The 72,089-nt window shown below is 42.4% G+C and overlaps 1 long non-coding RNA gene across 2 annotated transcripts; it reads left to right on the top strand.

Annotated features, from left to right (window-relative positions):
- The first annotated feature begins 23,605 nt into the window (after positions 1-23,605).
- LOC113406071 lies at positions 23,606-45,652 on the top strand. Of its 2 annotated transcripts, none has more exons than XR_003369647.1 (3): positions 23,606-23,728; positions 41,014-41,087; positions 45,180-45,652. It is a non-coding gene; the product is annotated as an uncharacterized LOC113406071 (long non-coding RNA). The 2 variants fall into 2 exon arrangements; XR_003369648.1 differs by lacking the exon at positions 45,180-45,652 and adding an exon at positions 43,933-44,625.
- The last annotated feature ends 26,437 nt before the right edge of the window (positions 45,653-72,089 follow it).

The raw sequence follows: 72,089 nt of genomic DNA, 5'->3' as shown, positions 1-72,089 counted from the left end.
TAACATTATTTTTGCCCCAATGCCTAGATTGCATTAAAAGAGTAGTCAGTCATATCTACATGGATCCTAAAAACTCCACCATATAAAACAACAAGAAAACTTCTAATAGCTTTAAGGCAAATTATTAAGAAACAACTTGACTGCATCTAATGAGAGTACAGTTGAATTTAATAGACCTTACTGATTAGGTTGTTAGTATGGTGACAGTGAAGAATCCTAATAAAATATCACTCTATGCGAATCTGAAGGGCCAAATTCTACAGTCAGTTATGCTAGTGCATAATCATTGAATTCAATGGGTTTGCATCGATGTAACAGAGAGGAGAATTTGGCTTTAAGGATTTAAACAGTAATTTGAAGCAAAGAGTATCCCATGAGCACTACTGAGATGTTGCTTCCATATTTCCCAAATCAATACAGTTCTTGGGTATAGATTCCAGTCATGGTTCTTAGCAAGTGCCACTGAACTGTGAAAGTGCTGTTTTGTATACGTTTACCACCTTATATGGAAGTTATATGCTTAAAAACTGGCATTTGGCATTGCACCATCACCAGAAATAGATCAGATTATGTCAGAATTGCTGGGTGTCTGGATGAGGCAGGAGCAGATGCAGGCTGGAGCAGGGGCTGGCTAGCATGGAAGGGAGCATAAGCAATCTGTCAGAACTACTAGGTAACAGACGTGTTCCCAGCCACATAGTGACATTGAGCAGACTGGAGAGACTGTTTCCCTTAGGTGCTTATATATCTGCTTTGGGATCACCTGTGGATTGGCTGAACCCTGGTTGCATGGTGTGGGACCTATCACAAGTCCTGCAGGTAATTGCCTCTGATGATGCATCACACTCTTTGGCTCATGGATGACTCTTCAGGCTTAAGTAGGCTCAGGTTCAGAGATAACTCAGGAATGACTCATTACAGATTATGACTCAGATTACTTCTGATGATTTAGAGGGAGTAGAAATCATTATGGAATACCTGCAAATATGGATAGCAAGTGACGACGCACAGAATGAAGGGCTATGCAAAAATTTACAGGGAACACAAGAAATAAAATGGAATAAATCATAGCGAAAAGCTGACCTAAAGGAAGACTCCTTTGTCAGCTATAAGGAAGGGGTGAGATTCTGTGCTCTGCCTCTAAGATGTGCAGCACAGAATTCACAGCCCAGATAGGAGAAGGGCTATGTTAGTTTTAAGGCACAGTTATGCCCTCCCAATCCGGCGCTGCTCTTGGGTCTGGAGAGACCCTGGCATAATTTAGACAGTCCTGGGAACTGCCTAAGTTACAGCAGCCACCCTGGGCTGCCTTATAGGCCACAGAACTGCCCTGAATCTGCACATTGCTGTATACTATGGCTCCACCCAATATGGCTCCCTTGCCCATTCCAGGGCTTGTGAAGGGGAGTCAGACTTGAATGTTTCTTCTTTTTTCTCTGCATTCCGTCAACATACTCAGCTGCCTCTTTTTTCTGCTTTTTGTGTTTTTTCTTATATCGTTTCTTTTGCTTTGCCTCGGAGTCTTCTTCACCAAGCCCGATAATAAATCCAGAGTGGTGTAAAGAAGCCATAAAGGCCCCAGTTCCCACTAGGGGAGGATTTTCTTGGCACAGACTCTGTGGAGACCGCCATAAAGCTACCCGCCAAAGGCCCTTCCCATGTGAATTTTTGAGTTGGGAACGTTACAAGAGAATAGAGAACTTCAAATTTTCACGATCACATATCTTCATACGTTTATTCTAACTCTGTCACGGACAAGAATACTATTAAAAATGCGTCTTGATATTGGGGTAAACTGGAAAAACAAGTTTCCAGGAATTTGTAAACAGCCGTGAGTATAAGTACAAATGGTCTAGAAGCAGGCTGAAAGTCACTGATTTCTGCGCTAACAAGTTCTGTTCTACGCTGTGTTCCTGTCGACTAATAAACCTGTTTTACCAGCAAAAAAAAAAAAAAAAAAAAGTTACAGTAGCACACCAACCCACTAGCATATGCTTCAAAAAGTATTAACAAGGTCATGATGGAAACACGGCAAGAGTGAAAAAGAATTATTTGTGATTGTCTGGTTGATAGATTCTGCTAATATATTTATGGCCAAGAAAGAACTGAAATAGAAACAGATCATAGGCTACCATAGAGGGTTTCACTAGGGTCACAGAGGTTATAAAGAATGCTTCAGAGACTGCAGTAATAAGCCCTGAATTGTTGGCTTGGAGAGGAACTAATGTTTATAGCAATTATATTATCAAGACCTGTTTTGCCTAACACCACTTCTGTACAGGATGACACTGATACAGACTGTGAGGTTAATGTGACGAAGATTCTATCCCTGCCTATCAAAACACATAACAAACTTAAGCATGAAACTCTTTCCCACATGGTCTTGCAATAGCTGAAAGAAACTGTTGTACATGTTTGGTTGAAATCAGATTTTCTGACTAGTGCAACTTCCTTTTGGATTTGCCATGATGAAATAATTATGTACATCAGTGCAGTCATGAAACTAGAAATGAAGACTTCCAGTTGTATAGATATTCCTGGGGAAAAATTAATAGGGAGTTATGTGAAGATGGAACAAAATGAGGGGTCCAATTCACCTGAAATGCTTTTGGTTAATGTTGGCTGGAAAATAGAAATCCCTCCCTGATTTTTTTTTTGGTGTGTGCATTTTTCACTGGAAGGATTTCCAGAAAAATTCCATATGGGGAAAACCAAAATGGAATTTTGCAGCTTTCTGGTTGCCTACCCGGGCGACTTGTCAGTTTTGCTTTCTCAGCCTCCCTGCCTTGCCTTGGGCCCCTGCATCTCTGGCAGCCAGGCTGTGGAGGGAGGTGGGGAGGCTGAACACCCTAGCTCTCTTCCTCTCCAGCAGCCAGAACTGGTAAGAAGACAGAGCTGGAGAGGCAAAGATCTGGAGTAATCAGCTGTGGCCTGTGGGGGTGGCAGGGAGGCTGAGCTGGGAGAAAGTGAAATTGACAAGAGTCTTCCAGGTGGGCAGCCATCATTTTGATTCCCCCAATGGAAAATATACATTTTTCTTTTTTTGGCAAAAGAGCAATTTTTCTGTGGAAAATTTCATTTTTGCCAAAAGGGCATTTTCTAGTGAAAATCGTTTGAGTTCCTCACCAGCTCTACATTTGGTATCCTTTTCCCTTGACGGTGCACCTGACAGCTGTGCCACTTGGACACACACTCGGTTTGTTTTCATAATCTGAAATAAAGTTTTGCTGGCATTATGGGGAGGGAGAAGCACTGGCAAAAGCTTGGAAAACCAAACAGGTGAATAGTGTTCTTTTAAAAAAAATGAAATAAATTAAGTGGAAATATTAGTCTGCGTTACATCTTTTTGAACAGCCCAACTGGGCACAGGTTGGTGGCAGAAGTGAATACCTGGAATGTGAGCCTGAATATTCTTAGACCATTCTGGAATTGGATATAATGCCATTGTAAATGAATAGGGGAGTTGGAAAGGAAACTCTCCAGGGAATAATACAAGTTATATTACGACTTTGGCATTGTAGAGTAGCCTTTTACATAAAGCGCTCAAAACACTTTGAGAACACAAATTAATTCTCAACAAACCACTATAAGTTGTATTAACTCTATTTTACAGATGTGGAAACAGTTAAAGAGGGCTAAGGGCTCAGTTTTTCCTGTCTGTCTCCATAAATATGCTAGCCTGAGGAGAAGGGAAAGGAAGTCCTTTACCTCTAGCACACCTATGCAGGACTGCAGGCATAATCCTCGCCTTAGCCCAGGGAGTGTAAGAGAGCTGGACCAGCTAGCACAGCCTGCATCACTGACCAGCTCCAGGGCTGAGAGTGGCATGGGAAGTTATATCAGGATCGGCTGTGCCCTGTGTTGCCTTGCTCTGTGTTCAGGAGACGTTATACTGCTGACATTGCTTCTCAAATTGTGCAGCTCTTCCTCCCCACAACTCTCTAACATGGCTCAGACTCACAGGAACCCTAATTGAGCTGCCCAAGGTCCCTCAGTGGGTCAGTGGCAAAGCTGGAAAAAGAACAATGCATTTTGACTCCCAAATCCTCCATGCTAACCACTAAACCAACATCAAAATAGAGTACATTTTACTTCATTTGCAGTGGAAAGGGAGCATGACAGGTTCCTTTGCAGATTATAGAAACACTTTTAAAGACTGGTTTCTCTAGCAACAAGAATGAAGAGAAGGCTCATGAGTTTCTTCCACCTACTCATTTTTTATGCAGTGAAGCAGATGGTTTGGATAATGCAGGTATTACAGATCCTAATTTACTCAGTGTGGAAAGAAATATAAATACTGGAGTGTATGTGCTTTGCAGCATTCAATATCACAGTATAACAATAACTTTAGCATTCATGCTTCTCCAAAATTCTGGAAGTCTGTATTGATACTCATAATATTTATACATTGGCGAAAAACCCCCCTATGTTAATGCAGAGTTAAGATTGCTTGGCAGTATGTCATCCCCTTACAGAACAGTGAATTGAGAAAAAATCCCAAACTTCTGAAAACCAAGAAATGCACTGATAAGGATGCCCATGCAACCTTCAAATTTACCTTCTTTCAGCAACACCCCAATAACTCTCTCTCTCTCTCTCTGTCTCTCTGTCTCTCTCTCTCTCTCTCACACACACACATTCTGAGATCCAGCAGGAAGTGAGGGGCAGACCAATTGAAAGTATCTGGGTAAAGCTAAGAGGGCTAAAAAATAGGGGTGACATCACAGTGGGAGTCTACTATAGGCCACCACATCAGTAAGAGGAGGTGGATAAGGCATTTCTAGAACAGGCAACAGAAATATCCAAACCACAAGACCTAGTAGTAATCAGTAGACATCTGTTGGAAAAGTAATATTGGACATTTTGTGTTTTGCCTTAAGTTCTTGGAATGTATTGGGAACAACTTTTTATTTCAGAAAGTGGAGGAAGTAACCAGGGAGACAGCCATTTAAACTTGATTCTCACCAACAGAGAGGAACTGGTGAGTGAATCTGAAGGTGGAAGGCAATTTGGGTGAAAATGATCATGAAATAATAGATTTCATGATTCTACAGAAAGGAATCTATAGAGAAGCAGAATAAGGACAGTAGACTTCAAAAAGCAGACTTTAACAAATTTACAGAACTACATAAGAACATAAGAATGGCCGTACTGGGTCAGACCAAAGGTCCATCTAGCCCAGTATCCTGTCTACCAACAGTGGCCAATGCCAGGTGCCCCAGAGAGAGTGAACCTAACAGGTAATGATCAAGTGATCTCTCTCCTGCCATCCATCTCCACCCTCTGACAAACAGAGGCTAGGGACACCATTCGTTACCCATCCTGGCTAATAGCCATTAATGGACTTAACCTCCATGAATTTATCCAGTTCTCTTTTAAACGCTGTTATAGTCCTAGCCTTCACAACCACCTCAGGCAAGGAGTTCCACAAGCTGACTGTGCACTGTGTGAAGAAGAACTTCCTTTTATTTGTTTTAAACCTGCTGCCCAATAATTTCATTTGGTGGCCCCTAGTTCTTGTACTATGGGAACAAGTAAATAACTTTTCCTTATTCACTTTCTCCACATCACTCATGATTTTATATACCTCTATCATATTCCCCCTTAGTCTCCTCTTTTCCAAGCTGAAAAGTCCTAGCCTCTTTAATCTCTCCTCATATGGGACCCGTTCCAAACCCCTAATCATTTTAGTTGCCCTTCTCTGAACTTTTTCTAATGCCAGTATATCTTTTTTGAGATGAGGAGACCACATCTGTACGCAGTATTCAAGATGTGAGCGTACCATCGATTTATATAAGGGCAATAAGATACTCTCCGGGTTCTTCTCTATCCCCTTTTGAATGATTTCTAACATCCTGTTTGCTTTTTTGACCGCCGCTGCACACTGCGTGGACGTCTTTAGAGAACTATCCACGATGACTCCAAGATCTTTTTCCTGATTCGTTGTAGCTAAAGTAGCTCCCATCATATTGTATGTATAGTTGGGGGGTTATTTTTTCCAATGTGCATTACTTTATATTTATCCACATTAAATTTCATTTGCCATTTTGTTGCCCAATCACTTAGTTTTGTGAGATCTTTCTGAAGTTCTTCACAGTCTGCTTTGGTCTTAACTATCTTGAGCAGTTTAGTATCATCTGCAAACTTTGCCACCTCACTTTTTACCCCTTTCTCCAGATCATTTATGAATAAGTTGAATAGGATTGGTCCTAGGACTGACCCTTGGAGAACACCACTAGTTACCCCTCTCCATTCTGATAATTTACCATTTATTCCTACCCTTTGTTCCCTGTCTTTTAACCAGTTTTCAATCCATGAAAGGACCTTCCCTTTTATCCCTTGACAACTTAATTTATGTAAGAGCCTTTGGTGAGGGACCTTGTCAAAGGCTTTCTGGAAATCTAAGTACACTATGTCCACTGGATCCCCCTTGTCCACATGTTTGTTGACCCCTTCAATGAACTCTAATAGATTAGTAAGACACGATTTCCCTTTACAGAAACCATGTTGACTTTTGCCCAACAATTTATGTTCTTCTATGTGTCTGACAATTTTATTCTTTACTATTGTTTCAGCTAATTTGCCCAGTACTGACGTTAGACTTACTGGTCTGTAATTGCCGGGATCACCTCTAGAGCCTTTTTTAAATATTGGCGTTACATTAGCTATCTTCCAGTCCTTAGGTACAGAAGCCGATTTAAAGGACAGGTTACAAACCATAGTTAATAGTTCCGCAACTTCACATTTGAGTTCTTTCAGAACTCTTGGGTGAATGCCATCTGGTGCCGGTGACTTGTTACTGTTAAGTTTATCAATTAATTCCAAAATCTCCTCTAGTGACACTTCAATCTGTGACAGTTCCTCAGATTTGTCACCTACAAAAGCCGGCTCAGGTTTGGGAATCTCCCTAACATCCTCAGCCGTGAAGACTGAAGCAAAGAATCCTTTTAGTTTCTCCACAATGACTTTATCGTCTTTAAGCGCTCCTTTTGTATCTCGATCATCCAGGGGGCCCACTGGTTGTTTAGCAGGCTTCCTGCTTCTGATGTACTTAAAAAACATTTTGTTATTACCTTTTGAGTTTTTGGCTAGCCGTTCTTCAAACTCCTCTTTGGCTTTTCTTATTACATTTTTACACTTAATTTGGCAGTGTTTATGCTCCTTTCTATTTACCTCACTAGGATTTGACTTCCACTTTTTAAAAGATGCCTTTTTATCTCTCACTGCTTCTTTTACATGGTTGTTAAGCCACAGTGGCTCTTTTTTAGTTCTTTTACTGTGTTTTTTCATTTGGGGTATACATTTAAGTTGGGCCTCTATTACGGTGTCTTTGAAAAGCGTCCATGTCCAGGAGTTCAGGACAGATGGCAGTTTCTTTAATATTGTCTCAAGGAGACATATTAAAGGCACAACTACAAACTATTCTGATGCAAAGGAAAGATAGTGTTATGGAAGATTTTAAGACAACTCCACTCTATCCTTTCAGCACAGCATTAAAAGCATCATTTTACCACCATTAGCTGAAAATAGGGGAAAAAGTAAATTAAACTGGCAGGAAAAAGGGTGGCAACAGCAGACCATAACATTAAGATAAAAGAACTAACAATTGAAATGTAGATAAGTGCACAGAAGGGATGAGGTAATTGTTTACCGTTTGGTATATGTGGAACGTTGGTATGCATCCAAGTAAAAGTGGAGCATGCTCAGTACCGAAATAGGCTAAAGGTCACTCAGATAAGTGGTCAGTCAAGCATGCTCAGTGTAAATATAGGATAAAGGTCACAGACTATAATGCTAAACAGACCATAATATTCAAAAATGGTAAACAGTGACTCAGCAGTTATGTTCCAACAGTTGTGATTGGAGAATAAGAGAAGGATTAAGAAGTAGCCAATAGAATAATTAGAATGATCAGAATGCGAGCATGCTCAGAATGGGTGTGAGGGCTGGCAAAACTGTATAAAAGGGAGTGCACCAGAAGGGATTTTTAGATCTTTAGAGAAAGAGAAGTCAAGGGCAGGAGGAGGAGAAGGAGGCGGATTTAGAAGAAGGAGAAATCAGAAGCAACAGCAGAAGAAGAAGCCTCAGGGTATGAGCAGCAGGAGTGCGAGCTGCTGGGACAGAGCAGAAAGGACCCTGACAGAGCAGAGGGAAAGAAGCCACCAGACAGAGTAAGCTTGTGATAGATTGTTATAGGTTGGTGTGTACACATGTGTATGTCTGAGTTAATAAAGGTGTCTGTGTATGTATGTGTTATATTAATTGACATGTAGAGTTTAAATTATTATAAACTCTTATAATATATATAATCTTATTTATGATAATATATATATAATATATATAAAATATATAATCTTATAAACATGGATTGCTTTCAGTGAACTGCAAGTGACTGATCAACGCATGCAGAACACAGCCATTTAGTATTGCTTTAACTGTATGTCATTGTGGTTTGGGTGCTTTTAGCTTGTACCCAAGGATTGTGTTAATAAAAGGGATTTATGTTTAGATTATTACATCAGAAATTACTATTTACACCAAAATAAAGAGGTGCCTTGTTTTGGAAAAATATTGGCTGGGTGTCAATCATTTCTATTGGAGGGCTGTATCCATGACCTCTCAGATTCTGTTTAACCCAAGATTCCTTACCAACCCTGGGAACCCATACCTGACAGAAACAGATTAGCAGACAGGTGGGCTGTCTTAGAAAAGACCCTGAGCAAACCTGGGAGGGGGGCAATAGGTGAGCTATTCTGGGGGTACCGTAAATCTGTTTTTGGGGTAACAATAGGAAGATTAGTAAGAGGTCAATATGGCTGCAATGACCTGAAAAAAATCAAAAAGAAATCCTACACAAAGTGGAAAAATGGACGAATTGCTAAGATGGAGTACAAAAGAATAGCACAAGCATGGAGGGACAAAATCAGAAAGGCTAAGGCACAAAACGTAAAGCAAGGAACATAAAAGGCAATAAGAAGAGAGTCTATAAATACATTAGGAGTAAGAGAAAGAGGAAGGAAAGTGTAGGTCCTCTACTTAGTGGGGAAGGAGAGCTAATAACTGACTACATCAAGAAGGCTGAGGTTTTTAATGCCTATTTTACTTCAGTTTTCACTAAAAAGGTTAATAGTGACCAGATACTCAACACAGTTAATATTAACAAGAGGAAAGAAATGCAAGCCAAAATAGGGAAATAACACGTTAAGGAATATTTAGATAAATTAGATTCATTCAAGTCAGCAGGATTTGATTAAATTCATCCAAGAGTACTTAAGGAATTAGCTAAACCAATCTTGGAACTGTTAGCAGTTATCTTTGAGAACACATGGAGGATGGGTGATGTCCCAAAGGACTGGAGAAAGGCAAACATAGTACCTATCTTTAAAAAGGGGAACAAAGAGGATCCAGAGAATTATAGACCAATCACCTTAGCTTTGATACCTGGAAAGATACTGCAACAAATTATGAAACAATCAATTGTAAGCACCTAGAGGATAATAGGGTTATAAGGAATAGCCAATGTGGATTTGTCAAGATCAAATTATGTCAAACCAATCTAATTTCCTTCTTTGACAGGGTTACTGGTGAGGTGGATCGGGGTGGGGAAAGGAGTAGACCTGATCTATCTTGATTTTCATAAGGTTTTTGACATAGTCTCACACCACATTCTCATAAGCAAACTATGGAAATGTGGTCCAGATTAAATTACTATAGGGTGGGTGAACAACTGGTTGAAAGACCATACTCAAGAAATAGTTATCAATGGCTTACTGTACAACTGGGAGGGTGTATCTAGTGGGGTCTTGCAGGGGTCAGTCCTGGGTCTGGTACTATTCAATATTTTAATTAATGACTTGGATAATGGAATGGACAGTATGCTTATAATTTGTGGATGACACCAAGCTAGGAGAGGGGTTGTAAGCACTTTGGAGGACAGGATTAGAATTCAAAATGACCTAGACAAATTGGAGAATGGGTCTGAAATCAACAAGATGAAATTCAATGGAGACAAGTGCAAAGTACTTCACTTAGGAAAGAAAAATCAAATTCAGAACTACAAAATGGGGAATAGGTGGCAAGGTGGTAGTACTGCTGAAAAGAATCTGAGAGTTATAGTAGATTACAAATTGAATATGTGTCAACAATGTGATGCAGTTGTGAGAAAAGCTAGCATCATTCTGGGTTGTATTAAGAGAAGTGTTGTATATAAGACAGGAAGTAATTTTCCTGCTCTGCTCAGCACTTGTGAGACCTCCGCTGGAGTGCTGTGTCCAATTTTGGGTGCCACACTTTATGAAGATGTGGACAAATTAAAGGCTGCTATAAGAAGGATGGTGATCAATTGTTCTCCTTGCCCACTGAAGGTATGACAAAAGTAATAGGCTTAATCTACCGAAAGGGAGATTTAGGTTAAGTATTAGGAAAAGATACCTAACAATAAGGCTAGTTAAGCTCTGGAGTAGGCTTCCAAAGGAGGTTGTGAAAATCCCCATCATTAGAGGTTTTTAAGAACAGGTTGGACAAACACCTGTAAGGGATGCTCTAGGTTTACCTAATCCTGGCTCAGTGCAGGGGTCTGGACTCAATGACCTCTTTAGGTCCCTTCCAGCAATACATTTCTATGATTCTATACGTTTACTTTGTCAATCCCATAGTTACTGAAATGTAAAGCTCTTCACCTCCTTTTACAACCCATTCACTTCATGTCACCCTCCCTCTACCCTCTTCAAGCAATGCACCCACTCACACTGGCTCTTGGCACTGTAAAATTCAAGCGGTTCCAGATCCTGGCGTACACTAATACAAACACAACTAATTAACTATACAGGGGAAGCAGCAAAACTCACTATGCACACAGTATTGTAAAATGCACAAGGTAACCAGATTAGGAATAAATGGGAACATTTTCATTTCAGTTACATTAATCTTAAGGTATATCTATACCTATGGCAGCATGTAGACTTACAGACACGGTATGCCCAGCTAGCATGGGTATAAATAGCAGTGTAGACAGTGAGGCACAGCTTAGGTGAATAGAGTTGAGTGTCCTACAGACCTGAATCCCAGTGTATATATACCTAAGCAGTGCCTCCCACATCTACACTGCTATTTTTTAGCAGTGTAGTGTCCCACTGTTTCCCTGCTGCCAGAGCCTTTCCCCACCTCATTGAAAGGCTCTGACAACAAGGAAAGGCTCTGGCAAGGTGGAGGAAGTGAAGAAAGGCTCCAGCAGCAGGGAAAGGCTCTATCATGTCCCTGCTGCTGGACCCTTTGACCACTGCTGATATCTTTTGCTGACCTGTGTAGCTACATAGCACAGTGACAATTGTGGACCCAGACTGCTTTCACTGCTGTAGGTAGCTACACTTGTAGTGCCTGTACTATACTCTGGTGTAGACAAGTCATTAGGTATTAAAATTTGCTGTACTAAGTACAACATGTTCAGACAGAATGTGATTTTTAAATGGACAATAGTCCTTTAATCACTGCCTTCATCAGTAGAAATTAAGATCAGACCTGACCCTGTTCTTTAGATCAGTGGTTTATTACATGTAGTGTCTACATTCCTGAAAAGCTATCCCCCAAAGAAGGACAGATAGGAAAAGGATGGGAAGAGAGAACTCAACAGGAAAAGTCAGTGATTTGGTTTGTTGTTTGGCACACATTCTGTTAAACTGAGTTATGTTAGACGGTCATGAGGCTACTTCTCAGACAGTGCCTCTTTCGCCACAGCACTTACGTGTCTGATTCTGCACATTGCTGAGCATGCTCAACTCCCATCAACTGAAATGGGAGACAGAGGTGCTCACATTTGGCAGGAGGTAATCAGAATCTCACAGGATCCTGACCTTATGCGATCTTCCCTTGGAGAAGCAAAAAGACTCGCATTGCTCCAATAGGAAGTGGTCATAAAAAAACATCTGATAGCATAAATATGGAAAATGCCCAGTTCAGAGACATCACATTGCCTCGTGTAATTGATGCCTTCACATTCTAAGCTGTCCCTATGCATCTAACCAGAAACGTGTTATTACACCTCACCAGTTATATTTATAACCTGAGCCACATTTTCAAATGCGAACACACAAGTTATTGAAGGTGCTCGCATCCTTCATGAAAAAAAAGAACCAACAGATCATTTGAAAATCAGCAAAATAAATAGATTCAGGGATATTTCAGCTTTTACCTCTGCCAGCCAGGAAAATAATTTTTGTAATTTATAACAAACTGCAAAACAGGGTGAGGGTACACTTACACCGATGTTGCAGGAATCTCTGCAAATAGGAATGTTTTCATGCAAATGCTAAGTGACAAATAATATAAACATCTACTGCCTTTAAAATTTCCAACAACTTTATAAATAGTTATTTTCATCTCTTTGTGTTAGGAACTGAATTGTTCAATTCACTTTCCAGTACCAAAGAAAAATAACAAAAAACCTTAGGATCAATAAAATATTGCCTAATTTGTGGAAATATTCTGATGCAGTTAGGTGTCACAGCATGTTCCCATTAATCATAGTTGTCTCTCAAGGTTTCTAAGCAAGGCACAGTCTGTAATTTCCTTCTGATTTTACATATTATTTATTACAGGTAGGATGTTGAAACTGTATGAAGGAGATGGGAGGATCAAGCCCATAAATTAGGTTAGATTGCACACTGTACAGATTATACCTGTGTGAGCTTTTCTGAAGTCGAGTTCCTTCTAAGTGATCAATTCATTTTCTTCTAGTTACAGTAGTGAGACCCAAGATTGAAGACAAACTAATTTTAAGCTGCTCTTAACAGCAACTTCTGTAGAAAAAATGTTGCTGGAATAATATGGATGAGGATTCTTGGATTGCTTTCTGGAGACTCTTAACAAGCGATGGATGGCTATTTTTTTCCCCATTAATAAAAAATAATGCATAAGAGAATGTGATTTCTTTGCTTAGTAGGTGTTCTCTAGATTCCTGTACAACTTGCCTAAAGGGTCTTTCTACAAATGGGAATCACATCAGCCTGATTCATATACTTCTACAAGTTCTTTACATCCTCCTAATAGAGTATTTTTTAGATATATTAAACTGCAAGAGGGAGGATATAAATACAACTCTATTCATGTTATATATGTCTAAAATGGAAAGAAGATGATGTACACATATAGAATGACTGCAAAAAACCCAATATCAGTTCTAATAATATTTCTGCACATAGTAATGAGAAGATCTAATAATAGGATACAGTTTCCCACCTTATTTTCAGCAGAATGATATACAGCTAGTAAAGTCTTGGAAAGATATTTGTGGTCGATTGTCCAAGTGGCAGTGTATCTGCTCTGTATAGCCACTATGTAAAATATTTATTCAGAGAACTGATTATTAATTTTGTGTCTAAGATTACTATGGAAACATTCACAAATGTTAGATAAGGGATTGTTCAGCTTGATGTTTCTTAAATATACAAGTATCAGAGAGACTATAACCTCACCCAGACCTACAAATTGGTTTCCAAATTTAAAACAGTCTCCTTACACTATAACTCTCACTGTCGGGATACCATCCTGTTAAGTGAAGGTTGTGAATGCCTTAACAAAATGTGTATGCAGTGTAGTTGTAGCTGGGTCAGTCCTAGGACATTAGAGAGGCAAGGTGGGTGAGGTAATATCTTTTATTGGACCAACTTCTGTTCGTGAAAAGACGAGCTTTTGAGATCTGCAGAAGAGCTGTGTGTGGCTCAAAAGCTTGCCTCTCTCACCGACAGAAGGTGGTACAATAAAAGCTATTACTTCACCCACCTTGTTCCTCAACAAAAGTTGACAGTTTTAGTGCTTAAAGCAAAATGACTTTTGTTTATTGACATGTCAACATTTTCTAAGGTGGCCTCTGATTTTCAGTTCCTCTGGTTTTTATACCCAAATTGAGACATATTAGACTAGGTTTTCCAGATGTGCTGAGCAACCTCGGCTGTGATTATCTTTAAGTGGAATTATAAGCACAACACGTCCGAAAAACAACATTCTATTTGGACACTCAAAAATTGAGACACCCAAAATGTGATGTCACGCTGCAAAATTTTGACCTATGTGACCTTGTGGGAGTGGGAGTCTGGAGACCTCATTTCTATTTCTGGTTCTGCCTACTGTGTGACCTTGAAAAAGTCACTTTCTCCTCCCACCCATTGTCTGTTTTGTCTACTTACTTAGGCCTTGTCTTTTATTCTTAACTTGAGTTAACCAACTTGAGACAAAGTCCTAATGAAGACAAGGCAGTTTGTAGTTTTCATATGAATTAGTGGGTCAAGATAAGCCCCAGGCATGCCCATGGTTTTTAAAGTCGATTTACAAACTTGTGTGAAAATTGCAAATAGCCTTGTCTTCACTAGGGTTTTATCATGAGTTAGTTAACTTAAGTTATCAAACTCATGTTAAGAACACATGTTCTTTTCTCTAGAGAAGACACAGCCTTAAACTATCAGTTTTCCAGGACAGCAACTGTCTCCTATTATGTGTTCTATCGTCCCTAATACAAAGAGGGTTTATCTCTGCTGGGACCTCTTGGTGCTACTGCAATACAAGCAGTATGTCCAAAGTTACAGAGGACTTCTGAGGCAGAGCTGGAGTAAAACCCAAATCTCTTCACTCCAGTCCATTAACCACAAGACGATACTCTCACATGTAGTAATGAGATCAAAGGACAACATTTTCAAACCTGGTTGCCTAAAACTTTGCCTCCTTAATCCATTCTTAGATATTTAAGATGGAATTATGCACCTAAGTCACTTAGATCATTTTGAAAGTTCTACCGTGGATCCATGGATTTAGGAGGCTAATTTTTAGGCACCCACGTCTAAAGATTCTGGCCAAAAGATCCATGACAGTGTATTATGCAATGAGCTGTAACCTGAGAGGATATCTCATAAAAGATATTTAGTACCTATTCTTTTATACAAACAGGCTAATGATACAAACAAACTTCAATGCCTCCCTTCTTGATTTTAAATTCCTGTGATTTATTTTTAAATTTTAAAAATTTCTTATAAAAGCCATTAGTAAAAATGGTCCCTTGAAGCACAGAAAAGAATTGGAGCTTCAGAATTCAACCTGCTGCAATTTGTATAATTAGTCATTATGAAATGTATCTGAGTAACAGTGCAAAGTGCGTTTCTCAGCATCAGATATCTGAGTGTGTGATTGGATTCACAAAAGAGGGGATGGGAATGGAGAGATAGTACAACTGACATAATGAAATTACTGCTAAGAGCTACGCTGATACAAGTATCCTTTTTGCTCATCCAGTCCTGTGAAGGGAATGAATTTAGAATCTTGCATTGTTAGGTTGTGCAACTCTACAGCTAGAATGTGTCAGTTTTGACCTGGAAACATTAAACAATAAAATTATGCCGGTTGAACAAAATGTATGTTTCTGCAGACCAAAAATAGCACTCTGATTAGGCTGGTTTTAAAATGTTTCATTTAGCCTTGGGATGTGTTTTGCATTCTAATATAATACCATTAGGCCTTTTAAAATGCCTCAGCCTTGAAATTTGCTACAGATCAATAAACACAAAATTGGGGGAGAGGAGTGTCAGCCTTAACCTTTTTATCAAAGATAACATGGGTGAAATCCTGGCCTTATTGAAGTCAGTGGGAGTTTTGCCACTGACTTCTTTGGAGACAGGATTTCATCCCTAGTCTTTTCACTTATTTGTTAGTTGCAAAACAGGATACTTGTCAACTCTCCAGGGATTTTCTCAGAACCTCCCTTTCGGTATACTTCCACATGAATTCCAGGAACACTGGTCTCTGCACTAAAACCCCAAATAAAATCTCTTTAGATGCAGCAATTTAATTATATATATATTTATGTTTTTATAAAATGTTTAAACACTAATGTATCTTTATAGGGTGCAGGAGAAAATGCTCTCTTCAGAAAGTTTTTATGCAGATCCACAGCTTTTCAAACCAACTGACATCTATTGCTTTTATGTGTCATGTATTTTTGACAAAGTAATATCTACAGAACTGGATATTGGAATGATACACGATGGAACAATGTGTCAGCAGGGAACTATGAGGAAATGTCTGTAGAAACATAACATTGTTCCAAAACAAAACAAACAACAGCCTGTGTTTTGAATGTATGTTAAAATTTACTCAGAATAGTTTAGTCCCATGGCTTCTTCAGAATGTTACTATGTGAGTGAACTGAGTTTAGGTGCATGGTGTCTGTTACTCATGAGGTCAAAGAAGCTCACTAGGATGGATGCTTGAGCTTTAGGGTAGGACGGGTGTAGGCAAGAGGCTGACTCCTGTTGATCAGTAGAAGAGTCCTAATGGTTTGGGTGTAATGGGGAATGATACAGTCTTGCCCAGGGTAGCTATGTAACATTTTGTTCATGTTAAAAATCAATCATTTAAACTTGCTGCATATTTAGTTCTACTAAAAATAGATCAAGTTTGCATTTGAAATGTCATATCACCATAGTATCTGCTTTACACGTTTAAATATAGAATCATAGAATCAAAGAAGATTAGGGTTGGAAGAGACCTCAGGAGGTCATCTTGTCCAAGCCCCTGCTCAAAGCAGGACCAACCCCAACAAAATCATCCCAGCCAAGGCTTTGTCAAGCCGGGCCTTAAAAACCTCTAAGGATGGAGATTCCCCACCTCCCTAGGTAACCCATTCCAATGCTTTACCACCCTCCTAGTGAAATAGTTTTTCCTAATATCCAACCTAGACCTCCCCCACTGCAACTTGAGACCATTGCTCCTTGTTCTCTCATCTGCCACCACTGAGAACAGCCTAGTTCCATCCTCTTTGGAAACCCCCTACAGGTAGTTGAAGACTGCTATCAAATCCCCCCCCACTCTTCTCTTCTGCAGACTAAATAACCCCAGTTCCCTCAGCCTATCTCATAAGTCATGTGCTCCAGCCCCCTAATAATTTTCATAGCCCTCCGCTGGACTTTCTCCAATTTGTCCACATCCTTTCTGTAGCGGGGGGCCCAAAAGTGGTCGCAGTACTCCAGATGTGGCCTCAGCAGTGCTGAATAGAGGGGAAAATCACTTCCCTCAATCTGCTGGAAATGCTCCTACTAATGCAGCCCAATATGCCATTAGCCTTCTTGGCAACAGGGGCACACTGTTGACTCATATCCAGCTTCTCAACCACTGTAATCCCCAGGTCCTTTTCTGCAGAACTGCCACTTAGCCAGTCAGTCCCCAGCCTGTAGAAGTGCTTGGGATTTTTCCATCCTAAGTGCAGGACTCTGCACTTATCCTTGTTGAATCTCATCAGATTTCTTTTGGCCCAATCCTCCAATATGTCTAGGTCATTCTGGACTCTATCCCTACCCTCCAGCATATCTACCTCTCCCCCCAGCTTAGTGTCATCCGTGAACTTGGTGAGGGTGCAATCCATCCCATCATCCAGATCATTAATGAGGATGTTGAACAAAACTGGCCCCAGGACTGACCCCGGGGCACTCCGCTTGATACCAGCTGCCAACTAGACATCAAGCGTTGATCACTACTCATTGAGCCCAACGATCTAGCCAGCTTTCTATCCACCTTATAGTCCAGAATGGATACGTCCCATTTTTTACTGACAAACCAAAAGTTACCCCCTTTCAATCAGCTGCATGCTGTCATTTTTATAATGTAAATGTACGTGCTGTAGTGTCTTCTCTGACTTCAAATCTGTGACACATAGAAATTTAAATAACCCCAAGAAAATGCTGATTTAACCAGATCTTACAGTTTAAAGGTACTTTTCATGTTAGCACTATTTTTTTTGGCACTCCGCTCAGACTGTTTTTCATGTCTCAGGGTCACCCTCTACTAAATAACAACGTGCTGCATATTACTAATTATGGCATCTTTTGTGGGAGCAGCAAATCCTTGTGACCCCAGTGGTATCCCATTGGTGCTCTGATTTAGTCTGATTTTTCCTTAGGCTTTTTCCAGGAAAAAAAGTTAGGGTGGAGTAATTCCCTTAACTCTGCATTTCTCACATTTTTAGCTTTTAACCACAGCCCTGAATGTATTTTGAACTTAGCCCTGTTTGTTTAGATTTATAACTCTATGGCAATATGTAATTTTGAAATCATGCATATTATGGCATTTATCCCAGAACACGTATCCTCTGCCCACAAGAATCCATATACAGTAGTGGACTATCCTGCAGGGTCACTACTCCTCTTGAAGTTACAGGACAGGCCTAGATACTGAATATCAGTTCTCCCCCACATTCTATTTTTTTGCTGGGGAGAGAGAGTGTGTGTAAGAGGGTAGTTAAAGAGCCAAATCCCCAGCTGCTGTAAATCAGCATAGTTCCATTGATTTCAAAGGAGCTACACTGATTTACACAAGCTTAGAATCTGGCTCAAAGAACTTTGTTTGTAACTAATGCAACTGATATATGGACATATTTTTGGAGGATTACTGGTAGAGTTACTGTGTTCTATAATGAATTTCTCTTTTTTTGCTTGGGGAAGGGAAGGGATTTTCTAAAATTGCCTCTCTCAGTTACTAAATTACTAGAAAGTAAGAAGATTAAGTGAATTGTTCAGATTGCGCTTGATAGATGGTACAATTACAGTAACCCAAGAGCCATCTCTATACAAAATTGGCTATAAAACCAATATTTGATGAAATATTTTCAAGACTGCATTCACAAACTCCAGACTTCTTGCAGCCCTTGAAAAGTTTCTATCAGAAGTATTGGAATCTGGCTGAAAAAGATGGAAATAATAGAAAGCTCCCCCTCCCCCCAAAAGGCATAGCAGACTGGAACTACTAAAGGGGCAGAATTAAGATTTTTAGGGAGTTAATAATAAGAACTTGCATAAAATTCCAGCAGATATAAAGTCTTGGAATTTTATGCACTAAGGCATATTTTTAAGTTACATAAATTAATCATGATGAGTTATGCTGCGTGACATCAAGACAGCATAAAATCTAATTCAGCAGTATACATTATGGCTCAACATCACAACATAGCTAAACATAACAACTGTCTACAAGTATCAAGGCCAAGTCATGGGCAGCTTGCCTAGTGGCTACACCCAAGGCCAGATGTCAGGAATCTGAGTCATTTGTCAATACATGATCAGAAACCAGAAGTGGAAACAAGGCCAAGTCAGAAACCAAGTATCAAAGCCAGGAGACAAATGCAGGGCTCAGGAATCAGAAGCAAAGCAAGAAAATAGGGCCCATAGCAGCAACTAGCTGAGGTTCTGCCCTGTTGCACAGACAAACTTCCTGCAGCTTCCAAAGATTTAAATAGGATGTACGGACCAATCAGGAATCCAGAATGTCCTGTCAATCAGGGCCTCCTCTGAGTGGCACATCCTGTGCGGGGTGGTACCCTAGGGCTCATGACTCCCTGAATATAACTGCTACTAAAGCAGTTAAGTGTGGTGTCATGGATGTGATTGATGCCCAGGGACTCTGCAAGTCCAGGTTCTAGGACCCCCCCCCCACCTCTATGCCTTCTAACAAGTGTCTGATGGGTGTATTACTGAGAAAGGAAAATAGTTGTTTTAGGTGGTAAAAGAGAGCATGACTAGGACTAACAGGTCTACAGCAGGGACTTTGGTAGAGTTTGCAATGTTAAGGCATTTAGTTCCTGAGAGCAAACTACTGGGGAGAAGGGGCTTTTCTTACATGGGTCTCTGCACCAAGCTGTGTTTGGGGTGAGAGCTGACTGGCAGCCCCACGGCAGCTGTGAAGATAAAAAGGGCTGTAAGGTAGGCAGGCGGAGTGGCTACTAGAGAGGCAGTAGGCTTCTGGAAAGTAGCTTCTGCCAACAAACTGATGAGAAGAAAGAAAACAGAGAGAGAAAACAGAATAGGAGGCTAGAAAGTCCACAGAGGTAAGAAGCAACTCAGAGAACAGCAAGGAACTTGAGATGGGTTAACTCTGGCTGCTTTGAACCAGGGCCCTGAGCTGGAACCCAGTGGCATAGGCGGGACCTGGTTTTCCTTACCTCTTTCCCAGACTAAGAAGGGAAAGGGAAAATGGTCAAAGACTATAAGTATTATACAGAGGCCAGAGGAGAGATTCTGAGACGGTTGGACGTTGAGTTCCTTATTTTTAGACTCTTCTGTGCCTGTGAAATGGGATAGACTGAGCAGGGACTTAACCAATGACAGATTGTTTTGATGCCAGAAGGGCTGGAAAACGAGTTGGACTGAATGAACCACTATGGTACTATGCCCAGACACAGAAAGGTGCTTTAGAGGTGAGCGTATGTTCCTACACCATGTGAAAGTGACCTAAGCCCAGAGGTAAGTGGGGGAGTGGAATACTGGGAGGAAACACAAGGAGGAGGGTACAAGATGGGAAGCCTCCTGATTCATACTGAGAAAGTAGGGCAATCGGCTAGTTTTCTTAGGTTCATGTACATGAATGCAAGAAGCCTGGGAAAGAAGCAGGAAGAATTGGAAGTCCTGGCACAATCAAGGAACTACAACATGATTGGAATAACAGAAACTTGGTGGGGCAGTTCACATGACTGGAGCACTGTCATGGATGGGTATAAATGGTTCAGAAAGGACAGTTAGGGGAAGAAAGGAGTTTCATTGTATGTAAGAGCGGTATGATTGCGCAGAGCTCCAGTTTGAAACTGGAGAAAAGCCTGTTGAGAGTCTTTGGGTTAAGTTTAGAGGCGAGAGCAACAAGGGTGATGTCGTGGTGGGCGTCTGCTATAGCCCACCGGATCAGAAGGATGAGGTAGACGAGGCTTTCTTCGGACAACTAACTGAAGTTTCCAGATCACAGGCCCTGGTTCTAAAGGGGGACTTCAATCACCTTGACTTCTGCTGGGAGAGCAATACAGCAATGCACAGACAATCCAGGAAGTTTTTGGAGAGTGTTGGGGACAACTTCCTGGTACAAGTGCTGGAGGAACCGACTAGGGGCCGTGCTTCTCTTGACCTGCTGCTTACAAACAGGGAAGAATTGGTAGGGGAAGTAGAAGTGGGTGGCAACTTAGGCAGCAGTGACCATGAGATGGTTGAGTTCAGGATCCTGACAAAGGGAAGAAAGAAGAGTAGCAAAATACAAACCCTGGACTTCAGAAAAGCAGACTATGACTCCCTTAGGGAACTGATGGGCAGGATACCCTGGGAAGCTAATATGAGGGGGCAAGGAGTCCAGGAGAGCTGGCTGTATTTTAAAGAAGCCTTATTGAGGGCGCAGGAACAAACCATCCCGAAGTGCAGAAAAATAGCAAATATGGCAGGCAACCAGCTTGACTTAACAGTGAAATCTTTGGTGAGCTTAAATTCAAAAAGAAAGCCTACAAGAAGTGGAAATTTGGACAGATGACTAGGGAGGAGTATAAAAATATTGCTAGAGCATGCAGGGGTGTAAGCAGGAAGGCCAAGGAACAATTGGAGTTGCAGCTAGCAGGGGATGTCAAGGGTAACAAGAAGGGTTTCTACAGGTAAATTAGCAACAAAAAGAACGTCAGGGAAAGTGTGGGACCCTTACTGAATGGGGGAGGCAACATAGTGACAGATGATGTGGAAAAAGCTGAAGTACTCAATACATTTTTTGCCTCAGTCTTCACAGACAAAGGCAGTTCCCAGACTGCTGCACTGGGCAACACAGCATGGGGAGTAGGTGAGCAGCCTTCAGTGGTGAAAGAACAGGCTAAGGACTATTTAGAAAAGCTGGACATGCACAAGTCCATGGGTCCAGATCTAATCATCCAAGGGTGCTGAGGGAATTGGCTGATGTGATTTCAGAGACATTGGCCATTATCTCTGAAAACTCATGGCGATCCGGGGAGGTCCCGGATGACTGGAAAAAGGCAAATATAGATAGTGCCCATATTTTAAAAAGGGAAGAGAGAGAACCCAGGGAACTACAGACCAATCAGCCTCACTTCAGTCCCCAGAAAAGTCATGGAGCAGGTACTCAAGGAATCCATTTTGAAGCACTTGGAGGAGAGGAAGGTGATCAGGAACAGTCAACATAGATTCACCAAGGGCAAGTCATGCCTGATCAACCTGATTGCCTTCTATGAGGAGATAACTGGCTCTGTGGATATGGAGAAAGTGGTGGACTTTAGCAAAGCTTTTGATATTGTCTCCCACAGTATTCTTGCCAGCAAGTTAAAAAAGTATGGATTGGATGAATGGACTATAAGTGGATAGAAAGCTGGCTAGATTGTTGGGCACAATGGGTAGTGATCAACATCTCGATGTCTAGTTGGCAGCTGGTATCAAGCGGAGTGCCCCAGGGATTGGTCTTGGGGCCGGTTTTGTTCAGCATCTTTATTAATGATCTAGATGATGGGATTAATTGCACCTCAGCAAGTTCGCAGATGATACTAAGCTGGGGGGAGAGGTAGATACACTGGAGGGTAGGGATAGGGTCCAGGGTGATTTAGACAAATTGGAAGATTGGGCCAAAAAAAATCTGAGATTCAACAAGGATAAGTGCAGAGTCCTACACTTAGGAAGGAAGAATCCCACACACCACTACAGACTGGGGACCGACTGGCTAAGCTGTAGTTCTGCGGAAAAAGACCTGGGGATTACAGTGGACGAGAAGCTGGATATGAGTCAGCAGTGTGCCCTCTTTGCCAAGAAGGCCAATGGCATATTGGGCTGTATTATTAGGAGCATTGCCAGCAGATTGAGGGAAGTGATTATTCCCCTCTATTTGACACTGGTGAGGCCACACCTGGAGTATTGCATCCAGTTTTGGTCCCCCCACAACAGAAGGGATGTGGACAAATTGGAGAGAGTCCAGCAGAGGGCAATGAAAATGATTAGGGGGCTGGGGCACATGACTTACGAGGAGAGGCTGAGGGAACTGGGGTTATTTAGTCTGCAGAAGAAAAGAGTGAGGGTGGATTTGATACCAGCTTTCAACTACCTGAAGCGGGGGGTTCCTTAGAGCAGTGTTTCCCAAACTTGGGACGCCACTTGTGTAGGGAAAGCCCCTGGCGGCCCGGGCCGGTTTGTTTACCTGCCCCGTCCACAGGTCCAGCCGATCGCGGCTCCCACTGGCTGCGGTTCGCTGCTCCAGGCCACTGGGGGCTGCTGGAAGCGGCGGCCAGTACGTCCCTCAGCCCGCGTCGCTTCCAGCAGTCCCCATTGGCCTGGATGGCAAAACAGTGGGAGTCGCGATTGGCTGGACCTGCGGACGGGGCAGGTAAACAAACTGGCCCGGCCCGCCAGGGGCTTTCCCTACACAAGCGACATCCCAAGTTTGGGAAACACTGCCTTAGAGGATGGAGCTAGGCTGTTCTCAGTGGTGGCAGATGACAGAACAAGAAGCAATGGTCTCAAGTTGCAGTGGGGGAGGTCTAGGTTGGATATTAGGAAACACTATTTCACTAGGAGGGTGGTGGGGGAAAAAAAGGGGGGGTTACCTAGGGAGGTGGTGGAATCTCCTTCCTTAGAGGTTTTTAAGGCTCGGTTTGACAAAGCCCTGGCTGGGATGATTTAGTTGATGTTGGTCCTGCTTTGAGCAGGGGCGTGGACTAGATGACCTCCTGAGGTCTCTTCCAACCCTAATATTCTATGAATCTATGATTCTATGAACTCCCTGAGAGGACTCCTACCACATAATCTGTAACTATCTCTTGCCAGACCCACCTGGACAACTCACCCCAGCTAGATTGCTCAGACTGCCCATAAAGACAGCTCAACCATATTTCTACTCTCCCAACAGAGAAGCTCAGCTTACAAACTCATCTGTTCCTGCACTTCAGGGCAATGCATACTTAGTAAGTATGAGTGTACTTCCTAATACACTAGGAGTGAAATCCTGGCTCCATTAAAGTCAATGGAAGCGGTCTCAACAACAGCACACGCCTCCCTCAGTTCTCATTGTGGCATTCGGAATGGCCAGTTTACCAGCAAAACCTCTGCGGCATCAAGTGCGATTGACAAGATCAGCAACATTTAGGAGGTTTTAAATGGTGTGTAGCGAGGTTCTTCTAGGGATCTGCAAATCTGTCATCTCTGTCCAGTACAAACAAACATTGTTATTAATTTTACTTTCCCTGTTTTTCCTGGCATTTCCCTGAAGCCCTGATTTAGCATCCCTGATTCAGACTGCTGAACTCAACTGACCTTGGAAGGGTCAGGTTATTGTTTACACAAGGCAGGGTGGAATTGTATATACAAGCCAAGATGATTTACAGAAAACAAAGTCTTCTTTCAGCATAGAACAAGATGTATGTTTTGGTGATTTGAGTCATTTGTTGACTAAACTGGCCCAGTCACAAATTAGGCAGTCTTAGCTTCATTCTCAAAAATGTTTTGAGACTTCTTCGTTTATCATGACTTGGTATGCAAACCATTCAGTCCGCACAGAACCCAGAGAACTCAGTAGCACATCAGCATTGCCCCTGTTCCGTTACTAATCGATTAAAGTATGCCTTGCCCCATTTGGTGTTGTAAACCTCTTCCCCCTCCCAAACCCTAAAGAAGATGAAACCTGCAGGTGGCTATTTTACCTTTGTAAACCAGCCTTAGGCAGTAAATATTCAGCATGGTGCAGAGTGATTTAGAAATTGGACTCCTTTTAATGGAGTTATTTAATTAAATCCCTAGGCAGTAAATTGAAAATGCCTCCCTAGGTTTTTTGATGCAACATGTAACTCTCAGACACTAGGGGACACCTTTTCAGGGGTTTGCAAGTTAGATCATGTGGGTACCCAATTTGCCATAAATGACTATAAGCTTTGGTTACCCTTCCCTTTTTTGGGTCATATTTAGGGCTGTCAATTAATCGCAGTTAATTCACGTGATTAACTCAAAAAATTAATCACGATTTAAAAAATTTATCGTGATTAATCACAGTTTTAATCGCCCTGTTAAACAATAGAATACTAATTGAAATTTATTAAATATTTTGGATGTTTTTCTACATTTTCATATATATTGTATTCTGTGTTGTAACTCAAATCAAAGTGTATATTAGTTTTTATTATAAATATTTGCACTGTAAAAATGATAAACAAAAGAAATAGTGTTTTCAATTCACTTCATACAAGTACTATAATACAATCTCTTTGTTGTGAAGGTGCAACTTTTTTTTGTTACATAACTGCACTCATAAACAAAACAATGTAAAACTTCAGAACCTACAAATCCACTGAGTCCTATTTCTTGTTCAGCCAACCGCTAAGACAAACAAGTTTGTTTACATTTACAGGAGATAATGCTGCCCTCTTCTTATTTACAATGTCACCAGAAAGTGAGAACGGGCATTTGCATGGCACTTTTGTAGCTGGCATTGCAAGGTATTTACATGACAGATATGCTAAACATTTGTATGCCCCTTCATGCTTTGGCCACCATTCCAGAGGACATGCTTCCATGCTGTTAAAAAAATAATGTGTTAATTAATTTTGTGACTGAACTCCTTGGGGGATAATTGTATGTCTCCAGCTCTATTTTACCTGGATTCTGCCATATATTTCATGTTATAGCAGTCTCAGCTGATGACCCAGCACATGTTGTTCATTTTAAGAACATTTTTGCTGCAGATTTGCCAAAATGCAAAGAAAGTACCGGTGTGAGATTTCTAAAGATAGCTACAGCACTCAACCCAAGGTTTAAGAATCTGAAGTTGCTTTCAAAATCTGAGAGGGATGAGGTGTGGAGCATGCTTTCAGGTCTGTAAAGAGCCACTCTCCAATGCAGAAACTACAGAAAATCAACCTTCTGCTGGTGGCATCTGACTCAGATAATGAAAATGAACATGCGTTGGTCTGCACTGCTTTGGATTATTATCAAGCAGAACCTGTTATCTGCATGGACACATGTCCCCTGGAATGGTGTTTGAAGCATGAAGGGACATATGAATCTTTAGCACATCTGGTACGTAAATATCTTGCGATGCCAGCTACAACAGTGCCATGAGAACGCCTGTTCTCACTTTCAAGTGACATTCTAAACAAGAAGCAGGCAGCAAATTATCTTCTGCAAATGTAAACAAACTTGTATGTCTGAGTGATTTGCCGAACAAGGAGTAGGACTGAGTGGACTTGCAGGCTCTAAAATTTTACATTGTTTTATTTTTGAATGCGGTTTTTTTGTACATAATTCTACATTTGTAAGTTCAACTTTCATGATAAAGAGATTGCACTACAGTACTTGTATTAGGTGAATTGAAAAATACTATTTCTTTTGTTTTTTTACAGTGCAAATACTTCTAATCAAAAATAAATATAAAGTGAGCACTGTACACTTTGTATTCTGTGTTGTAATTTAAATATATTTGAAAATCTAGAAAACATCCAAAAATATTAAATGGTATTCTATTATTTTTAACAGTGCGATTAATAGCACGATTAATCACGATTAATTTTTTTAATTGCATGATTAATTTTTTTAATTGCTTGATAGCCCTAGTCATAATGGTATCAGACAGAGAAGGAAAGACTGATGTAGGGATGGACTTGGACAGATATAGCTGATACATATGGTTTCCTTCAAACAATTTGTATACATGTGCCTAATTACTGGGTTCTGTCTTGTTTTCTGTTGCAAAAAAGAAAAGAACTGCTGCCAGTCTATAATATTAGCCAACTTTTGTGGTTAAGACTGTAGTATTTTAGAACACCTAATGCTTAGATGCACTCTATTTTCTGTCTCTTATAGGAAAAAACCTCTAGATGAGATAGGTGCAATAAATAGTGTTCAGAGAGATTTTTATTTGAAATGGTTTTAGAGAAGCTAACAAAAGAAGTATTCTACGCAGAAGTATGCAAGGCAGAACTAATCACAATAGATGGTTGTGCAATTTGCATACCCAACATTCCGTTTATCCCAGTGGGCACCCATCATATTTCAAGACTGATGTGCTAGAAAATTTGGATTAGCTAATATCTAGGAGTTTATTCCCTGATTAAGAAATTTCCCTCCCTCACACTTAAATAGCACTTTCTCTCAGTCATATTGTAATAGCACAACAAACTAAATTAAGTGACAATAAATCTTTTCAAAATAAACAGTGTTAAGAAAAGTAGCAATTAATTTAGTTAGTAGCTTTCAAGCAAATTACCTTCTGAATTTCTTAGAACAGTTTGTGAAAAGAACATAGAGTGCAATGTTATTAATTATACATAAAGTAATTGTATAATAATCCCTTACATTTATGTTGCACATGATCCTAAAGTGCTTTACCAACTTACACTGAAATACAAACTATACACAAGGATCCTCTCATTAGCCATTTCTGGAGTGGAATAGAGTAACATTTTGCACACAAGGTGAGAGAGGTAATATCTTTTATTGGACCCACTTCTGTTGGTGAAATACAAGCTTTCAAGCTACAGAGTGCTCTTCTTCAGGTCTGGGAAAGGTACTCAGTATCACAACTAAATACAAGCTGGAACAGATTGTTTAGCATGTTTAAAGAAGCTGGTCTAATAAAAGATATTATCTTGTCCACCTTGTCCTCTAATATCCTGGGACCAACATGGCTACAACACTGCAAACAATTTCCAAGCAGAACATCTGCCAGTTCTAAGGGGACTTTGATTAGTCCCCTAGGACAGAAAGAATAGTATCCAGTTGTAAGGGTGTGGAGAGTTTATATAGGCAGAATGTATTTACTTGACTTGACTAGAGAAGAATCCTGGTTCACTGAAGTGAATAGGAACTTTGCCACTGACTGCCATGGGGCCAGGATTTCATGCATAATTTGCCTAGGAATCCAGGGTTGATATTTTTATTTATTTTAAAAGTGCCATTGGATTTTTAATGGCAGCAAGTGGAAAGGGCTTCAGTTTTATAATACAAAAAATGAATACAACCATCTTGGGGGGCTCTATTAAGGCTACAGCAATGTTTGCATTCTGCACTTGGCCAATAGGTAGGTCCAGAAATGATGGGAGTTGTTATAGTCTAGGGAATGTTGTTTTATGCAGTAAGTGTAGAATATTGCAGCACTCTTCAGAGACGGGCAATATTAGGGTTGTCACCTGGAGGAAGACCTCTCTCTATTGCTTCTGGGTACAGAAACCTCTGGCCAAGATTTTTTTTAAATGGGTGTGTAAAGTCTCCTAAATCCATATTTAGGCCCTGATTCAACAAAGTACTTAAACATGTGTCTAACATTCAGCATGTGAGCATTCCTATTGACTACAGTGGAACTACTCCTGTGCTTAAATATAAGCATGTGCTTAAATGTCTTGCTTCATTGGAGACTTAGCCTCTAAAAATATGTTGTCATCTTCAGAAGTAGGGAGCACCCAGCAGCTCTCAGTGAAGTCAAAGAAAAAAGAAATAGAATGAGAGTAGGAAGGAGAACCTTGGAGGATGCCTGCTCCCATTGTGGAAATGTAATTGAAACACGCACTGGCTAAAGTATAAAATAAAAGGTTAACCATAAAAACTAAACCCAGACTTTTATCCTCTATAAATATTTGTATGTATTTTAGCATTTAGAATTGTGGGAGAGAATAAATTCAGCACAAGATGGACCATCAGGAGAAGCAAATTAAGCCATATCTTTCACTTCAGTTCATTTTCCTGCCGTATTCCCTCCCACATAGAGTCTTAATAATCTTCTTCAGAGCCTCAAATCCTCCTCCTTTCACCTCCCCATTTAAGGCTGTATGCCACCTTCTTATGATAAAGAAATGGAGGGCCGGAGGAGACTCACTCCAGAGTCTGTCAATGCCACTCCTTCTTGAATCTTAGCAGTCATTGTTAAATGCCGTTGGGAATCTCCTCTTTAGGGCATAGCATGCTGACTGTAATATTTCTTGCCAGCGCTGGGAGCAAGCTACAAGGGTAAGGTATTAAAACTTAGTTTCCAAATTTGTCTCTTTCTCCTTCCTTCTTTTACAAGAGAACATGCATTTGATATTATCTATTGTCCATCATAATTAGGCATGGCATAGAAAAGAATACACTCAGTGGAGATGTTCAGCAGCAGACGGCAGGAAGTCCTGTACAAAGCCTTTGGGTCTCTTTGCAGCTAGTGCTGTGGAAAAGGCACAATATACATTTTTCTGTAGAAATGTTTAAATGTCATTATTAGCTATCACCTTTTTGAACCTCACTTATTCCTAGGCATCAAAGTATTCTCTCTGACAGCATGTTTAGCTCTAAGAAGCTGTGCATGAAATCTCTTTATGTTGCATTGAAAGTAATTACCAGGCATATAATGAATTCTCCTTTATGTCTCCAAGCAGATGGGTTCCTATTATCAGGATCTTGGAACAAACTGATTGTGTTAAGGTGTTGTGTCATATCTAATTCCAGGAGCCACAGGGGAAAATAACCTCATTTATTAATGAATTTCTCATACTTTTGCAAATCATTATCTCACACTTATTTTCTGTATTGGAACTTCCACCCCGCCCCCACTTTCGCTAGTATGAAGGGGGAGCTCACACAGTACAGAAAGGTGGTTTGAAATCACATTAACTTAAAATGAATTTGTGTTTGCTTTGTGATCTGCTCTGGAATTCATGGCGAGTGTGGTCTAGGGAAACGAAGGATTTCAAACATTTGAATGACCACAAAGATTTATTTGTCTACACCTATAACATAAAAAGCGTACATTTACATAGGATCTGTGAACAAAATGGTCCAAATTTATCCCTGGTGTAAGTCAACTGAATCCAATGGAATTACACTACTGAGTTTAGCCCAGTGGGTTTCCCCTGAGGAAGATTCAGGTAATTTTATATCAATCAGCTTAGCACCGACTGATTTGAGGGCAGATTGATACCCACATTATTGAATATTGACAAGAAGGAGTGTCTGCTAAATTTACTGTGCTTCCCATCCCTGTCAGCTTTTCAGAACGGTATCCCAAACAGCATTTCTAAGACTTTGCCTGTACTAGAAAATAGCACCACTTTAGACTAAATAATTTAAACATTCATCTAGTTAAACTGGTGCAAACCCCTAATGCAGATATACTTAAATTAGCTAAATTGACTTAAGCAAGGTTTAACCTCATTTAAGTGCATCTCTATCAGAGTTTGCACCAGTTTGAGTGATAGATTTTATATGCATTTAATTAAATGTTGCACCCTTCTTGTGTGGACAAGGCCTGTTTTTTCCCCTCCCCCTAAAGTTGACACAGATCTTAACAAACCTGAGGCAGCTTAAAAAATAAAGAGCTTGCTCACAATAAATCCCTTTGAATTTATCTAGCTTTAATTTTAAAGGTCATTTGTGTGATTGACTTGCTGGGGGCCTGATTTTTCAAAAATAGGAACCTAAAGGTAGGTTTTTAGATCTGTACTTAGGAAGCTAAATAAGCGGTCAGTTTTTCAAATCAACTGAGCACCCACTGAGTAAATCTACACTGCAAAAAACAAAACAAACAAACAAAAAAACCACACACAGCAGTAAGTCTTAGAGCCTGGATCAACTGACTCAGGCTTGTGCCATGGGGTTAAAAATAGCAGGATAGACATTCAGGCTCAGGCTGGAACCTGGGCTCTGAAACCTGGCAGAAGTGAGTGGGAGGGGATTAATACAAAAGCCTGGGTTCCAGCCCATTATACAACATCTACACTGCTGTAGCTGCCACAGGTCTCTTTTTGCAGCACAGACATACCCAGTAACTCCCCATTGACCTCAGTAGAAGCAGCTGATGCTCAGCACTTTTGAAAACTGACCACTTCTTTAGATGCCTTAATATGGAGCCTATCTTATGATTATTTTTGAAAATCTTGAACTCAAGGATCATTCTTTGTATAGTGTCCACATTATAATGCCGTTAGAAACCTATGATCACCTCTTCATTGTGAACAGTAATCTACTAAAAAAATACAAGTTCTAAAATATTTTTCTTCCAAGCTTCATTTTGTACACAGAAGCTAAACAATACACAGTTCAGAAAGCTGTATATTTTTGTAAACCTATTCTCAGCTGCAGTCATCACTTTGCTGACAACCATCTGTGTCAACCTGTTTCTTCCTTCCCATTCTCCTCAGATGAAATGAAAATAAATTGACAGAAATAACTTCTTCAAGGAAAGTGAAAAAAGAAAGTTAATAGAGCAGTGGAACTTGCCCTGGAAGCTTGTGTGTATTTTTGAATGTTAAATCTTACTTGTATTCACAATAAAAAAACCCTATTTATTTAAAATCAAAGCAGTAATGCAACCACAACATTTTTACTTACAAAAGGGTAAAAGCTATAAAAATCCTAACAGGCCCAGCATCATGTGGCCACTTCATTATGAAATGGCATTTCTTGTTGGGAACACATGACACCAGTGTTCTATGATCTTCATTGCCTAACTGATGGCTTGCAGGTGGACTTTTGATTTTGCCATGTAAAATCTTAATTTGGTTTGGGACTTGCCTACATGAAAGACTGTCTCAAGTCCAAAGTCCAGGAACATTCAGACATGGATCCAAACTTCTTTGTGGTCTCTATCTATATAAACAAATTAGCCCACCACATCTGAACATACTGGAACTCATGGATGATAGGAATCATTAAGGCATTTGCTGGTACCTTGTGGGAAATGGTCATGAAATACCTCAAACTTTTTGACCTCTGAGATTTCAGTGTCCATCTCAACAAGGCCACAGATGGAAAAGCCCAAAAGCTTATCTCCTCACTTGCCTCCCTAGGATTTTCACAGGTCACCTCTGGTCCAATCCACGCAGCCAGTCCCATCCTCGTCCTGATCTTTGGCCTACGTATCAAGATTGAGGACCTTCACTTCACTAGGCAGTGGTCAGAAACCTTCCAGCTCCCAGACAAAAAGACCTCTGCCCCTGATTCACCCATGAAACTCAGATGCCAACAAATTCCAAAATCTGCTCATGCACACCGCACCCACAGGACGAGGCATCAAGGACCTGGTGAATCATTTCCATTCTATACTGGTGCTGAGATGGCCTCTTTCTCCCCATTGGCCACACATAACACCTTGGTTTGCTAGCTTCCTGCTGCACCAGATGAGAGAGGCGCAGAAACTCAAGCACTCATTGCAGAGAATAAAAACCGATACAGACTGAGGAAACACAATAAATTCCTCAAAGTCTATGCTAAGGCTGTTTTACAGTTCAAGAGACCCTTCTTATCAGCCTCTATTGAGGCTTCAAAATTCCATCCCAAAGAGATATCCAGAGATCCTGAGTGCCTTTATCCTGCACCAGAACCCATCATGAAGAACTGTGAAGACCTATCTTCCTACTTCACATTTGGGAAGGCTTCCCAAATAACTGATCCACCCCGCCTGCCTTCACCAACCAACAGCCCTCCTGCATTCCCAAAGTTCAACACATCCACTCACCAGGAAGTTTGACATCCTAAAGGAATCTCAACCCAAGATTTACAAATCCAACCTGGGCCCTTCCTGGCTTATGAAAGAGAAACATGAGCAACTGGTGCCACTCCTGACCAAAATAGCAAATGCCTCATTAACAACTTAAATAGAGATAAACTTAGTATTATACACCATTATGCACCACTAAGTAAACTAGTCAGATGACATGGACTCAAGTGCCAGCACTATGCAGATGACACACAGTTCTACCTATCCTTCACCACATATGACCACACCACTACACTAAGATGGTCTAGGGCTTGGACAAGATCGCCCATGGGTGATGCTGAACCTGAGCAAAACAGAGGTGATGCTGGTAGACAGAGGAAAAGCTTGGAGCCATGGTGCAACTTCCATTGCTGAAGTGATATACCCACAATTTGTCAATTCTACCTGTCTAGGAGTACTCCTGGATTCCTTGTTGATGCTGACATCAGTGCTTTCTATAATCAGTAGTTGGCTAGGATACTCCCTCCCATCCTAATGAATAATGACTTGGCCTCATTATTCACACCTTTCTCATCTGTCATCTGGACTACCACAATGATGTGTGTATGAAATCTTCAGTGTTTAGGAAACTTCAACTAGAATAGAACACTGCATTGTTTCTCCTCAGGAACACAGACAATGGCGAGCACATTAAACCTGTTCTTCGCTCCCTACACTGACTTCCTATAGAATTTCAAATAAAGTTCAATGTATTGGTCCTTATCTTCAAGATGCTCCATGTCCTGGGTCCAGGATATCTAAAAGACCATCTAAAACTCCAGGACAAAAACTGTGGTCAACGTCACTTGTCTGGCACAATGGAACTTTCAATACTAAGAATAAAGCTCTTCTGTTTGGGAGACAGAACTTTCTTGGAGGAATTAAGGACCATCACAAACCTCACTGCCTTGTGCTCCAAGTGCACTGTCATCTCCATGCCTTTTCTACCTTGAAAACATAGCCATGTGTGTATGTATATAAATAAAATAAAAGCCAAACAAAAAATCCTACCAAAATACTGCACGTTTCCCCCCTCTGGGAGGAGATGAGAACAAATAACATGTGACAGATGTTAATCACGTCACTTAATGTACTACTGGAAGGTGCTTAGATTCTACAGTGATAGGCATGGTATAAGACACAGACACACACACTCCTATTGTATGTAGGCAGTGTGTGTGTTTGTTCACAGATGGATTTATGGGTTGGACCCCATGTCTCCCAGAACTAAAGCATTATTCTAGCTTCAGAACTAGTTTATGAATACATGCAGTGATTCCTAAATGAAAATATAATTTAGGAAACATTTTTAAAGGGAAGCTGTGAGAAAGCTACACTGATGGCACTAGCCAGTATTCAAAGCTTCTTCTCTCACGGTTACTATGATGATGACAAAAGCTTTCATGTGTGTTGTAATTCCTTCGCTATGATGTGAGAAAGAAGTTATAGGGGGAATGGTAGCAACCCTTATATTAAAATTGCCTAACAATTCTCATTACAAACATTTTCAAACCACTTTTGAGGAACTCTAATGCCTCCATGACTTGCACCAGGAATTTGAAATTTTAACCGGCGATATTCCTAGAGTCAGAGAAGTGTTTTTTTTTTCCCCTCAAGAAAGTCTGCTCAGGTTTTGCTTAGTTATAAACCATTATAAGTCACCATTTCTAGTCTTCTTGCAGACATTGATACAGGTCTACTGATAAATTCTCTGAATATTTTGGCTGCATTGAGCAGGCTTCAGATCCGCTGAGCACCCTTCACAGTTCCTATCAGAAAGAAGTCATCAGCACAGCATCTCCAATCTGAAGCAGCCACACAGAAGTGTACTGAGTGGTAGGGGGCTCTAGAAAAAGTGGAATGTGATTGTGTAATTAAAGATGGTATCAAAATGCATATCCACAAAGGGACAGAATTAAAATTGCACAGAGTTACCTTCATTCTGGAGTTTCCTGACTTGTGAGTGCTTGACTTTGCAACCTTAATAACATTTCTTTTAACATAGGTTGTGTGTGCATGGTGAAATTCTGGCCTCACTGAAGTCAATGGGAGTTTTGCCATTGATTTCAGTGAAGCCAGGATTACACACACAGATAATAAAATGTAGAAGACTGCTAACTTGCGTTTATCATATACCTTTAACTTTCCTATCTGCAATCCTCCCTCCAATTGATCTTGGCCAAGGTCTTACATGCCAACTTCTTACATGTCAAACTTTTGAATAGTTTTAAATCAGTCTCAATTTAAAATATAGATAGTTTTTCTTTCGCCCCTATCCCTTCCAAGTATGGAATTTCCCACCAAAACTGCACTGGCCCAGGGCAGGCAACTGACAATATATTTAAGGTCCAGTATCTTGTTGCCCATCAGAGCATGAAGGCAGATTTATATCATCAGAAGTCCAGCTCATTTTAGAGAGTCCCCAAACTTACTAGTTATACTTTCTCCCTCAAAAGGTCTATTCATTTCAAAATATGGCATTAATGAAGCGGTGATCTGAACTTATGGAGAAGGGCACGTTTCATTCTCACTTTTCCATCTCAAAAGCATGTTAACCAATTTTGCTCAAACTTTAACCTTTAGGTTGAGACCAACTGTGGAAAATTTCAGTATAAACAAAATCTGAGAAAGTCAGGAGCGCCTGAAAAATGATTGTTACAATGCAAACTGTGCTTAACTCAGCCACCGTTAACCTAAGAAGGCATGGCTTAATTCAGTCCAGCTTTACCATCCATAATTCAGATCATGTCAAATGCTGAACAACCTGCAGTTTGGGGCTATCATATTTTCCTGGTCTATTTATACTTTAGAGGTAGCTATTGAAATCTATGGGAGTCTTTCTAAAGTCTTCACTGGACATTGTCTTAGCCCCTATATGTTCAGAATTTTTTAAAAAATCAAAGAATTATAAAACTTTGCTTATGTTTTAGATCTAGATGAGTTCAACAGAGCAAGCCACTTTTGAACTTTCTATAGTCTGGTATCCATGCACAAAATTTCATACCAGAGGACATTTTCTTTTCTTTACTTGCACAAGTAACACAATGTTGCTCAAAACTTAAAAAAAAAAAAAAATCTCTGGGTTGAAAAAATCATGAGAAATCCCTGCACAAAAGAAATTTTGTTTGAGAAAGGCATAAGCAATTTTAAATGTGAAGATTAGAATGAAAAATTAATGACCACTGTGTCACGCTGTCTGGGTGGCTTATGAGCAAGAGTGCCAACCTCAGGGCAGACTGTCAAAAGCAGGGCCGACACCCCAGACTGGTGGTATGTTCTATAATTAGATTTCACCAACCCAGGAACAAATGTGAACTCTTGGGTCACTGTAACAGTTTTACCATGGAGTCACACACAGTCCCCTTGGGCACTCCAGTCTATCTTGCCACCCAGGCAAGCTGGACTTAGTGATCAATGGTTACTTATACCAAAAATCACAAGATTGGTCTCTTCAGATTGGGAGCAACCTGTCACTTACCCCAGATCATTTTGTACCTTTAGATCTCACAACAAAGACAATCCTGGTCACCAATTATATAGTAAACTAATTAAGGATTTATTAACTAGGAAAATAAATAAGAAAGGTATTTATAGGTTAAAGCCCACAACATATATACACAAATGAGTTCAGTCAATGGTATCAAAAGGTGACAGAGATGTAATAATCTGTCAGTAGTGAATGTCTTTTTAGGGCGGACCCAGGTTGACCCTGGGGAATCTCTGCTTTTTGTTTCTTAGCTTCAGCCCTTGTAAGCATTCGAACAGCAAAGAGATGAAAAATCTTCATGGCAGCTATCTTTATTTTCCTCTTCCAGGACTCAAGATGATGGAATGAGCTTCCTTGCACATAGCACCTTCATTGGTGTGAGAGGGCCATTAACCCAGCCATTGTATTGTGATATTCTACAATGGCCCATTTAGTCTTGATAGTTCTTCTGGATGGGTGGGAGAACCACTTTTCCTGCCTGGGTTCACAAATTCAGAGCAGGCATTTTTTATAGTTATAAAGCAAAACTTACATATTACCTTATAGCATGGGATACAGACATTACAAGTAAGATAAATACATGCAGCAACTGCCAAGCATTTTATAGAATCTAAACACTAAACACATTCTTACAAGTTCAACACCTATCTTGAACAATATTAACATATATGTGAGCTGGTCTGGTTTCCGGCTATGAATTTGTCAGTGCTCAGCTGATGCCTACAGACTTGGCACCTGGTTTGCCAGTGTCACACACTGTATCACCCATTAGAATACACAATAGATCAAAACAAGAGAGATTTTGAGAATCTGCAGCTCCCCTTGATTTTGGTGGAAGCTACAGTTGCTCAGCAGCTCTCATCATTATTATTATTTATTAGTCTTACAGTTGGGGCTAGCGGCCCTGATTCCAGATGGATTCCTTATGCTGGGTACTGTACAAGCACATGACATAATAAGAGACAGTCCTTGCTCTAAAGAGTGTAAGAAAGGAAACAACATTATCCCCATTTGACAGATAGGGAATTGAAGCACCCAGAGATCACATGACTCAGTGTTTGGCCCAATATTTATATTCAGAACACCATGAATGATGAGAAGTTATATTGACTAAACTGCGTGCATTGGTTGTGGCAAGAAAATGGCAGTCAGCCACCCAAATAGAACAGATTTTTAGCCATTTGGCATGTTATTTCAAAATAAGACAATAGACTCGTGTATCGCAACACGTGATTATACTGCATACACACAGCACACAGCTGGATTTGTGATCCAGATTCACCCTTTCATCCTGCTCGCTTTGTACAAATACATGCACACACAACCAACTCCCTCTGAATATTACACACAAGTGCTAAAAAAAAATGAAGCAATTTTGTTTTTGTTTCCATTCATTGTAGATGTTTTTGCCTTCAGTTCAATTTTATTCACTGTGATCGGTTTGGATCAAATATTTAACATAAACAAAATCTACCACCTGTGCTCTAGTGTCTGGGCTAAAAATAACCCCATTACTGGGAGAAGAAGTTCTGAGAGTTTCCGCATGGCTATTGCTGCAAGGGAAATCCCTTCTGTGGAATCTTGTTCCACTTTTCTCTGGCATTCAGAGACGATAACATCATAAGATGGCAGGAAGGCTGAAAAGTATGTGCAGCAGTGAAAATGCCAAGCGATGACACTTGCATAATTATTTCAAGATCATTCAGGAAGTAAAATTGTAGGAAGAGGGGACAGGTCAAACAGGAATTAATTCAGGGAAGTTATATCATCTGTATTATGCAGAAGGTTAGATTAGATGATTACAATGCCCGCTGTTCAGGTGATCACTAAACCTCCCACTGAGAGTAGTTGACATATATTTTTGCTTTCTCTGTGTCTACAGCCTTCCATTAAAGTATTTAGTTTCCTTGTGATTAGGGAAATAAAAGTATATGAACTTTTAACTGTTATGGAACAATTACTTTTTTAGTTGCTTATTTAGTGTTCTCTAATGACAGTCATTTCTTCAGCGCATCAGATTAGATGATGTGGGTAAAGCTTATTGATTTCTCCATTTTTCTCCTCTGAGGCTCTTCTTACTTACAGTGGTGACTCATCAAATGAGCATAGTTGAGCCATTTGCTAGTGTAGGATTACAGGGTATTCTTTTCCCTTTCCTTTGGAGAATTGTTATTTAGGTAATGTTATCAATGGTTTTAAATGGCCTTTAAATCATACTTGATACACCATATGGCTCCAAATATATTTCACACACTTTGTTCCATTGACCGGTATTCTATAATATAAGTAGTTTTGCTATGGAATGCTGAGCTTACAGCTGAAGGTTAAAAATTAAAACACCTTTGCATTCTAATTATTTTTAATAAGCCTATTTTAAAAGGCATTGCCAGTTCCATAATTTCCCCCTGCGTGCACCAGCAGTTACCTTGTTAAATCTTATTGCCACTCGAGTGTTTCTTTGTATCTGATTTGGTTGTGCCCCTTAACCTTCAAAGCAGCCAATGTGTGACAAAAGTAGGCAAAATATGACAAATAACCAAAGTATAGAATATTTTGTTTCTGTGATGTTTTCTCATTGTGTAAATTAAATCAGATTTTTAATAAAAGAAAACTAGAAAAATACAGATTCCATAATGTGCAACATTGGGACCTCTATTTGGGTCATCAGGAGAACTGGACAGGGAAAGGTTTTCTTGTCCCATGAAACTTTTCAAGATTAAATTTTTTCCCCCGTTCTGCATTGGGATGAATGCAAGACCTGAAGTTTTTCATGAAAAATGAGAGAGAGCAGCCTTCCACCAGGAGGAGCCTATACACCCTTCTACATCTGTCCTCCCTGTCTCTCATGAGAAGAGGTCTTTTTTGGAAGGTCACAGGCAGCCCTTAATTGGACTGAGGTGTCCCTACTTGGCCTGAGGTAACCGCTTTTCAGCTCCTGGAGAAAAGGACCTTTACCATTCTAGGGCTAATCTCCCTGCCTTCCATTGCTCTCTGGTAGCTGTCTGGTCTGACTTTGTCATAGAAGTATATAAACAACTGAAAACAGGAATGGTAAGTGCTAGGCAATGTTAATATGAGGTCATCAACAACATCCAAATATTATCATGGGGCCCTCTTTCTCATATTGATTTGAGTTGCCAACACTCCGGATTTGCTAGGAGTCTCCTGGAATCAGGCCCTGTTTCCTGGAAGCTACTGATGCCAAACTGGAAGATTTTAGGTGCTAAAAGTCTGGCAGTGCAGAGGGGCTAAGGCAGGCTCCCTGCCTGCCCTGGCCCCGCGCCACTCCCAGAAGCAGCCAGCACGTACCTGCAGCCCCTGGGGTTGGGGCGAGGGGGTCTCTGCGTGTTGCCCCCACCTCGAGCGCTGACTCCGCCGCTACCTTTGCTGGGAGACCCCTGGGGCTCTGCCTAGGAGCTGCTGCTAGAGGGATGTGCTGGTCACTTTCGGGAGCCGCCTGAGGTAAACGCTGCCCCCCTCACGCCCTACCGCACCCCACCCCCCAGAACCAGCACCCCCCACCCAAACTCCCTTCCAGAGCCTGTGCCCCGCACACCCTCCCACACCAAAACGCCCTCCCAGAGCCCACCCCCCTGCACCCAACCTCCTACCCCAGCCCTGAGCCCCCTCTTGCACCCCAACCCCCTGCCCCAGGCTCAGCCCAGAGCCTCCTCCCACACTGCGAACCCCTCATCCCAGAGCCTGCACCCCTTCCTGCACCCCTACCCCAGCCCTGAGCCCCCTCCCTCACCCAAACTCCCTCCTAGAGCCTGCACCCCCTCCTACACCCAACCCCCTGTCCAAGGCTCAGGACAGAGACCCTTCCACACTCCAAACCCCTCAGCCCCACCCCCCCAAGACCAGAGTCTGCACCCCAACCCACTGCCCCAGCCCGGTGAAAGTGAGTGAGGATGGGAGAGAGCAAGTGAGGGGGGCTGGAGTGAGCAGGGGGTGGGGCCTCAGAGAAGGGGCGGGGTAGGGGCAGGCCTTGGGGAAGGGGAGGGGCAGGGAGTGGGGCAATGGTGTTTGGGTTTGTGTGATTATACAATTGGCAACCCTAATATTGATTAGTTATTCTGAAAGTAGCTCCATTGAAATCACTGAGACGACTTGTGCGGTAAGGTAGTACACACAGGAAGGGTGGCAGTATTGAGCCAAGGAATGGTTTCATTTCTATGCATTGTATAGTACTAAGCATGTTGTCAGCAATAACTCAAGAACGTAACAAGATCCAGGTGATGCTTTCACTGCTAAGTTATATGAAAATACAATACTTCACGTAGAAAAATGAATCACGTTACAAGTGGAATGTCTTTGCATGGGGGAACAAAGAGCAAAATTCAGACATCAACAAAATATGCCACTGCAAAAGGTTGTTGGTAGTAGTTCCTGTAGTCTGATCACTTTTCCAACAGAAATGTCCATCTGAAAATAATTCTAATATGACCTTGGACAATATTCATATAGGTTATATGATGTGAAGGTAACTCCTTGCTTTTTCATTAGCCAAGTGTTCTCCCTAGTCTCCCTTCAGCATACAATCACACCAACATTTGTGTGTTCATAACCATAATCTTTTTACACATTTGCTCAGTAAGGCGTAACATTAAGTAAATTTGAACAAAGAATGAATCATAGAATCATAGAATATCAGGGTTGGAAGGGACCTCAGGAGGTCATCTAGTCCAACCCCCTGCTCAAAGCAGGACCAATCTCCAACTAAATCAACTACATCCAAAAGGCAATTAAACAAGGTCCCAGTGAAATGAAATGGATTCAGTATTTGAAGATTGGGATGAGATGAAATAATGAAGCTAGAAAAAAAGTCTCTTTTTAAAAAAATTGGCAACAATTATTTAGTTTGTCATGTCGGTGGAATATTTCAAATTGAATTGAAAAATGTATGTGTGAGTGTCGCTCATGTCGAAATGAAGGTGAAATTCACACTCCTTGGTGATGTCCTGTATCAACATTGCTGCCATTGTTATACTTCTGCATTCACTGGGAGTAAACTGTCCTTGATACTACATGATTATTTGTTGCAATTTAGCAGAGGAAGCTATAGAATGAAGTAAAAAGATGTCCATTTGTATTTTGTCTAACCATGTTTCAGAATAATGCACAATGCAAATTCTAAAGGTGGATCTTTTCACTCATCAGAAAGGTCTAAAATGTATACATAAAAGAAAACGAAGTCCCTATGGCCATATTGAATTCTGAATTCTTCCATAATCCTTGCCACATACCAGTAAGTACCCTTATATTTTCAGCATCCTAAGAAGGCAACTGCTGTGCATGGCATGAACTCCTTGAGCTGTGTAGAAGATCTTCAGGACATGTGAAGGTAGATGCTCAGAAGTCAAAAAGATCTGATTAAAACCAGTGCCTATGAGAGAGACTTTATGAGAGAGAGACTGCAGTTTTCTTCTTCTCAAAAACATCAAAATTGTAATTAGTTTCATTTCCACGCTCAGCAGCTAGTGTTTGATCTCTGATGAAACCTCTGGTTATTATTTATCATGCTGGGTTAAAGCAAATTGCTTGGATTTTATTCTAAATTTACATATACTTTGGGGTAACATATAATTGAGTGAAAAGTCTGTAAGGGAATATTTATTATCTTTAAGCAGAACCTAATTAAGGACAAAAGTTCTTGTCAAGATAGTCACCAGGGGGCTATCAAAACTATTCATGATCGTCTTTAGAAATACAAATAAGTTAGAGATGGCGGCAACAAAACAAAAACAAATGTATTACATTTTGACACATTATCTGAGCCCCTTTGTCTGCTTTAAGACAAAAACTGATAAGAAAAAAAGGAAACAGAGCCATGATAATGGGTACATTGGACCTGTCTTGTCAGACCACTGATCCAGCTAATCTAGCATTCTGCTTCTCTAGCAATGACCAGTTATATGGAAGGTTATTCCTCCTGCCTGTATTAGTACATCTAGCTCATTGTGAAATGCATTACAGAGATAAAAGTAATTCCTGAATACCTACCTCTGCAGGCAGTTTACACCCTGAAACAAGAGATTTCATTATCCTTACCTTAACTTTCATAATGCAGACAATCTTCAGGTCCAGCCAAACTCTGAACAGTGCAGCACCCAAAGCAGCAGAAAGAGCATTAGTGACTTGATGCCGTTTTTGTGTTTCCCTGAACCTGGGAGCTGGGAGCTGGTTTGGCCCACAGCCTAAGTTAATCTGCCCTGGGGCAGCTGTATAGGACTTCTGCCTACAACAGTCCCAAGGAGCCATTTACACTGGCTATATGCCTCTTAGATTAGGGAAGCAGTGCAAACAGACTCAAGGAGGGTAAATGTAACGCCGGTCATTGTTGGCCAGAATCAACCCTAAGAACTCCAGAGCTTAATGCATGAGCCTCTACAGCATGAGCTAAAAGACACATCTCACTTAGCTAAGGCTGTAGCAGATTCAACAATCTCTAGTTATCACTAGAGGGGGACAGAGTGCACAGGTTATACAAGGATCTGGGCCAATGTTCTGGACAGGGCTAGGGAAATTCATTTTGCCTGACTCTGAACCCATTTGAACACTGCAAGTTTAAAAAGTTTGACCCAACTCAGGGACTCCAATCCAGTAAACATACACATGAATAGCTTTAGGGGCAGTCTCATTGGCCTGTTCTAAACTTGGGGGGGGGGGGTGTTGATGTAAGATATGCAACATCAGCTACGGGAATACCGTAGCTGAAGTCGACATATCTTATTCCGACTTACCTCCCGTCCTCACGGTGCGGGATCGACGGCCGCGGCTCCCCCGTCGACTCTGCTACCGCCGCTCGCTCCGGTGGAGTTCCGGAGTCGACGGGGAGCGCGTTCGGGGATCGATATATCACGTCTTAATGAGACGTGATATATTGATCCCTGATAAATCGATCGCTACCCGCTGATACGGCGGGTAGTCTGGACGTACCCATTGAGTTCAAAGGGACCAGATAAATAATGTTTGCTGAATCCTTGTATGTCAACAATTGACCTGAGGCTCTATGGGATGACTCACATGAATAAAGTAACTTACATTTGAAAGTGTTTTCAGGAAAGGGGCCTTAGTAGGTTAAAGGTGTGCTAAGGAGAAATAGTGAAAAAGTAGCTGAGAGATGTTGGTTGGCCTTTAATGTTGTGTATAATTAGTAAACACTTGTTATTTGGACCCCACTGTGCCCATGTGGTTCTTTCACATTACATTTGTTGTGTTAAGAGCAAAAGACACAATGGGAACAGAAACAGGCACAATGAGAAGAAAAAATAATACAAACAGTGAAAAGAAAGAGCACAAAAGGGGACAGGAAATTCTACTATAAAAAAGACATTCGGCCCATAGATCATGTACAGTACTCCCCAGTTTTTATGAGTTGGTATTCTATTCATTTATAGCATATGCTTCCCATTGACTCAAGAAAGCATTTTTTAAAAAAGTTGAATCACGCTGGAAAAAAACAAATAATTTACTGGCAATGAGGTGTCAACTTAAGGTAGCTTTTGGAGTTTGCAGGGTTCACAAAAACTTCATGAAGATCTCAAACCCACAAACTCTATGAGGTTCACCAACCCCTAGGTTCTGAATTCTTATAGTTTACTTTAAGATTGTTTAAATTAATCCATACGGATATCCAACAAATGAGAATACAGATTCCTCCTTTCAATCTGTGAATAAAAAGCAAATTAATGACACATTCTAGCCAATAAGAACTCAGACTGTGATTACACAAAGTCAATATTTGTCAGCTAATTTCTCCCAGTTACTACAATTATTTCCTAGTACAGCTAAACTGGTCCACACTTTACTTAACCGCATACATTATAATCCACACAAGAAGTTGGTGGCTTCTTCCCATAATTCAGGAAAGCTAAGGTCTATGCCCACTTTGCCCCATGGGTGGAATCATAGCCCTGAGAGCATAAGAGATGTTTGTACCGACACCCTGTTTTATAGAAGTGCAGATGTAAGTAGTGCTTAAGTAGGAATCTTTCCTGTGGAGGATACCAGGATATGTGCTGAATCAATGCATTTCCTAGATGCTTTGGTCATGCCTTTTCTCTGGCCAGTACTGTCCACTTTTGGGGGCCATATTAGCTGGCTGCAGGCTGCTTAGAAAAGGGAGAGATTATTTTTCACTGCTATTATATTCTGTACATGTTCATATTCTGCCCTTCTCACTGTAGTATCTGAGGGCCAACACGATTAACATCACTCACATGTGGTTCATCCTTTCCACAGTGGTGGAATTGTGCGTACTGTGGAGTGTTTTGTTTCGGTAGGGTTTTTATTTTGTTTTTGTATACGCACTGCTATATGTTTGTGTTAGAGAAGGCAAGGTAGAAAAAGTGCACACTGTATTTGTAGCAGAAGGTGAAGTTGGTGATGATCCCCATTTCCTCTGGGAGTTCATTCCAGTGTCTTGGACCAACCCCAAGAAAGCTCTGTCTCTGCACATAGCCTTATGATAGAAAGTTCCATTGTGCCTTTGGAATGGAGTTTTCAGCCATGGTCTTCTCCACCAGAGATTAGATTTTTTTTAGATATGCTGAGCCCAGATCATTGAGCACCTTAAAGATAAGAACTGAGACCTTGAACTTAATACCAACCAAATTTCCTTCTGGGCAGGCTTTCTGCTATTAGGGGTGCTCTAATCTGGTTTACACTGAGGGCTTGTCTTCATTACCGGGGAGATCGACGCTGATGCAATCAATGCAGCGGGTGTCGATTTAGTGGGTCTAGTGAAGACCCGCTAAAATGACGGCAGAGCGCTCTCCAGTCGACTCTGGTACTTCAGCTCCCTGAGAAGAGTAAGGTAAGTTGACTGGAGAGTGTCTCCAGTCAATGCAGCGCAGTGAAGACACTGGGGAAAGTTGACCTAAGCTACGTCAACTCCAGTTACATTATTCACATAGCCGGAATAGAATAACTTATGTTGACTTACCCTGGTAGTGAAGACAAGCTCTGAGACACTGAAAAAAACATAATCTCTTAGGGTTGAATCTACACTCTGAAGTTTTACTCCTCATATAAGACAAAAAGTACACTATTGGTTAGCAAAAAACAAACAAACCAAGAAACAAACAACAAAAAATCTATTGCATTGTTTATCATAGATGGTGGTATTTTATGGCTATGATGCCACCATGATGATATGTACAGAAGAGAACATATTGTAAAGTACACACATAGTATCATTGTTTTAACCAATAATGATGCAATGAAAGATTTATAAGGAAAAAATAGCTGTTAATGATAAATATTTTATATGTGCTGCAATACAATAAGCTTAAGGCCATGGACAAACTTGGAGTTTTAGCTTTACATTAAAATTTCCTAGCTATTATCACATGAAGTCTTAATTTTTTTACATCACTTGAATTAATTTTTCTGAGATGTAATTTAGAACTGTCTCTTCTCTCTTCTTCTCCAGCCTTTCAGAGCAAATGAAGATGTTTGTACCATCAGCACTGGTTTCATTCAAAATGAAGTGCTAAAGCTTGCATTTGTGCAGATGAGCATGCAAGACTGTTTGCTGTAAACAATCCCCTGACATCCTTAATATTTCTCTTTATACTTTATTTCCTTTTCAACCTGACAAGTGGAATCTGCACCAAATGATTAGCTATGAGAGTGCAGGATTTGTGAGCTAATCAAAAGAGTTCTTGTCTTTACCTCTGCTGCTAATTTTTCTGTTCTCTCCTAAACTAAGTTTTCCCCTCCTTTTTGAGCCTTTAAGGATACTCTTATTGTTGCGTTATTTAGAATAAATTGAATCTCTACATTCAATTATACACTTGTAAGAAAGAATCCTCTGATGTGCCTTAATTTCTTGGATGCCACAAGTGTGAATTTAAGGGACTTTAGATTGTAAGACACCCCCAAAGGCCCTGTACTTATTTAAAATTTTGCTCATTAATATAATCTCAGGAGATGTAACATGCAGTTTCCTAAGGGAATGCTGATACATTTATATAGGACCTGATTCTCCGGATTATGTTGCATCTTGTACAGTAACTCCTCACTTACTGTCCTCCCGCTTAACATTGTTTCAAAGTTATGTTGCTGCTCCATTAGGGCACATACTCGTTTAAAGTTGTGCAATGTTCCCTTATAACGTCGTTTGGCTGACTTTACAAGGGAGCACTGCACAAGTTCCTCTTCTCCACCTCCTCCCCCTCCCTTCCTCCTAGGGTTACCAGACAGCAAATGTGAAAAATCTGGACGGGGGTGGGGGGTAATAGGAGCCTATGTAAGAAAAAGACCCAAAAATCGGGACTGTCCCTATAAAATCGGGACATCTGGTCACCCTACTTCCTCCCTCCCTCCCGGCGCTTAGGACTTTCTGGAAGGGAGCGAGCAAGCGGGGAAGCTGCCCCTCCCCCCGGCAGGCAGGGCCACCTGGAACGCAGGGGCTTTAGGGGCTGCAGGACCCTGGGCTAAGGGGACCCCGGGGCCCTGCAGCTCTAAAGCCCCTTTCGGAATGCGGCCCTGCGAGCATGGGGCGGAGGACTCAGGAGGAGCTGGGGCAGCCGCGCAGCCAGTGGCCGGAGAGAAACGGCCGCTTTCCCCTTCAGGAGGAGGAGGGGCAGCCGCTTGTCTCCAGCTGGCTTTGAAGGGGAAAGTGCCACTTCTCTCCGGCCACTGGCTGCGCGGCTGCCCCTGCTCCTCCTGAGTCCTCCAGCCCGTGCTCACAGGGCTGCATTCTGAAAGGGGCTTTAGAGCTGCAGGCCAGGGCCCTGGGGCCCCCTTAGCCCAGGGCCCTGCAGCCCCTAAAGCCCCTGTGTTCCAGGTGGCCATGCCTCCGGGGGTGGCTCCCAGAATCGCGGCTCCCAGAATTGCGGCCATGGGGGCAGTGCCGCGCTGCACAGAGCCACCTGCACACCCCCTGCACCAAACAGGAGCTGCCCCAGGTAAGTGCTCTGCACCTTCTGCCTGCCCTAGCCCTGAGCCTCCTCCCGCACCCCCACCCTGAGTGCCTTTCTGCACCCTAACTCCCTCCCAGACCCTGCACCCCACCCTGAGCGCCCTCCCACACCCTAACTCCCTCCCAGACCCTGCACCCCCAGCCCTGAGCCCCAGGGGTAAGCCAGGGGCACCTTCCCACCACAGTACAGTACAGTACTGTACAGTATATAATGCCTTTTGTCTGCCCCATAAAAATTTCCTTGGAACCTAACCCCCCACATTTACATTAAATCTTATGGGAAAATTGGATTCATTTAACATTGTTTCACTTAAAGTTGCATTTTTCAGGAACATAACTACAACGTTAAGTGAGGAGTTACTGTATTGTCATTTGCATCCATCCAAAATGTTTGTGAATGGCTTCCAAATCAGCCTGGTGCTATTTTACATTAACTTTGCACTCTTATAAATGCAAAGCAGTGGGAGGAAAAATAGGCAAGAATTGGTGGCAAAAGGTATACACTGATGTTGCTAGTTTTCTACTAACAGCATACTAGCAATACGAAGGGAAGAAATCATTGCTCAGAACTCACAGGTTTGTATTGTAGGTGCTAAAGGAGTAGGTCTCACTAGCTCAGCTAGTTAGGGGAATAGATAACTTCAGGGAAGTGCATACACATAATTACAACACCTTCTAAACATTAATTCTCACAACACTCTTGTGATATCTCCCTAATTTGGAAATGGGAAAACAAGGTAGAGAGGTTACACAACTTGCTCAAGGCAACACAGTGAGTCATTGGGAGAACTGGATTTGAACACACAACTCCCACATGTGTTATTTTTGACCACACAGACTCTCTAGTCAAATCACTATGTTACACACAGTTCAGGTTACACACACACAAAGACAGAACATCCCTGGACCTAATGTGAAGGTAGTGGGGTGAGTTGGGGAACAGACACAGTGGAATGAGGAGATGGTGCAAGGGGCTTTTAGCCCCTTGTGAGTCCTGTTCAAAGGAAAGGAATGAAGGTCATGAATGATTTCATGGTCAGAAAGGACCATTTTGATAATCTAGTCTGACCTCCATATAACACAGTTCATAGCACTTCCCCAAAATAATTCCTAGAGTATATCTTTTAGAAAAACATCCAATCTTGATTTAAAAATTGTCAGTGATGGAGAATACACAACAACAGTTGGTAAATTGTTCCAAAGATTAATTCCTCTCACTGTTAAAAATGTATACCTTATTTCCAGTCTGAATTTGTCTAGCTTCAACTTCCAGGCATTGGATTATGTTATAACTTTCTCTGATATATTGAAGAGCCCATTATTAAATATTTGTTCCTCATGGAGATACTTATAGACTGTAATCAAGTCACCCCTTAACCTTCTCTTTTGTTAAGATAAATAGATTGAGCTCCCTGAATCTATTACTATAGGGCATGTTGTCTAATCCTTTAATCATTCTCATGGCTCTCTGAATCATCTCCAACTTATCAACATCCTTCTTGAATTGTGGACATTAGAACTGGACACGGTATTCCAGTACGGGTCACACCAGTGCCAAATTCAAGATAAAATAACCTCTCTACTCTTACTGGAGATTTCCCTGTTTATGCATCCCAGGATTACATTAGCCTTTTTAGCTACAATTTTGCACTGGGATCTCATGTTCAGCTGATTATCCACCTTTTCCAGAGTCACTGCTTCCTAGAATAGAGTCCCCCTTCCTGTAATTATGGCTACATTGTTTGTTCCTAGATGCATACATTTACATTTAGCTGCATTAAAACTCATCCAGTGTGATCCACTCTGTATCAATGACCTGTCCTCTTCATTATTTCCCACTTCCCCAATGTTTGTGTCATTTTCAAACTTTATCAGTTGATTTTATGTTTTCATCCAGGTCATTGATAAAAAGGTTAAATAGCGTAGGGCCAAAAACAATGCTTGTTCGACTCCACTAGAAACACAACTGCTCGATGATGATTCCCCATTTACAATTACATTTTGAAATGTTTCAGTTACCAGCTTTTAATCCATTGAATATGTGTCATGTTGAAGTTATAGTTTTGTAATCAAAATGTTGATCTACAGAAGTGTAAGTATATTACTTCAGTACCATTATCCTTATCATCGAAACTTTTTCCCAGTCTTCTGGATCTCCCTCAGGTTCCAATATGTATTAAAAATCAACATTAATAGTTGCAGGAGCCAGATTTTGGTTAATCTCTGGAGCAAAACAGTGGATTTAATAAAAGGATTGGAATGACCATGCCTACCAGCAAACAGCAAAGAAGCAGGCAGCATTGGAAATTTAGCTGACCAATGACCAGTGCAGGGAGAAGATTACATAGCTCAGGACTGAATACCAAAATACCAGGGGACCAGCACCGTACATCGGGCAATTTATCAACATCATGCCCATTTTATGATGAGTTTGACTAGTGGCTGGGTACTGCGCCCACATGGAGCCAATGATGGTGCACAGTGACTGATCAGCTGGGATGGTGTCCTTCTGGCCCCAGAATCCACCATGAGAACTGATGGGAGTCAGCAGTAGGCACTGAATGAGGCCAGGGAAGTGACTCTGCTGCTGACACCGGCCCAGAGGAGGAATGGCCAGCTGTGGAACTGGCAGCAGAAACAGAAGAGGCAGATGCTGCCCTGGAGCCTGGTAAGTTTCTGGCTCCATTTTTATGTTTATTAATATAGGAATGGAGGGATTTTCTTTCTATGAACCAATGCAAAAGTTATTACAAGCTCCAGGTACCAATGTAGCATATTGTATGCTAGTCCCTTGGAAACCGCCCCCCTTCCCCCCCAGTGTGGAATTCAGAATAGTGACCAGGAAATGCAAACAGTAAAAAATGCCTTGAAAAGCGAGTGTTTACAGGAAAGGGGCACATTTTTGCTAGGGCCATTCCTATTTGTTAAGAAATAATAACCTTATCTTGCTTCCCGTGTAAGTGCACTGCTATGTGACTACTCAATGGTGTAATCAGTTGCCTGCAAACGGTGAACTGGGATGAGGGATTTGTGTTCCATTTACAAATCTAGTCCATTTCAGTTACTAGGGGTATTAAATTTTGTCCAGAAATGTTCCGGGGTGGGGGGGGGTGGGTGGGGGGAGGCATAAGGGGGATGGCTGTGGAGTTCTGCGTGTTAGCATGATCATCCTGTTGATTCCCTCATGAATTCTCACCCAGTCTGGGGTGCTGATAGCTGCAAATTTGTCCTGTAGCATGGAACTCCAGACAGATAGTCACATTTTGGGGAAGGGCATATTTTCCAGGGCCACCTTGGTAGCTGACCCAGCCCACTCCACTCACAGATGTGCAGTTCAGTCACTATATGTTTGAATACTATGGAGGCATACACTGATGGTTTCCCACTGGCAGCTTGAAATAACATCTCTTGGATGACATAAGAATTGTTATGTCCTTCAAAATGTGGAATGCCTGAAATGACAGCAAATTTTTTTGTAGCACAGCCACCGACCTCCTCCTCAAAGCCCAAGTTGTTCAGCAGTTTTTAGAAAAATGAGCGGCTTTGATTTTTAATTTACCATTGTCTCGGCACTTCTTTCACTGTGATTAACCCAGCTGTGCCCAGGGAGCTTTGGTGGTCTGAAGCATCCCTCTCATATTGTACTGAAGTTCATTTTGGAAAAGTAGTGTTTTATATTCTTTACATTCTACAAGGATTTATTCTGTACTCCTGCACTGAGCTATTTGAGAAAATAACCTTCTGTGTCTTGTCTTATTCCAGGCCCCTGGATCTCTACAGGCTGCTGTACCTCCACAGCTCACGCACACTGCAGCAGAAGCCTGGGCCAACATACCTTCATGGACTGTTCCAAGAGGGAATATTTTCCTGATGAACTTATGGTTGAGGTGCTGGACTGGGCCAACAAGCTGGCCCAGTACCAAATACAGAGGGACTTACAGCCAGAGGAAAGGCATGGCAAGAGGCAAGCAGAGAGACTGAGGCTGGCTGCACAGCTTGAGGACAGGGTTGCAGTGCAGACACTTGCTTTGTAGTTCCTGGAACAGGAACAGCGGCTAAAGGGCTGATGATTGAGATTACCAGAAAGAGCTATTTGAGAGGCTGCTATCACTAATGGCCTCAACACTGCAGGCTCCTGCTGCACTCGCACATGACCCAGGTCGCCTCTGCTTTACCCGATGCTGCAGTCCAGGAACAGCTTGGACAACTCCATGGCTGTGTGGCCTATACTATCAGGCCTTATAAATGGCTGGGCAGAGCAACTGTGCCCCATGCAGTCGTCCAGGCTGAATCCCTCCCCTGAGGATGTCTCCACCTCATTCCCTGGTGCCAAGTGCATGGCAAAAGGGGAAGGAAGGGAAAGGAGAATGAGATCCAGGGGACATGCAACAAGAAATGTTTCTGTCTTGTACATGGTTTCACTGTTTGCACTTGTTCATACACTTTGTTCTGTTTTTTTAAAAAAATTGTTGTTACTGGTGAGGTGATAGCAGTTGGCCTATTCAGCAATGGGTTAAATTTTGCATTTTTCTAATAAATGTTTATAAATAGACCTTTTATTAAGAAATGTTATTGCTATCATTGCATCATGTCATATAATGTATAGTTCACATAATAAGGTAAACATGATTAAGGGCAATTGGGAATTTGTATGCAAACACTGTGTCTCAATACAGTTATCTACATCAGTGCATACATCAATCACTTCCTCACTTAAACCCACACTGTGAATGAATCCCCCCTTCTGTCCCATTTGATGTGTGGTCAGGTCATTTGTTGCATGCCAATCAGCCCCCAGCCCACACAAGCGATGAATCCCCTTCCCCCAACACATTCATAAAAGTACTGTTCTCCCTCTTCCATTGGCCCATGCAATTCCATAATGTAGGAGCGCAAACTATCTCTGATTTCTGTTGCCTGGGTTGCTGGAGCTGGCTGCACTTCCTGGCTGAGTGTACCTGTTCAGCGGCCCCTCTCTGTCTTAGGTCCATTCAGAGGGAAATGGCTCACCTTTGGCTTCACAAGGATTGTGAAGAACACAGCAAGCCACAGTAATACAGACAGCATAGATGACACTGGAATCCAAATTGGTCTTTAGACATCTCCAACGGGATTTGGATCTGCGAAAAGTATATTCAAGAACCATTCTACACCTGCTGAGAGTGTAATTAAAGCTTCTTTAGCCAGGGCCTCTGATATTAGAATATGGTTTCATAAGCCAAAGCAAAAGGCAGGACTCCCCCCAGAATAATGGTTGGGACAGTAACTCCAATTATGACAATGTAATTTGATGAGAATAATGTCCCAAACTGTCCATGAATGTAGGCTCCTGATCAGCGGAAAACCCTGGTATCATGAACTTGTCCAATACAGACCACACTGACATTCATAAATCAGCCTCTGTGGTCCACAAGGGCCAGCATAACAATGGCCTTTTTGCAGTTTATGTACTCATGTGTTGCTGGAGGAGAGCAAACTATGGGCACATGAATCCCACCAGTGGCCCCAGAGCAGTTTGGAAACTTTATTCTCTCAAAGCCAGCAATTATGTCAGGAATATCTTTTATGTCCACCACTTTGGGATAAACCACATGCCTGATTTCATCAGAAACCTCCACCACCACTTTACCTACAGTTGACTTTCCAACACCAAACTGGTTGGCAACAGGTCTATGGCAGTCTGGGGTAGCCAGCTTCCAGATGGTGACAGCAACCTGCTTCTGAACTGGTATGGCCACCCTCATGTGTGTTTTTATGCTGAATGGTCAGGACAAGCTGCTTACAAAGATCCAGAAATGTAGCTTTTTTCACGCAAAAGTTATGGCCCCACTGCTTGTCATCCCAGGTCCTCAAGTGATGTGGTACCACCAGGCTGTGCTTATGGCCCTGCTTCTGAGGCACTCGTATATGTAGGGGCCATCATCAGCTATACTGAGTGTCAGGAGCAGCATCAGCCAGCTTGAGTCTGCCATGTTTGTGTCCTCCTTCTCCTCCTCCTGCTCCATCATTAGCTCCATCATAGCCTTTGGTGGATCAGACAACACTGCTGAAATGTCCACCAGCACCTCACAGGAGCTCTGCCTGTTTCCTGAAACAGGAGTGAAAGCGCAAGTGAGAGAAAATCTTCAAATGGTGTCTCTTTCATGTTGCTGTCTCCGGGAGCTGGGAGCACACAGACCAAAATGATGGGTCTGCAGAATGTGTTGGTGGGCTGGTCAAATCTCCTGTAACTTGCGGGGTGGACAGTCAAGTTTCCCACTTCACCACCAACAAAGGGCTAGAGAGGCCACATTTTGAGAGGGTGCGAGAAATTCTGGGATATAGTTGGTTGGACTCAGGTCTGCCTGCCGCAGTGTGGATGCCAGAGACCTGGATTCGGGTCCAGGTTAGAAAATTCTTAACCTAGGGTTGACAATTAGTGTAGATGCTCATGCTCTAGGTTCTCAAACCTAGGGTCTGCTGACTTCAGTTCCACTAATCTGCTTACATTGCAGAATAGACATACCCACTGTGAACACAGCAGAATAGTCAACAGTTTTGGTCTAGCCATATTTTTTGTTACATCAGGTGGGGAGGAGCCAGAAACAGAGGACACTGTGTGTGTGTGTGTGGGGGGCAGAGCTGTCCCTAGGGCATGGCAAATCAGGGTGACTGCCATAGGCCCCGTGCTTCGTGAGGAGGCAGGTGAGGAGGTGAAAGGGGGGCGGCAGGAGGAGCCCCCCTACCAACCTCCAACTCCCTGCAGCTCCTACTGCCCACCTCCCCCTCAGCGTCTCCCCCTCCCTCCCTGCTCTTACTGCGGATCAGCTGTTTTATGGCGTCAGGAGGCACTGGGGGGGAAGGGAGAGGAGCAAAGGCGCAGCACGCTCGGGGGAGGGGGCAGAACTGGGCGGGGAATAGGAGGGGTCGGGGTGGGGCTTTGGGGGAAGGGGTGGAGTGGGGGTGGGGCCTGGGTGGAACCGTGGGGGAGATAGAAACTCGGTGCCTATGTCCTGGGCCCCGCACCCCACTAGGGATGGCCCTGCGTGGTGGGATGGGGGGAGAGGAGTTGCAGCTGTGGAAAGGATGGGAAATGAGTATAGGTGGTAGTCAAGCCTGGGATTGGTTGTTTGACAAAATGTCACTAACCCTTGTGGGAAGGGCAAGTGGCTACTTCCTGAACTCGGGGCAGATTAATGTGGTGTTTTCCAAGACATGTAGCACAAAGGTTGGGAACTGAAAGTGCAGAAACCTTAACTGCTGAGGGAAATGAAATATGTGCACTGCCAGGGTTGCCAATGTATGGAATTTGGCTGATTCCTGGATGTCACGGTTGGAGAAATTTGCATGAGAAAAGGAGTACACTATGCCCTGGGGATTGCTGACTACTGGCTGATTTGGGTGGAGAGAGATGGTGTCATGGTTTGCCCACTCTGCAACATCTACCCAGTCACTTAAGAGGTTGTGATCTACTAGACTTCGTGGTGATTTACTCAGGCAGAAGTGATCTGGCTCTTATTCCACTGCACACCTCCAGTGCAATAGAGCAGGTTTGGACCACATCAGAGATTTATGTCCAGGAGATGTGATAGTTTTCTCTGATTTGGCTGAGTCTGAATAATTGCTATGAAAGCTATTAATAATTATTGGAAATTAGGAAATTGGAGAGTTCTGGCTAACCAGAAAATGTGTACTGTACGGCATAGAAACATGACAAGCTCTGACACCTCATTGTTTCTCAGAGATGGGGTAGGTCTATTGGACAGAGGTCAGAAGATCTTTCTCTCAAACATAAAACTGTTTTGGAACAGAAGGCCTGCCTGTGACTTCTTTCGCCAGCCCTGCCAGAAACCCCTCCCGCCAATCACTCTGAAACATGACCAGGAACAACATTCCACTGTAACATAGTTGTTCTTTGCTCCAGGCACTGCTTGTGAGTCGGGATACAGGAGGGGAGGAAGTAATGGCAATAGAAATGTTTGCATACCAGGGAGTAATGACTTCAGGGAGATGCATTCCCTGCTCGTGATGGAGGAGCCTGGGTACAGTAGTGGGGAGGGGCCAGGTTGGAGGGGGAACACAGTGAATGGATAAGCGGCATGGCTGGGAAAGTGTGCCAAAGTAGAGTTGGTGGGGCCCAACTGATGTGTGGGGTGGGTCGGAGGCGGAGTGGTTGGCTGCCTGGGTATGCAAATTGCAGGACTTGGTATATATAACTGCCTAAATGACTACTGACTCCTACCGACAACATATATTTTTCCTGTTAAAAAAACTAGTAAATTCAATGGCAAACAACTACATTGAGATTGCTTGGTGATATATCATCCCCTTGCAGAATGCTCAGATGAGCAAAATTCAAACTTCTGAAAACTGGAAAATTTACATTTTTGTGATGTGGGCAGTCTTGACTAGTGAGTAGGATCAGGAGTCATGCCTAGTGGTCAGAGCCTGAGCCAGGAGATAAGAGGCAAGCCAAGGGTCAGCACTGGAGCCAGGAATCAAGCCAAGTGTTGGAACCAGAGTTGGGAGTCAAGAGTCAAGCCAGGGATCAGAGATGGAGTCAAGAGTCCAAGAGTGCGCCAAGATGGTGGTCTGTCACTACAACTGACGGGGGGATCCACCTCATTGCACAGAACTTCCTGGCTGGAACACCTCCTGAGCTAAATGCCTGGACCAACTAGAGGATATGAGGGAAGCTGTCAGTCTGGACTTCCAAGGGGTACTTCCTGTGGTATTTATCTCCACAGGATCTATGTGGCAAGGCATGTGGCCCTACCATGGTTGTGGCGCAGAGGCATCAGCCAACTTGCACCCACCTATGTAACTGTAACTCTTCCAACAGTTCCCGAGTACATCCCATTGCCACACATACCTTTACTCTGCCAACCCCACAGCTGTTGAAATGTACAAGCGCTTCATGTCCTTTCACAACCCATTCACTCTCACCCACAGAATTCCATCTAAAGGATAAAAAGGAAAGGGGGGATGGGGAAAAGATTGCTCACACTATCTTCTCTCTACGCTCTTTCAGCAATGCCTCAGCATGCACATACTCACTCTGGCTCTTGGCATTATAAGATTCAGGAGGTTCCAGCTCCAAACACTTAGCTAACACCCTATAAAGAAGCAACATGGCTACAATTTAAGAACCACTTCATGGCCTTTTACAACTCCTTTATACTTACTCACAGATATAAAAGCCTTATGCTCTGCTACTGACATAATCTACACAATTCTGCACAGCAATAATGCATCCTGAAGATACAAATGCAGCTCTTCCCTTTCCTGACACACAAGAGGGTGGAAAACATAGATCTCCTCATATCACAATCACAGCTCTATCACACACCTCAAACTAAGCCACACATGTCCTCATGTCACAAAAACACACCTTTACCAAGCAGGCCCAACTACTGCCTCCACCATTTAGCATAGGTACAACTAACATACTTACTGCCCCTGGAGAGTATGCAAGTAATTCCCATTGGATACTGCCAGCTCCAGGGGACCAGAGGGAAGGTGACGTGGGAACCTCTCCCCCCTTTTTTTTAATCCTTTTGTCCTGTGGGTACGAGTGAATGGGTTGTAAAAGGAGGTGAAGAGCTTGTACAGTGCAGTAACTGTGGTTGGCAGAGTAAAGGTATGTGTGTTCACAGGATGCATTGGGGCATTGCTGAAAAAGGGCAGAGTTAACATTGCCTGGGCATATCCTGGTTTTCAGAAGTTTGAATTTTGCTCAACTCAGTGTTCTGCAAGGGGATGACATACCAAGCAACCTTAACTCTGCATTAAGGTATTTTTTTGCCACTGAATTATACAGAAAGTTGTTTTGAAGCAGCAACCCTCTATGCAACCTTGATAGTTAACTCGGGAGCTTTGTACTAATGGGGCATAGTTGGTAGATATCATTGCTAGTTATTTTCACCTACTCTCGTCTCCTGCTATGAGCCTCTCATGTACTAACAAGGCAACAAACATCTTTTACTGTTATTCAACCTGTCACACTGCTGTAGTGGAAAGAGACAGGCGCATCTTGGGGAGGGTTCCTGGCACTTTCAGGTGCACTTAGAAAGGAAGTGTTCTGCCTTTCTAAATAACAATCACAGGTTAAAAAAATTTCCACAGTATCAAAATAACAGAAAACAAGTGTCATTTTTCCTTTGTGGCATCATTGTGCTATGCTTCCTGGGAGATGTTTTTTTGGATGGACATGCTGTCCCACCCACGCCCTTCATGCCCCCTCACCCATTCAAAATGCAATGAATTTCCTAAACAGAAAGGCAAAGGGAAAAGTTACTGTATTTGTGATTTAAGATGCAGTGAATGTCATATTAAGGTAATAACAAAGAAGCTGCTAATTAGCATGTACATTGCTTTTGTAAATTTCTAATTGCAATGTAATGTCCCTGTGGACAGATTACATCCTCTGGCTTTCCTTGGGCCTGCTTATTTTCTCTTAATTGTATTACATAAACAATATGTAATGTACCACAAAGTCCATTTCATATAGACCTGTCACGGAGTGTGGGGGAGTCAGGGCCCTACACCCCCCACTTCCTGTACTTCACCGTGCCTCTCAGCCAGCCAGTAAAATAGAAGGTTTATTAGACGACAGGAACACAATCTAAAACAGAGCTTGTAGGTACAGAAAAAAGGACCCCTCAGTCAGGTCCCTCTTGGGGGGTGGGGAGCCCAGACCCAGCTCCAAACTGAAACCCCTTCCCGCTGCCTCCCCCAGCCACACCCCCGGCCCCTCTTCCAGCCTTTGTCCAGTTTCCTGGGCAGAAGGTGTCACCTGGCCCCAACCCCCTCCTGGGCTCAGGTTATGAAGGGCAGCCGCCATCGTTTTTACATGCTGGCTGTCAAGTATCATCCCTCAGTGAAGTCACACCCTTATTTCCCATCAACATCTAGCATTGGCGCAGTACCCCAGGGAAACGGAGGCACGCCCCATGTTAGCAGAAGACAGTAAACTAGTAAAATTCCCATGCAACATTACCAGGTTAATACTCCCTACTCCGTTACAGACCTACACTAACCCCCCCACTCCCCAACTCATTATGGGGCTATAGCTGTATGTAATGCAGTAGATACCTCATTTTATTCCAGAACAGAAATCTGATTCCTAAACACATAGGCAAACCAGTATTGCTTTAGGTCCTAATTCTGCCATCCTTAAACTGAGTGGTACCTTGCAGAGTAGCTTCATTGAAATCAAAGGTATTAGTCACAGAGCAAGGTACTGCAAAGCAAGGAAGGCAGAAAAAGGCCCTTAGGAAGCAACTGTGGCTAGGCAGCTAGTTCCACTTCCCCACAACAAATGTCCAGAAGCAGCTCTGCTTACACCAATGAAGTCTCCTTCTCAGAGATGCCTTATTTATTAGGTAGAGAGAACCTCAAAACAAAGGCAAACAGGCTCACGTGCCCTGCCCATTGTCTCTTTGCTGACTATGTAAGCAAAACAAATTATATATATATAACAAACAAAACAACCTACAGCATGCAGCTTTATTCCCAGGTCTGCCCAAGTAGTCCCCAAGCTTCCTGGGAAAATAAACAGATGTTTTCTCAGCCCTCTCTTAATAAGCCCTTGCATCAGTAATGCAGCACAGGGTGCTTGTTACAGGTAGCCTGACTCCCAAAGGATTCAGGTGTTTTCTCTCTGTTTCCCTGAACTATGAAAGAAACTCTCCTAGAGCCTTGCTTGCCCAGCGCCAGGCTTCCCAACATCTAGGCTGATGCTACTGCACTTTGGACCTAATTCTGTCACCCTTGTGTGATAGTATGTTACTTTATGAGCAGCTCCATGGAAATCCTTACGGCTACTTATGTAGTAGTGGTCTACTCTTGAATCAAGAGGGCTAACAGGATCCTCTATTAGTGAAACTGGGCTGGGAGTACCCCAAGAGAGTGAGGGCCTCTTTTGGGAGCACCAGAGGGTTTGTACAGCTTACCACAGCCATAGAAAATCATCCATATACAAAGTATTTACTTTAAACACCCTAAATATTGGTGCTCCTTCTATGTTAAAATACTTTCTGAAAAGTGAGATTATATCAAGGTCTTGGTCTTCATCTTCAAGGCACTCAGTAGTATGGGCTCAGGGTATCTAAAAGACCAACTAAAGCTTGGATGAAGACTGTGGTTGGCAACTCCACTGCTCTGGCACAACTGAACTTTCTAGAATAAGAGTACAACATTGTCTGTGCAGAAGACAGAACTTTCTCAGGGCTGGCCCAAGACTGCAGAATGGACTCCCCCAGGGACTAAGGGTCATCATAAACCTCACCAGCTTCTGTTCTAAGTGCAAGGTGCATTTCTTTGACTTTGTCTTCTCTAACATAGACATACATATATTATTTAAAAAACCAAACCAATGCTGTATATGCTTCTCACCCCGGGAAGAGGAGCAGAGAGCAAACATGACAGATGTTAGTCACGCTGCTCAATGCATGACTCGAAGGTACTCAGCTTCTATGTTGATGAGTGTGGTATAAGAACCAATATACAAACAGAATGGTCTATATAAAGAATGGAATAGATATGCTAAGAGGAAACAAGATTGGAAAATTCATTAATGAGATTTTTCTTGCTTAAGGACAGAGTATATCATGAGTCAAGAGTGTAAAAAGTCTATGTGTCAAGAATACCCTAGACAAATAGCGATTTGTTATATCCTTAAAGGTTCAGATATTGCAACTCAGACTCAGCTAATAATTTTATGTGACTGTAGCTTTTCTTGTCTGAAAATGAAATCCAACACAATACACCGAACTCTGTAAATTGTTCAGACGTATTTGGTTTTTATTTTCTGAGCAGACATGTTATTTTCTGTCACACTGAGTTCTGTTATCTGAATCAAAGTACCCCACCATGTCCAATGATATAGCTTATTTATAGTTTCGCATTCTGCACAGATTTTACTCCCTACAGTATAATAGTGTCAGTGTTGATGGTGTGCATCAGAAGGATACAATCTCCCCATTTCTACTTAGTTTAGTAAACCAAACAAAGACTCCAATTCTAGGTGCCATTGCCCTGGCTGGGAACCAGTGGAGAGACAAGGTGGGTGAGGTTATATCTTTTATTGGACCATCTTCTTTTGGTGAGAGAGACAAGCTTTTGAGCTACACTAGATCTGGGAAACTAACTCAGAGTGTCAAAGCTAGATACAAGGTGGAACAGATTGTTTAGCATAAGGAGTTAACACATATTTCAAGGGACCATTCAAAGTGAAGTAGCCTGTTAATACCCCTCCAGTCCTGGGGAGGAAAAGAAGGGGTTGGGAAAGCAGCTTGGAGGGTGGTTGTTAGTGGGTTATAGATTGTTGTAATAAGCCAGAAATCCCGTGTCTCTATTCAGTCCATGATTTTTAATGTCTAGAAAAGTTATGAATTTAAGTTCCCAGGCTCATCTTTTGAAAGTGTTACACAGGTTTCCATTGAGGATGAGGACTGATAGGTCAGATATAGAGTGATTGGCTTGTGAAAAGTGTCTACTCACAGGTGATGTGTTATTGCTTTTTTATCATTTTCCTGTGTGAGTTCTTTTGAGAGCGTCGTGATTGTCTGGTTTCACTCACATAATTGTTATTGGGGCATTTACACCACATGTTGTGAAAGGCATGTGTAGTACCCATGGATCTTGAAATGTGTGTTGTGAAGGATGCTAATCATTGTAGCAGTGGAGATATATCTGCAGATTTTGCATCTGTTGTTGTGGCAGAGTTTGACTTGGTGTGTCTTGGTCTGTGGGGAGCTTGCGTCTGATGATGAGCTTGGAGAGGTTGGGGGGATTGTTTGAAGGTCAGAAGAAGGTTTCAGGAAATATTTCTTTCAGGATGGGGTCCCCATCGAGTATGAATTGTAGTTGTTTGATAATACCCCGTATAGGTTCCAGTGTGGGGAGATAGGTGACAACTAGGGGAATGTGGTCAGAAGGGGTTTTATTTCTGTATTGAAGCAGGTTCTCTCAGGGTATTTGGGTGGATTGTTCCATGATGTCAACTACTTCTCTGGTGAAGTGTCCTTGTTTGGTGAAGGCAGTTTTGAGTGTGTCAAGGTGTACAGTACAGACCCGTTTATGTGCGGATGTCAGGAGTCAAGCCATGCCAGTTAAGAGGGCCATGCTGAAAAAAATGTCTATGAGTCACTTAGAAAAAAATGCCGTTATTTTCTGCTCTTTCATGCTCGCATTTTCTTTCTTTCTTATGAAGTCTGTCATTCGCTGCAGATGAATGAGTTCGATATTTTCCGCATTTTGCTCCTCCATAAAGCTTACAACAGTTTCTACAGCACTAAGGGCTTCTGTGGGCGAAATTTTGACCTTTTCAACGACATCCTCGTCGTTGTCGTCACTGTCATTTAGGCCTGCATTATTAGAATTCTCGCCATCACTTTCGCAGTCTGACGTAGCCTCGCAGCCTGTTAATATTTCTTCCTCGGACAGAAATTCTGAAGTCGGGTAATTTTCATGCATCTCCAGCCACTTGGTAATGATTTCCGGCGACGTATCCAAACTAAAAACTTTTTTGTTTGAAAGAGAAGTTTACCTTTATCCTCTTTTGTCTGCATGCGTGTTTGTAGGACGTCTTCTTCCAAAAATGCTTCAAAGTCTGGCTCTGAATCAGTGCCACTACTGGAGATTTCTGAGTCTGAGCCGTCTTTGACAGAAAAGGCATCACCAAGAGCCTTCATCCAGCAGTTTTCAATGGACTTTTGTTTTACTCCATCCCAAGCTTTTTTAACTAAAGAAATAATTTTCTTCATGTTTAACTGTTTCAGGAATTCGGAAAGCCTGAAGACGTGCATGACACGATCGCCGAAATCAGCTCCCGTCGATAATTGTTTTAAAAATTCTGAATAATGTCCTGGTCTAAAGGTTGAATTTTTGATGTTGTGATGAATAGTAGGTATAGGACTCGAATTTTTCCATCGCTCGATACCAGTGATTCGGCCGGAGGATGGGCTGGACAATTGTCAAGTAGCAAAAGTGCTTTGGCTTTGAGTTTCTTCTACCGCAGATGCTTACGAACAGCTGGAACAAAGCTGTTGTGGAACCAGTCGTCGAAAATGTGTCTCGTCATCGAAGCATTTTTGCTGTTAGCGTATATTACTGGCAGTTTAGCTCTATTGAGGTTATTAAAGCAGCAAGGGTTATGAAAGCGGCCAATGAGAAGAGGGGTAAGCTTATGGCTGCCTGTCTTATTACTACAAAAAAGAAGAATCACACGATCTTTTATCTTTTTAAATCTGGCTGTTTTCTGTGTCTCGTAATTAAAGGCTAAAGTCTTATCAGGTAGCAGTTTTGCAAATAAAGCTGTTTCATCGCAATTATAAAGTTGTTCTTCATTTTGTAAAATAGATTTTAACTCGGCGGGAAATACGTTCGCGGCTGATTCATCGTCTGATTGGCTTTCTCCAGAAATTGATACCTGAGCTATGCCATAACACTTTTTAAAATGACTTATAAACTCCTTGCTGGCTTGGAATGATTCATCCCCTGTTAAATTTCCAAAGTTTGTTGCTTGGGCTTGAAGAATTGGCCCACTTAGTGACATTCCTTTCTGCCTTTCCTGAGCAAACCACGTGCGCATGGCTTTGTCTATTGTGGGTTTTGCTGAATAGCGCACACGTTTTCGCTTAAGCCCTGCGGCAGAATCGATATTTTGTACAAAGCCATTCAGTTTAGATTCATTTTTTAGCCATCCTCGGAGAGTTGATTCGGCAATCCCAATATCTTTTGAAACTTTGGCCTGGGTTTCTCCGCTATTTACTCCATCTATTGCAGCTAGCTTTTCTTCTACAGTGTAGGAACGCTGACGCTTGCCCTCTGCCATTATATTAGCCCTACAGTTAAAATGTTCTAATGTAGTACAGTATATATATTACTATATAACTACAGTACTACTGTATATATTATATCTCTCTCTAGTGTGACAATGACTAAGCGTGCGTGATACGTCTTTACCAATATCGGTAAAGATGTACAACACGTTTCTGCTCCGCACTTCCTGTCGATTTCTATGTCAGTGAGTTAGTGAGCAAATCTGTAGTGCTACATAGCAAGTTCCTGTACCATGTGTTAACGAGTTTTGCATGTTAAATAGGTAGCACTGGGAGGCATGGCGCTACCCCGCTTTAAGCAGAGTCAGATGTAAACGGGTTGCACGTAAATGAGTCTGTACTGTATATCCCAGACTTTCTCCTCGGAGCATATTATGTGGTATCTGAGTGCCTGACTGTAGATACCAGATTTCTTGCTACGTTTGGAGTGGTTACTGGATCTATGAAGACAGGTGTGGTGATTTCTTGCTTACAGTTGTCTTTTGGGGTCCATTGTTGAAGCCGATTGTGATGTCCAGGAAGTTGATGCTGGTGTGGGAGTGTTCCAGAGAGAGTTTAATAGATGGGGGGTGATTGTTGAAGTTGAGGTGGAAATCTATGAGGGAGTTTAAATCATCTGCCCATATGTATCTCAGGTATATCATTGGTTTCGTGGTGCATTTGTCCAGAAATTCTTCTTCAAGGTGGTCCATGAAGAGGTTGGCATATTGGAGAGCCATCCTAGTACCCAGGGCTGTACTCATGGTTTGAACAAAGTGTTTGTTGTTGAATGTAAAATTGTTATGGGTGAGGATGAAATGGATGAGTTTGGCAATATGTTTGGGGTGGATATCTGAGGGTTGCACATTGTCTTGCAAATATTTGAGGCAGGCAGCTATGCCAACCTTCTGAGGGATGTTGATCTGTAGCAAGATGACATCCATGGTAGCAAGGATGGTGTTCTGAGGAGATAGTTAATGTTGCAAAGGTTGTGGAGGAAATCATTTGTGTCCTGGAGGAAGCTAGCCCTTTGTGTGGTGAGTGGTTTGAGGATGGTTCCTATGAGTTCTGATATTCCTTCAGTAAGAATGCTGTGGCCAGATCTGAGGGATCTGCCTGGGTTCAATTGTTTGTGTATCTTGGGACACATGCATAAGGTCCCTCGGATGGGTTTGAGGGGGATGAGTTTGTAGAGTTTCTCTTGGAGTTGTTTGGGGAAGGATTTGAAGATATCCTTAAATTCCTTTGTAAATTTTGGTGGAAAATCAGATACCCTATTTATATACAATACAAGTTGCTTCATGAAGAGAAAAGAGTGTGTATAGGCATGAAAACAGCATGGGAACATGACATTCTGGAAAGAATTTCCCAACCACAATGGAAAACCAAGGTCTCTATGGAAATGAAGTCATGAGGCATACATTACAAGGCTCCTTGGGATGTACCGCATGACATGCTGAAGGCCTCATAAGAGCTCAGACATACTAATAGGTCTTCTGTGGGAATGCCCAAAAATTCATCTCTTTTGCCAAGAGGGCTTAGATTGAGTTGATGAGTCACCTCTAGGACTGAATTAATTTTACAACAGGAACTACAACAGGACTTTTAAACTGGTATTCAGGGAATACTAGCAAACTATTGAGCCTAGATAATTATAATAATTGATGGTTCTTGAGAGACACCGTAGACATAAAGAAAATGATCTTCTCTTCTGGGAAAAGAGATATTGGTGTTGAACATAGGTCAGAGGACTAGCACTAAAGGTTGTAAAGCTTCAAAGAGGCTCTTTCATTAGGGTAAATGAATTATGTGATTATGAATATTACAACTCTTTGAGAAGCTACATATAGCCTTAAGAACATAAATCTTTTTTTTATATTCTGTCTGGATGCAGGTTTTTTCATGTTTTAGTCTATATCATATTGCCTTCATCTTATGAGTCTCTCATGTTACTGGAACCTCCTACTGATTAAAGAATTAATTGGATAATAGTGGAAGCTAGCAAGGCAGGCTCTGCATCTACGTAGTCTATACTGACTACTTCACTAAAGACTATTTTTATATGGATTCACATTAATATTTAACATTCAGGTGACTTGGAAGACATCTACAATTTTGGAAACTTAGTTCTCCCAAGCCTCTGTATAATTTAATATAGCCCACTGATAAAATAAAAAAATATAAAACAAAATAATAAATAATAATAAAATAATAATAAAAATATGGCATTCGTGGAGAAATCAAGATGTATCGATGTTTGTGGATGATACAGTTAAATCTTCTGAATTACCTTGTTTTTGAACAAGGGTTTTGGGGTATCAAAATACTGGCTTTATCAATAGCTAATTAGTTAAATTGAGCGGTAATACTAAATGGACAATATACCATGATATATCTTGACACACATGGTACATACTTCGTAGTATCATCTGCAAGTCACCAGAAAAATACTACTAAAGACAATGTTCAGATTTGATCTACATGTATATAGTTAGATTTTTGGGAAATGCTGTAGTCTGGCCATTGTATGGTATTTTTTTAAAGGTAAGCTATTGCATACATCAGTAAAAACAGTCTTTGCCCCGAACTCTGCCTCTAACAAGAAAAATTGGTTAGGTTGAGAGCAAGGGTGTTTAACTCATTCTGTGGTATCTGCCAAATTACCCTTTCAGTAAGGGGCTATGAGACCTAGTTTACTGATAAAAAGCAAATTTTACAGTCTTGCAAAAGGAAGCAGCTCATTTTTGCCTTGAACCTGGTCTTATGGGTTTGAAGGCAGGGCAGATCTGGGGACGAAGGATGGGAAGGCTGAAAATATTGCCTCTTCTCTGAGCTAGAAGTTTCAGTGGCAGCAGGGACTGGAGTAGAAGGGGCCTATTCAGCTCTTGTGGAGAAGGGTAACAGGGATTGGAGTGGGGGGAAATAGAAAGGAGCGCCCCCCCCCCAAACCTTGGATTGCACCTGACACCTGTATAAAGGCAGAAGCTGAAACCCGATAGAGGACTCTAGTCCTGAAACCTTATTGGCAAGTTGCTAGGTGTCCTGATTGGTCCACAGTTCCTATATAAACCCACAGTGCAGGAACAGGACGTTGTCCATGCAGCAGGTATCCATCCACCTCTGGACTGTGTCCTGTTCCTGTTCCCCAGGCTTGACTTCCTGGTATCCTGACCCAGCCTGACTCCAGTTACTAATCTGTGATTCTGCTTTCAAGTTTGTCTCCTGTCTCTGATCTCCTGGTAAATTGACCCTGCCTGCCTCCTGATGCTTGATTCTCGGTTTGCCCTCTGACCTCTTGTTAGCTGACCTGGCCTGACTCCTGCTTTGACCACTAGGTCAGACTTCCCATGTCCTGGTCAGGACACATATTAACTAAAATACAATAACAATGTGAATCCATGTCAAGAGACTTCAAAAAATGGAAGTATACAAATGTTTCATATGAAGCATTGGTGCCGGAGCTCATGAGCTTAACTTTCTAAAACCATAAACTCAAGGCATAGAGCATATAAATATTGATAGGATGATACTTTTTATCCAGTCTGAAGAGTTTTCATTAGCAAGCATGTCTCCAAAAGAAACATACTTCTGACTGCAGCAGATTTTAACAGCATTCTGGGTACAGTGCCATGAAGCAGAGAAACTTGGCAAATAATACTTGATCCTTTAACTATTATGTGAAATTGTTAATATGTTTAAGGGGCTTCAAGTGTTAAAATGAAAAGATTTTCTGTCATCATGTTTATCTGGGATCAGCATCCTCTCCTCAGTGAATAATCGAAAGAAATATACGTTAACACCAATGTGAGACCAGGACATGGGAATTCAGTGCAATAACAGACTCTGGATCAATATGTTAGACAGCAGTATGGATTGTGAAAATTCATTGATTGGACAGTTTCCTCCCTGAACAGTTTTTTCCTCCATATTGGTACAGCATTAATTGTGCACACTTGATCATGTCAGAAAGAAGGGTTAATCTCTAGAGTGGTTTGCTCCTTTCACCTCCCACAAAGTAGAATCATGTCAGAGTTAGCTGTACTGTTTGTGTCAGAAGCTTCTTTCTCAACAGGCGTAAGACGACACATTTAGAAACTGCTGTCTATCCGGGGAAGGTTATGGGGGCTCAGGGAGAAGAAGAGATCTCACAATTCTAGTTTCTTCCAGAAGGTATTCTTAATGGGGATTCACATGACTAATTCCTGCAGGGCTTTCCTGTAGCAGAGACCTCACTTTTCTCCTAGTAAATATAACTGTAATAAATCTCTCTGCCAATCCCACAGCATAACTGTCTCTATATCCACTACAATAACTGTCCATGAAACATTTCTGCTGCCACTACACAGTAAAGGCCTAGCCGGGGGCAGGGATGCAGGGGAAGCAATTTCTGTAATACTTTAATCTAAGACCTACATTTTCAAAGAGTTCTGTTGGATTCTAACTGTGCAGCTCCATCTGATTTAACCTCAATGGAAAATGTATGGCTAAGTCCCTGCACAACCCTGAACATATCTGGGATTCAAGTGCATGCAATAGGCATTTAATATGGATTTACTAAAACAATTAAACACATACTAGTGGATTACAATACATTTATTAACTATTTTTCAGATCTGTTGATGTCTTAATAATTTACAAATAACTCCAAGTGACTATCTGTTGCAAACAATAGCTCCTCTATTACATTAACCCTTTAGATTTAAGACATTGGCTCCAGTCATGTCTAGTGTTTTGCATTGCTCTGGCAGCGAAAAGCAGATGGAAAGCCACCTTAACTATGTGGTATGGAATTTCCATAATGTATGGGAATCCTCAGGTGTCATTAAGCTGATCAGCACAGGAAAGAAGAAAGGGGAGTGGCCAGAACACTGCTGTGCTCTGAAGATCTGTATCTGATACAACAGCCCTTTGGGTACTATTACAAGTCAGAACAATTTAGAGCAACCCTGAGGTTGCTTTAGGTTACCCCATGGTCTATACTAGCCCCTCATCAGGCCCAGGATTGAGGTGGGGTTGGGCTAGAAGTCGTATAAAGCGACCTCTGCAATCCATTCAACAGTCCTAGTACAGCTAAGAACTCATTCCAGTAAATTAAATATATGTCAATTGGTTCTGATTACTTGATAAATTGGTTTTAAACTGCTATGTTATGTACAGTACTTTTCAAGCCTAAATAAATGTGTTACTAAAAATCCAAGATATGTTTAATTAGCCTTCTGAACAATAAAATGTTTTTAGCAGATCTAAATTATGTGAATATTTGTAATTTGAGGTGTTACTGGTATTTTTCTTTAATGGTTGATAATTATCTCAACTAATATGCCTGAACTAATCTAGAAATGTTTAGGTAAATTTTCTGTAAATATTCATCCCCAGTCTTTCTGCTTTTCTATCTGAGGCTGAAGTGAAATATAAATAGAGCTAGTCATTAAGAAAGAAAACTCCTGAGCACTAAGCCAGCAGTCTTATCAGCTCAACACTAAGTGCTAGTGGGATTTTTAACCCTTTATGTCAGATATTTCAGTTCTTATAGCCTTAAAAGCTCTCCCTGGCAGATAGCCAAAGCAGCTAGAGATGTGCTGGAGAATTCCTTAAGGGCTAAAGAGAGAATGAATGGTTGTCTCAAACTGCTCCCTAGCAGGTATTCCAGCTTCAGGAGCTTTGAGGCACTACTGCAGTACTACTGCTATTACTACTGGAGTAGCTGCCAAACCACCTATGTCTTCCTACCCTGAGGCAAATGGTGGGCATGCCATGACCAGGCCAGCCACACTCTTGCTGCAAGAAGCAATCATTGAACCCTCTCTCCCTCAGAGAGGCAGAGTAAGTTTGAAAAAAAAAAAGCTGTAGTCATGGACAATAAGATTGTATAAGTCTCTATGTGTCTACCAGATCGAGACCTAGCATTCAGGACAATATGTCTCACTGTTGCATGAGGGTCTTTGCAATGTGGGAGAGTTTTCTCCATTGTGGTGGTGGTGGTGGGGATGTCAGGGAGATTTTCAACAAAATAAGCCATTGGGGAAAACTTTTATCTCAAAAAGAAGAGCCCAGGGACCTTTAATGTTCACAAAATGCAGACAGAAAGATACGGGTTCAAACACCTACGATTCAGATTCAAGACATCTCAAGGCTCATTATTAAGTAATAAGGTACTGGCTTCTGGTAGGAGAGAGCTGGGTTTGTGCCAACAATAGCTCACACACTCTTGTACATTTAAACTTTTTTTTTTTTTTGAGGCAAGCAAGTGGGGAAATTTCTGAATACACCCCTCTTGGGGTATGTCTACACTACGAGAGTAGTTCGATTTCACTTAAATCGAATATGTGGAATCGATATTGCAAAGTCGAACGTGTGTGTCCACACTAAGGACAGTAATTCGACTTTGTGAGTCCACACTAACGGGGAAAGCGTCGACATTGGAAGCAGTGCACTGTGGGCAGCTATCCCACAGTTCCCACAGTCCCCGCTGCCCATTGGAATTCTGGGTCGAGCCGCCAATGCCTTCTGGGTAAAAAAATGTGTCGAGGGTGCTTTTGGGTAACTGTCGTCATCCGTCCGTCACTCCCGCCCTCCCTCCCTCCCTGAAAGCGCCGGCGGGAAATCAGTTCGCGCACTTTTCTGGTCAGTGACAGCGCAGAAGCCACAGCACTGCGAGCATGGAGCCCGCTGCGACCATCGCTGCAGTTGTGGCCGTTGTCAACGTCTCGCAGCTTATCATCCACCTTTCCCAGAGGCAGATGCAGATAAATCAGGCAAGGAGGCTACGGCACCACGATGAGGGCCTGAAGTCTGAGAGTAGCACAGGCCTGTCAGAAAGCACGGGACCCAGCGCCGAGGACATCACGGTGACAATGGGTCATGTGGATGTTGTGGAACGGCGATTCTGGGCCCGGGAAACAAGCACGGACTGGTGGGACCGCATAGTGCTGCAGGTCTGGGATGAATCCCAGTGGCTGCGAAACTTTCGCATGTGGAAGGGGACTTTCCTTGAACTTTGTGAGTTGCTGTCCCCTGCCCTGAAGCGCAATGACACCAGGATGCGAGCAGCCCTGACTGTCCAGAAGCGAGTGGCCATAGCCCTCTGGAAGCTTGCAACGCCGGACAGCTACCGGTCAGTCGCGAACCACTTTGGCGTGGGCAAATCTACCGTGGGGGTTGTTGTGATGCAAGTAGCCAACACAATCGTTGAGGTACTGCTCTCAAAGGTAGTGACCCTGGGAAACGCGCAGGCCATCATAGATGGCTTCGCCGCGATGGGATTCCCAAACTGCGGTGGGGCTATAGATGGAACTCACATCCCTATCCTGGGACCGGACCACCAGGCCAGCCAGTACATCAACCGAAAGGGCTACTTTTCAATGGTGCTGCAAGCACTGGTGGACCATAGGGGACGTTTTACCAACATCAACGTCGGATGGCCAGGCAAGGTTCATGACGCTCGCGTTTTCAGGAACTCTGGTCTGTTTAGACGGCTGCAGGAAGGTATTTACTTCCCGGACCACAAAATAACTCTTGGGGATGTGGAGATGCCTACAGTGATCCTCGGGGACCCAGCCTACCCGCTAATGCCCTGGCTCATGAAGCCCTATACTGGCGCCCTGGACAGTGAAAAAGAACTGTTCAACTACCGGCTGAGCAAGTGCAGAATGGTGGTGGAGTGTGCTTTTGGCCGTCTCAAGGGGAGATGGAGAAGCTTACTGACTCGCTGTGATCTCAGCGAAACCAATATCCCCATTGTTATAGCAGCTTGCTGTGTGCTCCACAATCTCTGTGAGAGCAAGGGGGAGACCTTTATGGCGGGGTGGGAGGTTGAGGCAAATAGCCTGGCTTCTGATTACGCCCAGCCAGACAGCCGGGCAATTAGAAGAGCCCAGCGGGACGCCCTGTGCATCCGGGAGGCTTTGAAAGCTAGGTTCCAGAGTGAGCAGAGTAACCAGTGACTTTTCAGTTTGTTTACAGAGAAGCTGAACCTGTCCCCGTTTCTTTACCCAGTTAATGTTGACTATCCTCTCCAGTTACATACCCCCTTCACCCCCTTCCAAAAAAATTAAATCAGTTCTATTTTGTTAATGAACACCGTTGTCTTTATTACTGTTTTCGCGGGAATGTTTTGAACCTGGGACGCAGACTGTGGTGTGGAGCGGGTGTAGTGTACTGATGCAAATGATGCTTCTAAACTCCAGGAATGACAGGCTCCGCAGTGGTGGACTGGTTGTTTCAACGGAGCCTGCCAGCCCTCCTGAGCGGGACTGCGTGTATGTGGGGGCTATGTGACTTTCTGGCAGGGGGAGGACGGTTACAGATCCCCTGCTGCGTGGCTCTGTGATCCAGGATAAGGACCGCTGCATAAGATCTGTAACTGCCCTCCCCCGCCACAAAGTCACAGAGCAACCCCCCCCCCCACACACATAACATGAAAACCACCTCCCAGACTGACCAGGGTAACTAGTCACTGCACTGTGTATGTGCCCTGCTGCTGGACCTGCCCCCGCCTCTGTACCCTGCTAAAGGTGACTGTCCTGTCCAATTACCAAGCCCCTTCCCCCCCTTCAGACAGACTCTCCTCCAAAAGAACATGATGGAAACAGTAATTAACAGAAACGTATATTTTATTAGCAACTACACATGAAACGGGGGGGGTGAAACTTGGACGGGGGCTTGTGTGAGGCGGGAAGGAAAGGACTTGTCAAATTTTGGGGAATGAGAGCCTTCTAGTAGTAGAGCAGTCTGCAGGGGTGGAGTGAGAGTTTTCACGGACTCTGCCGCCCCTCCTTCTTTGGACTTTGGGTGAGGGGGGTATGGGACTTGGTGGCGGGGGAGGGCAGTTACAGATAGACTGCAGCGGGGCTCTGTCCTCCTGCCTCCGTTCCTGCAGAACGTCCACAAGGCGCCGGAGCGTGTCCGTTTGCTCCCTCATTAGTCCAAGCAGCGTTTGAGTCGCCTGCTGGTCTTCCTGCCGCCACCTCTCCTCCCGTTCCATGTGTGAACAGTGCATTTGGGACAAGTTCTCCCTCCACTGGGTCTGCTGTGCTGCCTGGGCTCGGGAGCAGCCCATGAGTTCCGAGAACATGTCTTCCCGTGTCCTCTTCTTCCTCCGCCTAATCTGCGCTAGCCTCTGGGAGTGTGATGCCAGGCTGGGTTGGGAGACAGTCGTAGATGTGGCTTTGGGAATGGGAAAAAGGGAGTGAATTCCTCAGAAAGATAAATGTAGTTGTGAACAAAGAACATAGTCTTCCTCTGTGAACAAGACCATGCACTGCACCTATCACATGCGCACTCAGGACAAGGTCGAATTTTCGGCCCTCGCATTCAGTGCCTGGGGTCTTGCACTGGTGATCTGAGAAGCGGGGCAGGACACCGGAATTTGTGTAGCAGGCAGACATGGTAAGCCGTAGACTTGTGGCTGCTTAAAACTTTAATAGTAGCACTGGCCTCCTTTCACATTGAAAGCAATGCCAGTCTCTGCTGCCAGCAATCCGGCAAGCATGAACTCTGCCCCTGTCCCACCCCCTCGCGGCTATCCCAGGGAAAGATCCCTGAATGCTGCCCCTCTCCCGCCTCCACCGCGTGGCTGTAAACCGGCGGTTACAGTTCTGTAAAGGAACGGGAA

The sequence above is a fragment of the Terrapene carolina genome, unplaced genomic scaffold (genome assembly GCF_002925995.2).
Source record: "Terrapene carolina triunguis isolate 2854851 unplaced genomic scaffold, T_m_triunguis-2.0 Scaffold22, whole genome shotgun sequence".
In the NCBI taxonomy this organism is placed as follows: Eukaryota; Metazoa; Chordata; order Testudines; family Emydidae; genus Terrapene; species Terrapene triunguis.
The sequence above is the reverse complement of the archived record's forward strand: the minus strand, read 5'-3'. Positions and strand labels throughout refer to the sequence as shown.